This window comes from Tamandua tetradactyla, chromosome 20 (genome assembly GCF_023851605.1).
Source record: "Tamandua tetradactyla isolate mTamTet1 chromosome 20, mTamTet1.pri, whole genome shotgun sequence".
Classification (NCBI taxonomy): Eukaryota; Metazoa; Chordata; class Mammalia; order Pilosa; family Myrmecophagidae; genus Tamandua; species Tamandua tetradactyla.
In genome coordinates this window covers 4,913,682-4,985,770 of record NC_135346.1, presented here as the reverse complement: position 1 = coordinate 4,985,770, position 72,089 = coordinate 4,913,682, and the positions used below count along the sequence as shown (strand labels likewise).

The 72,089-nt window shown below is 38.2% G+C and overlaps 2 protein-coding genes and 1 pseudogene across 2 annotated transcripts; all 3 read right to left on the bottom strand.

The window, feature by feature from the left end:
* Positions 1 to 16,301: 16,301 nt before the first annotated feature.
* Positions 16,302 to 17,264, bottom strand: LOC143664413 (olfactory receptor 2T29-like). Its single transcript, XM_077138023.1, has one exon. The coding sequence runs from the start codon at positions 17,262 to 17,264 to the stop codon at positions 16,302 to 16,304; it is 963 nt and encodes a 320-aa protein (XP_076994138.1).
* A 36,376-nt stretch (positions 17,265 to 53,640) lies between these two features.
* LOC143664412 (olfactory receptor 2T29-like) lies at positions 53,641 to 54,602 on the bottom strand (annotated as a pseudogene).
* A 6,105-nt stretch (positions 54,603 to 60,707) lies between these two features.
* Positions 60,708 to 61,664, bottom strand: LOC143664795 (olfactory receptor 2T29-like). The gene has a single exon (XM_077138173.1). It carries the CDS (start codon positions 61,662 to 61,664, stop codon positions 60,708 to 60,710), a length of 957 nt encoding a protein of 318 aa, XP_076994288.1.
* Between the last annotated feature and the right edge of the window lie 10,425 nt (positions 61,665 to 72,089).

Here is a 72,089-nt window from a genome sequence, read left to right as displayed (position 1 = left end):
ATTTTTGTTGTTGTTGCTCACATTTTTGGTGAGATCTAGGAAACCACATCACAAGATCTATAAAACATTTCTCTATATTGTCTTCTAAAAAGTTTATGGTCATACCTATAATGCTTAAGTCTTTGATCTCTTTTGAGTTAATTTTTGTATAAGGTGTGAGACAGAGTCATATTTCATTCTTCTGCATATGGACTCCCAGTTCTTCATTTATTGAATAGGCTGCTCTGTTCCAGTTAAGTTAGCTTGACTACTTTATCAAAGATAAATGGTTTGTGTATAAGAGGGTCTGCTTGTATATATGGTAACAGAATTAAATATTTTAAAAATCCATGTAACTAATCTACATAAACACTGAACTCTACATTAAATCATAGTTTAATAGTTAAGTTTTAACAATATGGTATCATCAATTATAATAAACATTCTGCACCAATGCAAGGTGTTAATAATAGGATTGTATAAAGGAATTCTATATTTTATGCATGACTATTCTGTAAACTCTCAATGTCTCTAACAGAAAAAATTCTTCTTAAAAAAAGACATGAACAGATATTTTTCAGAAAAGAAAATAAAAATGGCTCAAAAACATATGAAAAGATGCTCAACTTCACTGGCTACTAGGGAAATGCAAATCAAAACCTCAATGAGATATAATTGCATACCATAATCAAAAAACAGAAAACTAAAAGGGCCGGAGAGGATGTGGATAAAGAGACACACTTCTTGACTGTTGGTGAGAATGTAGAATGGTGCAACCACTCTGGTAGGCAATTCAGTAGATCCTTGGGAAGCCAAATATACAATTTCCATGTGATCCAACAATCCCATTACTAAGTGTATATTTGAAGGAACTGAAGGCAAAGAGATGAACAGTTGTTTGCACACCAATGCTTATAGCAGCATTATTCATGATTGCCAAGAGATGGAAACAAATGCCCATCAACACACTATTGGTTTAGCAAACTACAAAAGATGGGTTATCATCCAGCTGTATACAGAACAAAGTCCAGAAGCATGTAACAACATGGATAAACCTTGAGGATACTATACTGAGTAAAATCAGTCAGAAAAAAAAAGCAAGGAAAAATACTTTATGGTCTCATTTATATGAACTAACATTAATGAGTGGACTTTGAGAGTTAAATTAAGAACACAGGTTTTCAGAACACAGAAAGAGGATAGAGATTAGGCATTTGATGCTGAAGAAGTACAGAATCGTTCTAGTTTGCTAGCTGCTGGAATGCAATATACCAGAAACAGAATGGCTTTTAAAAGGGAAATTTAGTAAGTTGCTAGTTTATAGTTCTAAGGCTGAGAAAATGTCCCAGTTAAAGCAAGTCTATAGAAATGTCCAATAAAAGGTGTCCAGGGAAAGATACCTTGGTTCAAGAAGGCCGATGAAGTTCTGGGTTTCTCTCTCAAGTGGAAAGGCACATGGTGAACATGGTCAGGGTTCCTCTCTCATCTGGAAAGGCACACGGTGCACATGGCATCATCTGCTAGCTTCTTCTCCTGGCATCCTGTTTCATGAAGCTCCCCATGAGGCATTTTCCTTCTTCATCTCCAAAGGTTGATGGCTAGTGGGCTCTCTGCTTCTCATGGCTATGTCATTCTTCTCTGGTTCTCTCTGAATCTCCTTCATTCTCCAAAATGTTTCCTCTTTTATAGGACTCCAGAAACTTATCAAGACCCACCCAAATGGGTGGAGTAATTTCGTCACCTAATCCAGCTTAACAACCACTCTTGATTAAATCACATCTCCAGGGAGATTATCTGATTACAGTTTCAAACATACAGTATTGAATAGGAATTATTCTGCCATTATGAAATGGGATTTTGATTAAAACACGGCTTTTCTAGGGTCCATACATCCTTTCAAATCAGCACAATAATGTTCAACAAGACTGATTGTAAAGAGCCAGAAATGGATAGAGCAATACTATCTAATGGTAGAACAATATTGTGAGCAAACAATGCAGCTGAGTGTACCTGTGATTGAAGGGAGGATGCCTGGGGTCACGTATGACACCAGATGGAAAGATAGAGGATCAAGAATGGGAGTGTATAACTTAGTAATGCCTAAAGTGGACAACGATTAAATTAAAATATATAAGAATTGTTTTGCATGAGGTAAGACCAATGAGACATTGCAAGGTGTTGAAAATGGGATGGTATATGGACAAAATACAATGTAAACTAGAGTGTACAGTTACACTAACTTTGTAATGTGGTTCTTATAACTGTGACAAAGGCAATATACTAAAGCTAAATGTCATTAAAAGGAGGAGCTAAAGGAGGGATATAGGATTTGCTGTGTTGCTGTTGTTTATCCTTTTCATTTTATTTATTAAATATTATCTTCTTTATTTGTTTCTCCTGTTTCTTTGCACAAGAGATGGAAATGTCCTCAGATAGATTGTGGTGGTGAAAGCACAACTATGTGATTATACTGGGAACCGCTGATTGCTTGCTTAGGATGGATTGCATGGTGTACGATTAAAATTGTCTAAAAAGTAAGCAGAAAGATACAAGCGCTGGAGAACATATGGAGTAAGAGATGTACCTATTCACTGTTGACCAGGATGGATAATGGTAGAGTCCATCTGGAGGGCAGTGTGGTGCTTCCACAGGAGGCTTGGTAGAGCATATCCATATGATCAAGCAACCCCATTATTAGGTTTATACTTGGAAGAATTGAAAACTGGGAAATGAATGGATATTTGCACACTGATGGCTGTAATTCAATTTGATAATGCAGACTGTAATTCAATTCACAATGGATGGCAGTGGCCTATGGGTACATTGACTGATGAATGGATGGTGAACTATAGTGTATACATATAATGGAATACGTGAGCAACAGCAAGAAGAAAAGTAGTTGTGTAACATGAAACTAGGTAAATGGACCTTGAGGATGGTATATTCAGTGAAATATCAAAAATGTAAAGACAAAGAACATAATGCTTTAGTAGTGTGGACTAATAATGTGCAAACTCTGAAAATTGAATTTGAGAGAATAGGTTATCAGGGGATGACTTTTCTTATATAGGCTCCTATATTGTAAGTGCCTATAGCAGTCACATTTTTTCTAGGCTTGTAATTGTTATTTCTTAATTCTGAGATGGTGAACTTGTGTGTAGAACTAGGTCATTCTATAGAATTTTGGGTATCCGTGTGAAATGTGAGACTCAGATCTACAGTCCTGTAGCTACAAAAGTCAGCATTCTTCCACACAGCAATTGATATAAAAGAAAGCAGGTGAAAAAGGAATCAGACTTCAATTAGATATATGAATGAAGCAGATCTATTTAAGACTAAGGTAAATCAGAATGAAGGGTAAAGGATGACATTGATTGTGTTTTAAAACTTCAACTTCTGTGTGAGACCAAGTGAAAAGATGTTTATTTGGTGAAAACATTATATTTTCTGTAGAACACTATCTAATTTCACTTGTATGGTCAGTTTATTTGAATGACATGGTGTCCTGGAATCTTTAGTATGGAGTTAGATTTTGTGGGTTCATACAGGATAGTGTGAAACCCTTATACATGCCAGAGGAATTTGTGCAGGCAATAAAAAACTATTTGCAAAGCTCATTTGAAGAACTGGGGAAAAAATGTGGAAGTTCCTGGATATTCTTGAAGGCATTTGGGACTACCAATTTAAAAGGCTGAGCCCTTGATCTTGGAAATTCACTTATAAATCTTATTCTTCAAATGGAGAAGCTAAGCCCACCTGGAAATAAGACAAAGAATCACCCCAAGAGAACCTCATTTGTTGTTCAACTGTAGCCTCTCTCTCTAAGCCAATTCTGCAGGTAAACTCACTGGCCTCCCCCTTATATGGGACACAACTCTCAAGGATGTAAATCTTCCTGGAAACATGGGGCATGACTGCCAGGGATGAGCCTGGACCCAGCATCATGGGATCGAGAGTCTTTTTTACCAGAAGGGGGAAGAAAAATGAGACAAAATAAAGTCTCAGTTGTTTAGGATTTTCAAATAGTTGAGAGGTCATTGTGGAAGTTATTCTTATACATTATATAGATAAACCTTTTCAGTTTAGTGTATTAAAATAACTACAGGGAAATATCTGAAACTGTTGAACTATAATCCAGTAACTTTTAGGCTTAAAGAAGATTGTATGCCTATATAGCTTTTACAGTGTGATCATGTGATTGTAAAAACCTTGTGGTTGACACTCGTTTTATCCTTTGTATGAATAGATGAGTAAAAATAGGGACAAAAATGATAAGGTGGCATAAGGGATATGGAATGTATTGGGTGATCTTTTGTATTTTTAGATTTTATTCTTATTTTTAGTTTCTGGAGCAATGAAAATGTTCAAAAATTGACTGGGGTGATGAATGTACAATTATTTGGTGATACTGTGAACCAGTGATTGTACACTTTGGATGATTATATAATATGTAAATATATCTCAATAAAATTGCATTTAAAAACACTCATTCCCACGGAAGGGTTGTTCACGGCTCTGTGGCTTCCCCACCCACATCCACGCAGGAAAAAGGGCATGAATTAAAAGAAATGATATCCATGCAAAAGGGCTTCAAGAAGGACACATCCACCGTCATGTCAATGCTTTGATAACCTAGCACTTATCTGGTTGTGAGTGAAAACCCAGAGTAAGACAGTTGTCAGTTAAGCTATTGACAATGCAGCCACTGGAGTCAATAACTTTGAAAGATGTAGCTATAGGCCTCACCCGGGAAGAATAGGCCCTGCTAGACACATCTGAGAAAAAGCTGTTCAGAGATGTGATGCTACAGAATATCAGTCATTTAGTCTCAGTACAAATCAGATGTACATTTTTAGTTGGAGCAAGATGTACTGTGGAGAGAAGGAAATGGATCTTTCTAAATCCAGGTTTCAGGCAGAGAAAATGGCCCTATAAAAGAAGAAATACTATCTATGCAATATATCTATAGGAAAGATGCATCTACCCTCATGCATTAAAATCTCATACTCAAATGGGTGCCATTAAATATGATGAACTGCTAGAAGATTTTACTCACAGATCCAGAGTGAATCAACATGTTTTTGGTAACATGGGAGGAAAACCCTACTTCAGAAATCTATTTGAAAGAGCCCTCAGTGACCAGTCATCTTTTAATCAACAAAAGCAAACTTGCATTAGAAATAAATCATATGAATGTCATCTATTTGGTATTCCTTTAGTCAGAGGATTTGGTAATCAGAGATTACCAAAAAGCCAGGTGATCTCTGGCCCTGAGCATTGCAATATAACTAACACCAGAAAAAAATCATGAATACCACCTATATGAAAAAACCTTCAATAAAATTTCTAATTTAAACAGCATTAGAAATTCACCTTCAAGAGAAACCTTACGAATGCCATCTATGTGGGAAAATCTTCACTTAATGTTCTTCCCTGAGACAACATGAGAGAACTCACACTAGAGAAAAACAATATGGATGCCATCCCTGTAGGAAAGCCTTCAACAGAATTGCTAACCTTAGTCTACATGAGAGAATTCTCAGTGGAGAGAAACCCTGTAAGTGTCACCTATGTAGGGAAGCCTTCACTCAGTGTTCTATCCTGAAACATGAGACAATTCACACTAGAGAGAAACCTTATGACTACGATCTTTGTGGAAAAGTTTTCACTCAATATTTTGCCCTTAGATGACATAAGAAAACTCACACAGGAGAGAAACCCTATGAATGCCATCTATGTGGGAAAGCGTTCACTCAATGTTCTGGCCTGAGACAACTCACGCAGGGGAGAAATCCTATGAATGTCATCTATGTGGGAAAGCCTTCAATTGTTATTTTGTTCTTTGAGTTCATAAGCGAATTCACACTGGAGGAAAAAACATATAAATGCCATTTGTGTGGGAAAGTTTCACTCTTCATTCTTCCCTTACACAGCATGACAGAATGCACACCAGTGAGAAATCCTATGAATGTCATCATTGTGCATAATCCTTCATTCATTATTCTGACCTTAGACAACATGAGAGTTTGCAGAATGGAAAAAAAACCATGAATGTCACCTATGTGAGAAATCCTTCACACATTGTTCTTTCCTTAGAGAACATGAAAGAATTCATAATGGAGAGAAGACATATGAATATCATGTATGAGGGAAAGTCTTCATTCATCATTCTACCTTCATTTATTATTCTGGCCTTAGTCAACATGAGAGATTGCACAATGGAGAGAAACCTTATGAATGTTATCTTTGTGGGAAAGCTTTCACTCATTGTACTTCCCTTAGAGAACATGAGTGACTTCATGATGGAGAAAAAACATATGGATGTCATTTATGTTGGAAAACTTCACTCATCAATCTACTTTTACACAATATGAGAGAATTCACACTGCAGAGAAACTGTACAGATGCCATATATGTGGGAAAGCTTTCACTTATTGCTCGGGCTTGAGACAACATGAGAAAATTCACATGGACAAATACCACAAAAGCATGATTTATCTGTAGAAGTCTTAGTTTTATTTTTGTAAACTTAGACAACATGAGAGGACTCAAACTGGAGAGAAAACTTCCTGTGAATGCCATGACCATGAAAGGTTCAATGTTTCAACTTCCAATGACATGAGAGAACTCATATCTTGAGTGTTTTGAATATGGAAGACACTTCAGCCCTTAAGTTAACCTTTAAACATACTAGAGAAGTTACACACTGAATAAGCACTAATCAATTTAGTAGAGTCTTTAATCACACTGACTACATCAATCTAAGCCAATTCATATTGGATATAAATGGCACCTACATAGCAATGTCTTTAGCAGATGCTTGATGCTATACACATGAGAACTCATAAATATAATTGACGTGGAAGTACCTTCATCCATTAATCCAACTATAGAAATCACTTGTGAGATAAATGCTCTGTCTTTATCAAATTTGTTAATGCCTTATTTTAACATTTTTCCTTTTAAAAATGAGTGAATTCAACAGGAAAGAATGTTAGACATATATTCACTGTACACTATCATTCAGCCAAGTACCAGCCTTCATATGCAATGGAAATCTGTGTTGAAATGACCATTAAAGTAAGAGAGAAAAGCCTTTACCAGAGAATGAATCCCATTGAGGTAGTGCCAGATAAATCATTCAGGTGATGTTATTTCATGAATATGAATGGAAAACCATTTATTCATAGAGCAACACTTGTATGTAAGTAAGAATGTACACTGTATAAAACTATTGGTGTTATGAAACAAGGTATGTCTTCAGTGGTCACCTATTCTTTGGCATTAATGTTTTTATGCTGAGGAAACAATTTTAAAGTCAATATAGTAAAATCTTCAGCTGGATTCTTCAGCACATCAGAAAATTCATAGTAGCAAATAAAATACTTCATATGAACCCTTTAATACACAATTAGGCAAAGAATCAAGAGCTCTGAATGACACTTACTATTACAATTATGTGGTATAACAGCATAGGATTGTGAAGTGTCCTGGCTATATTGAATGATGAAAAATGGAAGAAATAACATAAAATGAGCTTAACTCAATTGATCAATACATATATATATATATATATATATATATATATATATATATATATATGTAAACAACAAATATTGCAGCTGAAAATCTAAAAAAATTACATTTGAAAAGAAACTCTTCAAATCTATGAACTACTTTACTCTGAGAACAAAATTAATGTGAATTTAAACTGAACAACATTCCCATAGCAGAGAAAGAGCATGTTTTATATGAGAAGTTTGTGCTGGGAAGAGAAGTTCCTTCTTTCCTTCAAAGAATATTGAAGTTAAGAAGTGTACAACATTCTGAGGAGAAGGTGGGAAAAAATAAAGCAATTTCTATCATTTATCTTGAGGTTGTAAGTGAAAGAAGCAAGGGACTAGGACAAAATAAAGAAAATAGAGAATACTCTAAGATGGGGCTGTTGAGACCTCTCTGAGGTGGTGACATGAAGCTGAGCACTGAAGTTTGCATAGCAGCCAGCAGTGACAAGTGTGTGTACAAGTGTGGAGGGAAGAGGGTAGGTGGGCTGAAGAGGAGGTCCAGACACAAATAGCATACCCAGGTCCAGTGAGAGAAAGATCTAGTTTCTTTCCATTCCAGAAACTGGAAGGAGACTGAGATATTGGACTTGAGTTAGGGTGGGAGCTAGGGACAATGTGACTTTGAAGAGGTGAACAGGGCAGGAAGCCCTAAGAGAATTCAGATTTTGTTCCAAATGAAATTGAAAATGTTCTTTCATGTCACCTAAACATAATTACAACAGCATGAATGTGTGATAACATATCATAGAAAAAATTGGAACTGTCCCCACCTGTGGAGGAATCTGATGTTAAACAAAGAGGTGCTCTTCTGCAGTAGGGACAGAGCAAAGGGCCCTGCAATTGCCCCAGTCCCTCAAATATACTCACTCTGTGGCCAGGGGCTGAGGTGGGGAGGAAGACCTAGGAGGGGGTGAGAATTACACAAATGTAGAAGCCCCTGCCCCTTAAATATCTGTGTCCCATGAGGAATGTTTCAAGAAGAATGGGAGCTCACAGAATGGTGGACCTCTTGGAGACACAGGAGAAAATTCACAGTATCAAGAGTTTGAATTAATTTAACTATAGGTTCCCTGTAGAAGGTACAGAGATGTCTGCATATCAGTACCATAGTTCATGATTAATTGGGCAGGCATGGGTTTATACATGGCCACATTGGTCATAAGCACAATCTCTAAGCATGGTTTGGCACAAATGTCACAGTTTTACCCATTGTCATTGTCTCTTATCAGAGGACCACTTCTTTTCACTCTCAAATCTATCCCAGCCTGGGCAATATGTTATATGGTCAATAGTCTTTGGATGTGAAAGCCCAAAAGATAAGTTTAAAACTCTCTATTTAAAAACAAGAATGAATGTATTTCACTCTAGAAACCTACAAAGAAGTCCTTCTTATAGGCACTGGCTGAAAAAATATATCCTTCGGAAAATTAGCTGAACAAAGATATTAGCTAGCTGTGCTGGTAATAATAATTGACTGAAAATATTTAATCCAAATACAGAAAATGTACATATTAGGGAACAGTTCCAGGAGAATAAAATTGATAGTTCATGGTACATTATCTGATTCCGTATTTGGGTCTTCTCGAGTGGTTTGGAAGGAAATGGAGGAAAGTTTACCCTGTAGTTGAAGAGTAAAAATGCTATGGTCACACAATTACATCTTCACTATGCCCAAAATAAGTTGTATTTAACCAAAAATTCTACCTTTTATTTAACATCTGTAGGTAACAAAGGTAAATGCTGAGAAGGGCTGTGAATTTAATACAGAATTAAACTGATTGGCTCAATATGGTCAAACTTCTTGCTATTCAACATGAAGAAGAAGAGAACTGTTATATACTTTGTCAAAAGCACATATGGTCATTGCCCATTGTCAAACAACCCCTAAGCCTTTCTGTAACTTTGATGCTGAGTCTTTTCTTCTACTAAAAATAAGATACTTCAATCCTCTTCTATGATGCATACTGCTACCAGTCCCTCTATTTTTTATCTTGCTTTGTAGAAAGCTTAAGTATCCTGAATGCATGGCTAGAAGAAAATAAATGCGATAATATGCTTGGTGAATAGTTAGGAAACTGCATCAGATTTTGAATCATATGGTACTTTTAAAATCCAGGGGAATTCTACAAAGGGTGAACTACAAAGACCTCATTTTCAGACCACAGCAATTGAACCAAAAAATAATAATAAAAACTGAAAACATATACAAACTCCAGTAAATTTTTAAACAAGTTTGAAACTTATGTTTATAAAGAAAGGAAAAGTCAGATCTGGAAATAGGGAAGAATTGAAGATTAATAAAATAAAGACTGTCACAGACTTACCTCTATGAAGAGAACTCAAATTTATACTCAGGAGAGCGCCAATATTCTTCAGTGCCTCCACTGATGCACAAGAATCACTGAACATAAGTGGAAACACAGTCAACTAAAAAGATGAAACAAAAATCAAATAAAGACCACCTGACCGTCCAGCCAAGTATAGAGTTTTAGTTAGTACACACTCAAGTCACAACTTCCTGTATTAAATAATATAATTAATGTTACCTCTGTAACAAACAGCTTTGCACTTTTGGTGGCTTTAAATAATTTATTTGACATTAGGAAAGATTACGAACGCTCCAAGTTGCATGGTTCTTCTCACAGGCTATCCTCCAAGACAAAGAATTGTGGCCACAGGTTCTTCTGATGGGAGTTTGCTAGTGGACCCTCAACATTTATTCAAGAGACAAAATATTAGAGAAAGAGTAAAGTATAGCAAAACCCCTTCTAAACCACTTCAACACATAAAATGGCATGCATCTCACATTCCTCTGATGAAGACTAATAACATTTCATACTGACATGGGGGTATTAGTGAATAGTCACTAATGGGGCTACTTTGTCCCAGGCATAATCCTGCATGATAGATACATATGACTTATTCATTCTTGCAAATACCTCTGTCTAAATGGCCTTTAAATAGTTGATGTTCCCTGACCATTTAATATGTAACATAGCAAACACAGTCACTGTCTACCATATACTGCTCAGTTATTCCTTTAACCTATCACTACTTGCTATATTATGTTTTGTTCTTTCTCTATTGTATCTACCTCCATCGTAAAGCAGGGACTTTGATTTGCTCACCATTTTATTCTAAAATCTAAAACAGTACCTCTCAGTTGTAATGCTTTATAAACTCTATCATTAAACAAGAGAAAAATAGAAATATTAAATAACTTTTCAGAAACTAGTAAAATTGAAGCAATACATAACCTAAACCAACAACATAATTCCACATATAAAAATATATCAAGAGAAATTTTACTCAATGTATTAATTTATATTCAGAGATTAAAGTGATATATATTTTACAATATTTTGTAATACAAAAGTATGAGGAACCTATCATCATTTTAATACAGAAATTAATAAATGGATTATGCATTTTTGGGGGGAGGTGCATGGTCCGGGAATCAAACCCGGGTCTCCCGCATGGAAGGTGAGCGTTCTACCACTTAACCAACCATGCACCTTGAATATGAATTTTTATAAAAATATATTCTCTAAATAACGGAGTTGAGAAATATTTATATGATGCAGTACGTTGTTCTACATACATTGAACTACATTTAAATTGAAAAGAGAGAAATATATGAAAACAGCAATGTTAACTGACAGAATAGATTCAGAATTATCTGGGCAGAATAATGACGAGGAGGTAAATTTAAAGAAGGTAGCAAAAACTGACTTTCTGACCACTGACCTTCTCCTCTACATCCAGTCATTCAGTTCAAATGCCCCTTTATGTTTAAATGTTTCCATGTGACTTAATTATCACCAATAGAATATCAATGGATTGATTTGTACCAACTCCAGAAATGACTCATAAGAATCTTCTAAAAGCACTCTTCCATGCTTATTTCTTTCTGTTATTTTGAGGTAGAGATGTCCAGCAAAACTGGAAGCCACAGAGTAAAGATACATGTTTTAGTTTATTAATGCTGCCAGAAATGCAATATATCAGAAATGGATTGGCTTTTATAAAGGAAATTTATTGTTACAGTTTCACAATTCTAAGGCCATAAGAATGTCCAAATTAGGGCATCCAAAGAAAGATACCTTGACTCAAGAAAGCTCAATGGCGTGTTCAAACACCTCTGTCACCTGGGAAGACACAATGCTGGTATCTGCTTGTCTTTTGGCTTCTGGTTTCAAACAGCTTCCCCAAGACTGTTTTCTTTCTGCATCTCAAAGTGTTTCTGACTGTATCAGTTCTAAAGTTTTTTTCCAAAATGGTTTCCTCTTCAAGGACTCCATTAAGCAACACACCTTAAATGATGGAGACACATCTCTATGGAAACCACTTAATCAAAAGTCCCACCCAATAGTCACATCTCCATTGAAAAAACTTAATTAAAAAGATCCCACCCAACAATATTTAATCAGAATTAAAAGGCATGACTTTTCTTGGGTGCACAACAAGTTTCAAACCAGCACAATACCCAACCTTCAATATGAAAGAAGATTGAGTATCTGCATTGCCCTGTTGAAGAAAGCTCCATGCCAGAAACAATCACCTTTTTAGGACTTTATGTGTGTTAAAATGACTTTCTGCTGTGTTTGTGTGTTGCATATTTTGGCATGTGTTGCATCAGCCTGAATTCCTTTACCTAAAGTATATAAAGTATATATATAAAGCAAACAGATTATGTTTTTCTACATGTATGTAAGAAAACTGGCTTGGAGGGATATGCATTACTCAAAATAAACGTTCCTTCCAGGAGACACAGAATAATATTTTCTTTAATGAATCAATTTACACACTCAAATGCTTTTACTCTGCTGATTACAATAGAGATGGAATGTGGGAAAATTAAACTTAAATTTACTAAATAATAGTGTCCTAGAGTCTGCAGATATTATTAGTTTCTTTCTGACAGTTCAGACATTTTCTTGGAGATATTAAGCTTATCAGAAACCTGGGTCTATGTACATTCACAGAATTTTATACACTCTACAATACAGGAGTAGATGGTAGGCTAAGATAATCTAGTGTCTACTAAGTTCTCACTGGGTCTCTGGCAGCAATGTTGGTCTGAGCTGGACCCTGACTTAGTTTCAACTGAGGAATGGTATTTGCTGTTTGGTCTTGTGGAAATCATGCTAACATTGCCAGTCTTCACAATATATCTCTGACTCTGAAATCCCTTAACCAGAAGTCACTTATTTCTACACTTATACCTCTCTAGATACACAGGTATGTCTGAATGTCACCACTGGGTATCTCAGGAAACTCTGGATTATGCATATACCATATCAGCTTGTGAGGAAACTTATATATGTGTGTGCCTATGTTTGTTTTATATGAAAAGTCATTGAGTCACTGCACATTATGCATTAGTGCTAGTAAAACTGGCTTTACAAGATAAAATTAGGATTGATGCCAGTATAGCTATTGTAGGGAATTCTGAAAACCTATCACTCCATAAGAGTAATAAATAAATAGGCAAGGACTATTAGAATCAACTTTAACAGGACACTGGAAACCAATAAAGGGTTTGCAATAATCAGTCAAAAGCTTAATCAAGAAAAAAAAAAGAAAAAGAAAAACTTACTCCTAATAGGAGAACTTTGGGTTATTTTAACTTGACCTAGTCTAATTCTTCACTCTTCAGCTTGGTGAAGAGTGAAAACAACCCACATCCCATGTGCTAGTTTGAAAGGATTTATATACCCTAGAAAGACCATCATATCCATCCCATAGAATATGATTCAGTCCTCATGTTCTGAACTGGTAAAACATTCAAACTAGATAACAAAGAGAAAAAAAAAGCATGTTACAGGTAAATACTTGATTTTCTCATAAAAAAGACAATTTCACTGTCTTCCTAGCCATGTAATTAGAGGCTTACCTCTTCTGAACCATGTCATACAAAAACAGTAGCATTTTTTACAAAATAATAACTTAAGAGGGAGAAAGTGCAATCAGAACTCTATTAAAGGTAAATTTCAATGCAACTAATTTTATTATGCTTCTTTTCCTAAGTCACTCCTAGATAAATGATTTTGTTCATTTTTTATTTCAAAATTTTGAACACACTTAAGAAAGCAGATAATATGTTTAAAAATGCGAACTTCTTTGACCAGTGTTACATTAATCCTAAAAGTGCGAATAAGGAATTCCAATCACAGATCTAAATGTGCTTTGGAGGATGTAAGAATACTTAGACTTGTTATTATGAGGCAAGAGGTATTCATTTGGTCTAATGATGGTGGCGTAACAAAATCTCATACACCATAATGAATTCCTAAGTTCGAAAATTTTAAAATATTTCAGTGTACTGCACAGTTTCTTATCTAACACTTAGGAAAATGTAGTTGCCACAATCTGTTTCAGTTCTGATTTGAACATTTACCCAAGAAAGTTGGAGCAGCAATTTTTGCCCCATGTCTAGGAATTCAAAGTATTAACAATATTGGTAATTTTACAAAGCATTTTAACAAGTGCACAGTTCTTGCAAATTATTTTTACTAACAAATATTGAAAATTATATTTTGTAAAAATAAGTTGTTCTAAAAATATTATCCACATAATTTTATTTGGTAGAGTAAAAAAAAAACATTTTTGAAAGAATATGATCCACTCACTCAATATATGTATTTTGGCATGGGCAGTCTCCAGGAATCGAACCCCAATTTGCAGCATGGCAGGCGAGAATTCTGCCACTGAACCACCATTGTACCACCCTCAATGGTTTCTTTTGATCCCTATATCTAGGATATTTCAAATGTAATCATTAAATGTGTTTATCATTATTATCCAACAAATAAAGGGTCAATGCATACACTTCTCAATTCGTTCAGAAGCTAAAGAATGTGCATATTTTATTCAGTTAGACAGACTGCAGCAAAAATATTAGAAACAGTTTTCCTAACATCTTTTCCTAAGATACTGAAAATCTGAATTTTAAAATCAAGTAGTAATTGAGAGGCTCAAGAGGAAAAGTTATTCTCTATTTTTGAAGCTGTCCGATTTGTCACAAGTTGGTTTCAGCCAACTGGAAAATGGTAGACCTACAACCATATCTGTGGTGGTTTTATTTATCAGATTCCATAAATCTCCACTCACACTAGATTCATCCTTGCTCTGTCTCTCGTGGTATTAAGACGTATCCCACCATTTCATTCCACTTACACCAAGATCATTTGCTCACCATTGTCACTTACGTTATTGCCTTCAGTCTTTCAAACTTCTAATTCATTACCAGTAAAATAATATTTCTAAAATGCAAATCTCATTATTTCAGTACTGACAGTAAAAGCTTAGGTCACAGAAAGACAAGAATCGAGGCAATAATGTGAAGCAGGAAAGGAGAAAATTCACCACACCTGGTTGGCCAACTCCTCCAACCCCCAACTCCTTGCTTCTGCTGAATCTTATTTTGGTGTCATATTGCTGAGCATTTTTCCCCATCACCATCACCCATACTATTCTAAAGGTAAACATCAAGTCAAAATTCAACACTGAGATCTAGGTCTTTTCTCAATCACTATTGTTACAAGCAAACTTACAAATCACAAGTTTGTCTTACATCTCCTTATGAACTGTTTCCTTTGCATATGGTAGCAAAGCAATTTATGTTCCTTATTGCACCTATTTGCATATACAGTTACATCATGTGTTCAAATTTATGGGGGAAATTAGCCACATATTATTCAGATTTAAATTGTATTTACCTACGATCTTGCATTGTAATATACAGCATAAAGAAAGTTTGTGAACACGTGAAGACTGTTAGATAACTTGCTTCTCCTTCTTTGTGTAATTAACTGCATACTTTAAAACTCAGCTGCAATGTCATCTCATGCAGGGGACTTTCCCTCAATCTTCTTTTCATTGTGGTTAATATATTTTTCTCAGTCCCTGATGTAGTCCTGGATCCTAAATCTTCCACATGGTACAAATAATTGCAGCGTAGTGATCACCTCTAGGTGCCTTCAGGGTTGGGGCACATTGAACAGCCTCATCCACAATGAAGATGTGTGCATGACTGAACTGTCTCAGTAACAAGTAGTCATGTTTAACTGAGCATGTCTTCTAAGATACTATGTAATTGGCGGGCCATGGTGGATCAGCAGTCAAGAATGCTCACCTGCCATGCCAGAGGACCCGGGTTCGATTCCTGGTGCCTGCCCATGTGGAAAAAAAAAAGATACTGTGCAACTTATGCTGCCACCAAACACAGGTAGGGATGCAAATAAAGAGGTAAAGACTGATTTTTTACTCATTATTTGGATATAATTTCAAGTTATCAGTAAACTAACATGGATAAGATTAGGAAGAACAGCACACGTAAGCCTTTAAAAACGGTTTATTTTTTGTTCTCATATATTTAAGTAGATATATACAAGTCAAAATTTCCTATTTTAAGCACTTTTAACCAATCTCTCTTTCTCCACCACCCATATTCTGTCTCTGTTATTTGAGAATCAGCTGTACACTTCATACTTCCATTATGTATTTCCTATGGAATCACCATTCAATTATCAGCTTCACTAAATGTAACATAGATTCAATATGTTTGTCTAATATATTTTAAAGGAAATGCACTATAAAAATGAACACATCACTAAATCAGGAAAACAGCTCCTTAGAAAAAGGGGTGGACATAAAGTGGGGTTCCATGATATCAGTATCTGAGTAACAACATTGGCATCAGATTTAAGATTCTGATGGGTAAAGAAAAGGAAAAGAATTTGTTACCTAAATTTCCTACTTTACTGTTTCTTGAGACACAGCTCCCACATTCAGCATTTTCTTCAGAGCCCCTGTGACATCCTTATTCCTGAGACTGTAGACTAAAGGGTTCAGCACAGGAGTGAGTATGGTGTAGAAAAAGGACACCACCATGTCCTTCTCTGGGGTGTGGAAGGAGCTGGGCAGCATGTAGGTGTAGATGCCGGCCCCATAGAACAGGGTGACCACAGTCATGTGGGAGGAGCAGGTGGCAAACGCTTTCTTGCGACCCTCTGCTGAGTTCATCCTGTGGATGGTGAGGATGATGAAGGTGTAGGAGCTTGAAATGACTACCACAGGGATGAGGAGCATGAGGACACAGCACAGGTACATGAGAGACTCAATGAGTGAAGTGTCAGAGCAGGAGAGCTTCGTTACAGCAGGGACCTCGCAGAAGAAGTGACGGATCTCCTGGGATCTGCAGAAGGGGAAGGTCATGGTGATGGGCGTGAGCATGAAGCCGTCCACTGAGCCCAAGAACCAGCAGCCAGATCCTAAGAGGACACAGACCCTATGGCTCATGAGGATAGGGTAGCGGAGAGGATGGCAGATGGCCACATACCGGTCATAGGCCATGGCAGCTAGAAGGAAAAATTCTGAGCCTACTAGGGTCAAGTAGAGGAACATCTGTATCCCACACTCTGGGACTGAGATTTTACTGACACCCATGACCTGGTCCATGAGCATCTTGGGCACAGTGACAGAAATGTACATCACATCCATGAGAGACAACTGGCTGATGAAAAAGTACATAGGTGTGTGGAGGTGGGCATGCGAGTGTATCAGAAGGATGAGGATGGCATTTCCAGACAAGGCCATCAGGAAAATCACAAAAATGAACACACAAAGGAGATTTGGGTGTTTGGATTGACTGAAGAGTCCCATCAGGATAAAAGCAAAACTTCCAGTGTGGTTGGACAGCCATGTTGTATTGTCCATGAGCGTTCACCTAAAAGCACCAAGAGAACATTGGGGTTAAAGGGATCACTTCTGGGGACTCAACTTCCTGATAGGTATGTTCAGGAAGAGTATTCTTCACCACATAGGTAGGTCAAGCTTTGTTCTTGTGTCCTTTTCATGTAGAGAGCACAGAGGAATGGAGGGTTTAGAAACCCGACGTGGGAGCAGTGCAGAGGAGCAGTGTGAGTCCTTGTGTGTGTGTGTGTGTGCCAACCCGGTTGTGCTCAGCAAGTGAAGTTCATTTGGGAACTATAAATTACCTGTAATTCCCACTTTACTTGAAAAATGAGTGGGTTCACAAATTTGGGTTCGTTGAAGGGATTGTTAACTTCTCCTGAGGTTGCTCAGTTCTGGGAGATGAATTTTCGGCAATAGTGTTATTAATCAACATGTACTGGAAATGTGAGCAATTGCCCTATGCAAACACAAGAATGAATCATTTTTAAAAAAGAAAAAAATTGTATTTCTAGAGTCATGTTTATAGAAGTCTATATTGAATTAACATCTCTGGCTTAAGGATCCACCCATTGTCTTAAAACCTATTGAAGGTGTACCTCATGTAACAAGCATTCAGAAAAATGACTGAAACTTTATTTGTGGTCAACCCATACAAAGTATTTTATTCTCTTTGCTGAAATGATTGCTTTGCCCTGTGGTTGCATGGAGGTGTGCAGCCTGAACCGAAGATGTCGTCTTCATGGCTGAACTGACCCTCAAAGAACTCAAGGGGTAGATGATGAGCAACCCAGTCCTTGCAGCTAGACTGCAGCCATGCATGCAGCTTCCCTCCACCTGCACTGCTCCCACGTCAGGTTTCTAAACCCTCCATTCCTCTGTGTTCTCTACATGAAAAGGATACAAGAACAAAGCTTGACCTTCCTATGTGGTGAGGAATAAATGAGTTAACACAATGAAAATACTCAGAACACCCATCAGAGATGGATTTACACTTATACTTAGTATCTGAGCATAATACTGGGCGTAAAATAAGTAAGAGTTAGGTCATTACTGCCTTATGATATGAGATCCATTATTTCAGTTCTCCATTGTCAGTAGTCTATTCATAGACTTAAAATTTAGGTTTCATAATTTCTTTTTTTTCCCAATTGTTATCTGGTACACTTTCTCATGCCTTCTAATCATATGAATAATCAAAATTTATAGAAGAACTGGCTCTCGCTATTATGACTTATTATGTGAGATATATTACTTCAAGTCTCTGGTTTCAGGATCCTCTTCATAGACTTAAGAATCTGGATTTTATATTTTCTCCAGTTCTAAATATCTTGTTCTTGTTTTTTGGCCCAACATTAAATGGAGCTTTATAGAGAATGGCATTTCTGTCTACTTCAAGGCGTGATTTTTCCTACCACTTTCTGTAAATCTTATGTCAGTGGAAGAACTAGCAGTAATGGCACTGCCATTGACAGGGGAGCCTTTTAATTTTTTTGAAGAACATCATTTGCCTTACTACTTGCCACACTGATTTTTCAGGAATGGCCACTGAGATGCAGAGGGAAATTGAACAACACTCAGATGTTTCTGACTCCAAATCTCGGATTCCCTCCCGTGTATTGCTGCACACAACTCTCCAGGTGTTAGACCTTGAAGATGAATCAAAGTTTACTTGAGTTTATTGCATTTAAGGAGATCAAAATCTTCCCCTTCAGAAAAAATAATCGTTATTTAAATATACTTTAAAATAGAACTGAGAATGGCTACAAAATACATAAAGAAATAGAGGCAAAAAAATAATACATGGGCCTTCCAGAGAGTATCATTAATAATTTATTCCACAGCTTCTGTTAAGGAATGAAATATCCTCTTTCTAGGAAGCATATAAATGGTTGTGAGCACAGATACTTCAGGAAAACTTTAGAACAGTTTAACATTTATTTTACATTTATATTCTTGCAACAATTCTAAAGATTACTGTTACCGTTCAATTTATTAACAGTCCAAGTCCTAGGGTGTTGATGTACTAAGCAACAAAGCATATGCTTTGATACCATGATAAGCATTTTTCCCAAATCTATGACCCTTTGCGTATACAATGTATAAACTTTCTATCAAATCCTACCCTCAATGGCAGGTGAAGCTGAGCTCTATGCAAAATTGAAAAACAGTCTGATAAATGGCAAAACATACCTGCTGGTCAACCTATATATGCAGATGAAATGAAGCAAGAACTGGTATGTATGAAGAACTCCAAGCTGTCTGCTGATGAATGAATTGTGAGTAGAAGAAAGAGTAGGAAGGCAGGTGGATGGTTACTGGAAAAATCTCTGAAGCAGATTGTAAATGAGGCATATTTCCTCATTGACTGGTCCACCAAGACAGCAGACAGGGGAGAGGACGCTGTCCTAAACTAGGGAGGGCAACTGGCCTTGCTGATCACTCTTACTCTTCTTAATCCAATGGCTAGAGTTTAGTGCCAACAGCTTGGTGCATGTTTAACATACGGGACTCTCAGTTGTGGTAGTTGAGTAATGTTGAGGCTTTGTTTGAGTTTCCTGCATCTCAGGAATTGTTTTAGATTTTATCACGCTTAACTTTCCCCAAGAGCCTGCCAGGAACTTACTTTTACTTTATCTTCTCCTTTTGCCAATTAGAAAAACCAGGTTCTCAGGTAACCACCTGAAATCACACACCTGCTGACGGAGGACTGAGTTTCAGCTCAGGTGCGGGGCCCTAGCCAGTAACTCTGCCTCGGCTGTCTCAGAGACACAGTGCTACCTTTTCAACTTGGCCTCTATGCCTCCCACAGTCAGTTCCATCAGAGAAGCATAAATATGATCCAGACATTTATTTCTGAAGTTTACTGTAAAAATACTCCACATTCAAAGAAAAACCTGGAAAACCTCAGTAAAATTTTAGTCTTAGGAGAACAAACACATTGTGCAAAAATATCAGAGGAATATATACCTTTTAATCAATAAATGATTGGTAATCAAAAACCCATTTCATAATGTGCGAAAGTAAATGTGTGTTTTGTAAAGAGATTTAAAAGAAACACACAGTTATTTTTCCCCATAAAAATAGATAGTGGGGGGAAGTTGTGGAAATGTCAAAACCCACAGGCTGTCTCAGAGCAGAATGTACTGAGGACATCAGTTACCCTTTTCTGCCTGCAGGTCTCTCTGGTGTCTGGTGAAAGCAGGACACATGCAGAGGGAAAGCGGAGTGTGTCTGTGGTTAAATGTACAGGAGAAGAGAGAAGTGACATCATCTCAAACTGCACTCTGCCCGCTAGGGGAGTGCGTGAAATATTTCTGTTGATGAATCCCTTTTGGGGTTTGAAGAGAATACAAATGAAGGCTAAGAAATTAACAGATATCTTCATCTTACTTTCTCTTGTTTTCTGTCTCATCTGTTTTTTTATTTTTTTCACTCCCATTATGTTGTTAACCTCAATTTGTTTTTTGTTTTTTTAAATTTTTTTATTAATTAAAAAAAATTACAAGCAGCACAAACATTCCCAACACATACACTCAGCGATGCACAATATCATCACATAGTTGCATATTCATCATCATGATCATTTCCCACACATTTGCATCAATTCAGAAAAAGACATAAAAAGACAACAGAAAAATAAAAAGACAACAGAAAAATAAAAAAACAGAAAAAAAATTTTACATACCATACCCCTTACCCTTCGCTTTCATTGATTGCTAGCATTTCAAACTAAATTTATTTTAACATTTGTTCCCCCTATTAATTTTTATTCCATATATTCTACTCAGCTGTTGACAAGGTAGATAAAAGGAGCATCAGACACAAGGTTTTCACAATCACACAGTCACATCGTGGAAGCTGTATCATTATATAATCATCATCAAGAAACATGGCTACTGGAACACGGCTCTGCATTTTCAGGCAGTTCCCTCCAGCCTCTCCATTACATCTTTTTTTTTTATTAATGAAAAAAAATTAACTAACAAAACATTTAGAAATCATTCCATTCTACATATACAATCAGTAATTCTTAATATCATCACATAGTTGCATATTCATCATTTCTTAGTATATTTGCATCGATTTAGAAAAGGAAATAAAAAGACAACAGAAAAAGGAATAAAATGATAATAGAGAGAAAAAAAAACAAAAAACTATACATACCATACCCCTTACCCCTCGCCTTCACCTACCACTATTTCAAACTGAATTTATTTTAACATCTGTTCCCCCTGTTATTTATTTTTATTCCATATGTTCTACTCTTTTGTTGATATAGTAGCTAAAAGGAGCATCAGACATAAGGTTTTCACATTCATAGAGTCTCATTGTGAAAGCTATATCATTGTTCAATCATCATCAGGAAACATGGCTACTGGAACACAGCACTACATTTTCAGGCAATTCCCTCCAGCCTCTCCACTACATCTTGAAAAACAAGGTGATATCTACTTAATGCGTCAGAATAACCTTCAGGATAACCTCTCGACTCTGTTTGGAATCTCTCAGCCATTGACACTTTGCCTCATTTTACTCTTCCCCCTTTTGGTCGAGAAGGTTCTCTCAGTCTCTTGATGTTAATTCTCAGCTCATTCTAGGGTTTTTCTCTGTCCTTTGATGCTGAGTCTCAGCTCATTCCAGGATCTTTGTCCCACGTTGCCAGGAAGGTCCACACCCCTGGGAGTCATGTCCCATGCAGAGAGGGTGAGGGTGGTGAGAATGCTCATCATATTGGCTGGAGAAAGAGGCCACATCTGAGCAACAAAAGAGGCTCTCTTGGGGGTGACTCTTAGGCCTAAATTTTAAGTAGGCTTGACCTATCTTCTGTGGGTTTAAGTTTCATGTGAACAACTTAAACCCACAGAAGACTCTTCTCTTGGGAGACTGGGGGCTCAGCCTATAGCTTTGGTTGTCCACACTGCTTGTGAGAATATCAAGAATTCAACTTGGGGAGGTTGAATTTCTCCCCACTCTCACTGTTCCCAGAAGGGACTTGCAAATGCTTTTCCAGTCACTGATCAAATCATTCTGGGATTCATCAGGGCATCACTCTGGACAAACCAACAAAATCTCATGTGCTACCTGAGATCCCAAGTACTTATGACATTCAATCGAACTATCTACATTAGTTATATTAGGAAATGCTCTAGTCAAAATCTAAATTTTGTAACAAATAAACATTTTTTGCTTTAGTCTCACATAATATGACATTTTAAAGTATCAGATATCATCTATTTTCAGCACCCTACAATAATGACAATCCTTTGTTCTTCCTCATGCAAAAACATTTTTAAAATTTGTACTTGTACATTTCACTATTATTATACACTCTAGGCATTCGTAGTTCATACCATCTCGATCTTTAACATCTATCTTTCTTTCTGATTTCATTTATGTCCCCAGCCCTCCTCCCTCTATCATTCTCACATGCAGCTTCATTCAGTGTTTTAACGTAATTACATTGCAGTTAGGTAGTATTGTGCTGTCCATTTCTGAGTTTTTGTATCCAGTTTTGTTGCACAGTCTGTATCCCTTCAGCCCCAATTACCCACTATCTTACCCTATTTCTATCTCCTGATGGCCTCTGTTACCAATGACATATTCCAAGTTTATTCACTAATGTCGGTTCATATCAGTGAGACCATACAGTGTTTGTCCTTTAGTTTTTGGCTAGTCTCACTCAGCATAACGTTCTCTAGGTCCATTCATGTTATTACATACTTCATAAGTTTATTCTGTCTTAGAGCTGCATAATATTCCATCGTATGTATATACCACAGTTTGTTTAGCCACTCGTCTGTTGATGGGCATTTTGGCTGTTTCCATCTCTTTGCAATTGTAAATAATGCTGCTATAAACATTAGTGTGCAAATGTCCATTTGTGTCTTTGCCCTTAAGTCCTCTGAGTAGATACCTAGCAATGGTATTGCTGGGTCATATGGAAATTCTATATTCAGCTATTTGAACCTCAATTTGTTTTGAAATCTTAACACATATTAATAATTTTCTCAAATCCCATCATCATCAATAAATCTTACCTAGGAAAACTATGAACTAGTTTATATGGCATCTTTCATTTTACAAAATACCTTCAATATAATATCATTTGCTGGGGGTGGAGAACAGCACTGGCATTGAGGGAGTACTAGAGGGTGAGAAGGAGAAACAAATTTCTGCTTCTTTTCCTGCCCTGGCAACTGTAGAAGTGGTTGTGGACAATGGGGACCATGCAGGTGCTGTGGATCCCGGCACCCCAAAGGCAGTCTCAGCTTCCTTGGTACGCATGCCTGTGCCGACGACTGTGGGTCAGCAGGAGTGGGTCGACCAGCAGCCCCGGGACACGGCATCTCCATAAGCTCAGCAGTTGACAGGCTTGAGGGGATCCTGCCTTGAGGACTTCCTGCTCCTTAGGTAACAGCACTGCCCTCTCCTGTTTACCCAGACATCCACCTGCATAGAAGTAACCCCTACATCACACTAACCTCCATGAAACAGCATGAGTTCTAAAACCATTCGAAATGTCTAAACTGCTTTAATATAAATGGACCCTGACCAAAGAGTTTAATATTCTATCAAATTAATTATACTGTAATTAAAATTGCCCAATATTGAATAATTAATTATCTTGTGTTCAGACTCCTAAATTATAAATTAATTTAATATTTGTAATAAGATGAAAATTTAGGTGGTGCAATATTGGCTCAGAGGCAAAAGTCTTGCCCGCCATGCTGGAAACTCTGGTTCAAGTCCCAGAGCCTGCCCATGCCAAAAATATATACATATATATGCGTGTGTGTGTGTGTGTGTGTGTATAAGCTAAAATTTTATATAATCTGAAACAAAATGCTTACATAGAAATTATTCTGTGAAAGTAATTTTTCCCAAGATAATTTAACAGCTGTTAAACAAAATCTTTCATTTGACCACTTATTTATTCAACCACTCATATGTGTACACACATATACTGTGAAGTATATTTATTCACTTTACACATTGCTCCTTTCCTTACAGATCTAAAAGTGCTCATATGCTAAGAATGACAACTTTATGAGTATGATGGACTCACACTCCACTCAGCCACTGCTAGCACTAAAAGAGAACATGGAGAGTGAGGTGCCTATCGTCTTCAGGGGTCCTAGTCTCAGTCAATCCCACTCTGAGATGCCCTGGAAGGACTGGGAGACAGGAAAGGCATGATATGGCCAAGGTCGTGAAAACACCAGCTGGGAAGCTTTATGGAGAATACCTTAGGGATCAACAATTCCGGCAGAGATTTGATGTTGTGGTGACTGCATGAGGGTAATGGCAATGGAGGGGTTGGCGTTGGTAGAGCTATTCATGCACTGAGGAGTAAGAGGGCTGGGTGGGTCAGAGAGGAAAATTACAACTTTCATTTGAGACTCATCTGCATGGAGGTGATGCAGGGCCACTAGATTCATAAGTCAGAACTTGAAGGAGGTGAAATACCTGAAGAGAAATAGTTTGAGAACCACTCTGGGTCAGAGGCATAAAACAATGGGTTGATCTTAATTCCTTTACACATATCTTCATTTATTGATTGTTGCTTCATGATAATTTCTACCATGTAGTGGAACAATTCTCCTTTTCATTGGTGTATTTACATTAAAAATATTTATACTTCTATCTGTTTCAACTTTAAGTTCATCTTTTATAACATTTTGTCAGATTCAGAACATCTAATTAGAATTTATATTAAAATATAATTTTAAATATTTGGGGTAAGAATTGATGAGGTTAAAATGTGGAGGATTTTCATTCAGTAACATTATCAAACTCACAAGTTATCTGGAAACAAAGCCTGCCTTTTCACTTTTTATTATTTTTCCATAGTCATTCTTGATATTTTCCCAGATATTTTTAGCATTATTTGAAAAGGTTATTTCCCGTTCAATCTTACTAATTATTGGCAGTAACAAGAAAGTTTTTCATCCTTATGTAACTATTTCGTGTCTGTCCACATTCGTGAATTCTGCTGTTAATTTCAGTGCTGTTGATGAATCTCTCACATGTGGATATTTTTGTTACATATTTGAGTTCGGTTTCATATATTAATACAATGCACTGTCTTCTACACACTGTATCATTTTATTTTGAAAATAAGGAATATCCCTCTTTTTTATAAGTTTTCATTTTTTATCAAGAGTAGTTGCAAGATTACATAACAATCATACACAAAATACAGGATTCTTATCATCACCCCACCACCAACACTTTGCACTGGTGTAGGACATTTGTTACGATTGATGAGAATACATTCTATAATTGTACTATTAATTATAGTGCATAATTTAACTTAAAGTACGTAGTTTGTGTGGTATAGTTCCATGATATATATTTTTTTAATTATTATGTTATGAAACACACAGATGTGCTAGTTTGAAGCTATGTACCCCAGCGAAGCCGTGCCCTTTTTCCTGATCCAATCTTGTGGGTGCAGCATGATAATTTAATCCTGATTCAATATTGTGGGGTGGAAACTTTAACTGGTTTGTTTCCATTGATATATGACAAACCCAATTACGGTTGTGACCTTTCAATGAGGGGAAGACGGGACTCCGCCCATTCCAGGTGGGCCGTGATTAGTTTACTGGAGTTCTTTAAAAGGAAACAATGCTTGAGAAACCTCATTTGCAGATGCTTGGAGAACAGAAGCGACAAAGCCAACAGGAGACCCAGAAGTTCGGCGACGCAGACGAAAACAACCCAGGGAAGCTGTTTGAAACGAGAAGTCAAAGAACCAACAGATGCCAGCCACTGCCTTCCCAGCTGACAGAGGTGTTCTGGAATCATCAGCCTTTTTGAGTCAAGGTACTTTCCCTGGGTGCCTGTTTGGATATTTTCATGGTCTTAGAACTACAAACTTGTAACTTAATAAATTCCCTTTTCAAAAGCCATTCCATTTCTGGTATTTTGTGTTCCAGCAGCTTTAATAAAGCAAAACAACTGTATGCTATTTTCCCTTTGGAACCCTGTGCATTTTAAAGTGAATTTCCCCATTCCCTTTTCCACCCCATCCCATGGTAACCTGTATCCTAGATGTTAATTCTATGCGTTTGCTTATTCTGATTGTTTCTAATCAGAGTTCACACAGTATTTGCCTTTTTTTCTGTCTGTCTTATTTCACTCAACATGATGTCTCCAAGGCCCACTCATGTTGTCACATATATCAGTACTTCATTCATTTTTATGGCTGAATAACATTCTATTATATGTGAATACTGCATGCTGTTTATCCATAATTGGTTGATGGACACTTGGGTAGCTTCCATCTTTTAACAACTATGAATAATGTCCCTGTGAACAGTGGTGAGAAAATACCTGTTTTAGTCTTTACTTTTGATTCTTTGGGGTATACCTAAGCGTGGGATTCATGGGTCATGCAGTAGTTCTGTATTTGGCTGTCTGAGAACTGTGAAACTTTCTTCCCCAGTGGCTGCACCAGGTTACATTTGCCACAAGCAATGAATATGTTTTTAATGAGAGTTCCCTTTAGTATTATACTTTCAAGATTGATGCCGAGTATTTCTATTATGTGCTTCCTTTTAAAATAATTAAGTACAAAATAATAAAATAAAGTTCAGGAAATAAAATCAAGGCACTAAAATCAGTATCTTCACATATGCAAAAATAACTAATTAGAATATGTAAAAGAGACTACCTCATTGTATCCAGTTCAACAAAAATGAAAGTGCAAATTTAGGAATTAAACTTAACAGATGTATACAGAACTTTTATGACGAACATTTGTAAATAACAGTGAAGGATTCAAGCATAGACTTGAAAGCATGGAAAGATGTCTTTTGTTCCTGGGAAGGAAAATTCAAAAACCAAACTGAAGTCATTTCTCTCTAATTTAATACATAGATTGAATGAAAATCCAACAAAAATACCAACAGCCTTTTCTGTCCTTCATGAAGAAGTAATTGGATCTCATATTCCTTTGGGAAGTAACATCTGAGAATACCCACGCTAAAAAAAAAAAAAAAACCCTTGAAAACCAAGAGCAATGTTGGGCAACAAACCTTCTAGAGATTTAAATATGCCATGAAGTCTCTTTAATGAATGAATATACAGAATAGAAAGTCCAGAAATGAACACAATTACAATTAGTATCAGATAACGGTGATATCTTAAGACACTGCAGGAGAAGTGGATTTCTTTTTCTTTTTTAGATTTTACACTTTGCTTAATAATTACAAAGCATAAGATGCTGGAGAGCTGTTCCAAATAAAAAGGGACTAACGTAACAGTAAATAAAAGCATAACTTATCCTTAATTGAGCCCTGCATCAAAGTAAAAACAACTATAAATATCTTCTGACCGAAAATTCTTATGCAGTGAAATATATTTCAATAATAAAGAATACAATCAAATAATGGGATGAAGAACTCAGTAATAAATGTGTGGGAAATGGTAAAACAATACTTATTGTAAAAGTTGCAATACTTACATCTTATTAAGTTTTTATCTAAAAGAGTGATATATAAAGTAGCTGACAGGGATCAGATATAAGTTCAGAGGAGAACGATTGAGTTAAAGTATGTTTAAGTCCTCACATTATCTGGGAACAGCGTAGAGATCTTATTTACTTTACACATTGATAAGTTATATGTAAATACTTCTTTTATAGATGAATAAATCAATGATTAGAAAAAGAGTATATAGACACTAAACACACAAAAAAGAATGTTTTGGTAACCATAAATTCTCAGCAATATATAGAACAAAAAAAGAGAAAATGAAGAATATAAAAAAGATAAAGAAGAGGTAGATATTATAGCATATATCAATATTAGGGTGACTGAAATGTACTGAATTCTCCACTTCAATATCAGCATTTCTAATTGAGAAACAAAGCCAAACCCAATTATAAGCTGTTTCCAAGAGACACATAAAACATCAGGTAGAGGAATTTAAAGTAAAGATATATATATAAACATATTCCACACAAGACCTAACCCAAAGAAAGCTGGTTCACCAGATAAAATAGGCATTAAGGCAAAAAGCATGTTTAACAAGAAGTCATTTCAAGATAATAAATTGTACAATATACAATAAAATGTACAGTATATTTTAAATGTTATGCACTTATGAAGTTGCACTCAAATTATATCAAATAAGAAAACAAAGAACTAAATGAAAAGTAAGTGCAAGATTATATCACATTCCCTTTGCTATAACTGATAGAACAAATGATGAAAATTAACAAGATTTGAACAGCACAATTTCTAATACATGAAAAACATGACCCCCAGTATGAATGAATGTTATAAAATTCATTTAAGATATATGCACAAATGCCTCTATTGTAGATTAGATTATTATATTAAATAACATATGTCAAGATAAAAATTCCACATATCAAAATTTGTAGGATACTATTTGACATTACATAAAGTGAAACTTATGATACGTAGACACATATAATAGAATATAAAAACAGGCAAAATCAGTCAATGAGCATTCCTTTAAAATTATAAAGAGCAGCAAAAGAGAGCAAAACAATTAGTAAAATCAATATGTGCAATAAGGACAATCAACAAAACCAGCTGACAGTTCTTTGAAAATATTAATAATATTGGTATGCCTCTGTTGAAATTGGCCAAGAGATAAGAAGTAAAGCACAAAAACCATTATCAGCAATGAAAAACAGAGATCTAACTAGAGATATTTGAAAATTAAATGGATAATAATAGATAAGGGTGATCTGAGATATGTTTACTCATTTTAGAGTAGGTACAAATTCATACCATCAGAGCACAGGTACAAAATGTGCAAGGCAAAATACGTATTAAACAACATTAAAATGAATACATAAATTATGGTATAGGCAGTAAATGAAATGTTACACACAGAAGAAAATAAATAAACCCAAGACACTTTTAACATGTGTGAATTGTATAAAAGTTATAATGAAAATAATAAAACCAACTCCTAAAAAACATACACAATGTGTCCATTCATATATAAAGAAAATCAGTTGGTGTTGTTGTGTATACGTAAGCAGGTAGTAAATCCATAACAGCACCTAGACAAGGATTTCTGTAAAATCCAGGATTGCCGTTACCTCCGGAGGAGGGAGAAGACAGAAGCTGGTGGTGGAGAAATTACAGGCACTCGAGCCCCAGCGAGGCACTTGTTCTGGGTCAGGAGATGGGCACTGGTGGCTTCTTTATACACATTCCATAAACTGCCTCCTCAAAGCCTGTGTATCCTTACTGGAGTTAATTTTCAATACAGTGTTATTTTGGAATATATACACTGAATTGGAAGAAAATAGAATACTGCTGACTAGTAAGGATATTTTACTCTAATTCTGGATGGAAACATTATATTTTAATTAAGATTGCAACTGGAAAAGTTGGAAGGGAAGAGACAATTTCGTGTATTTCTTTCAGAAGCCTTTCAAATAATTTTAAAATCAATATTTATCGAATGTAATGTATCACTGGAATACACTCCCCTTGGAAATGTAAAATAACCTTCTTTTAAGTATGTTTGCCTCCATTCTTGCCTCTTCTAGTTACACCAAATTTAGAATAAACATTATAAAATATATGAAACATTTTGGTTGATAAAGATATTTCAATGGCTCCCTGTTTCCTATAGGAAAAGGGCAAGCATATTAGCATAGCATACTATGTCCTCACTGGTCTGCCCCGTGCTAGCAACTCCCCCATTCTTTTATCTGACCCGCTTACATAACATCTTCTGTTCTTCAAGGCTCTAGCCATACTAAGTTGGTATTTTAAATTTCCTGAAATTTCTTCTCCCTCTATTTTTAAATTTGTATCTGTCCAAGTGCTTGACTTCTCTTTGAAACACTCTTTTGTCTCTTTATATGGCAAATCAATCTTCCTATAGGACTCCTTCAGGATTGTTGAGAGAGTTGAGAATCCCTTCCACATGTTCCATGGCTCTCTGGGTGCCGCCATCTCATAGCTTTCGTGAACTGGGGTCTCCTGCATGCACAAGTGTATCATACACTGTCCAATACTCCCCTTGATGTAAGGGTGAGTATTCTCTTCACTGCACTACTCCTCATGAACCACACGGTATCTGGACACAGGCATAGGCAAAATAGGCTGAATAATAAATTGAATGTTCCAAGAGTCATGGATAATTTGCATTTCAAAACAGTTAGATTGTGTGAATAGCATTTATATTAAATCAAAGAATACTGGACAGCCAATAGGTGAGTACAGATGAAAAAAGATTTTTACGTATGGTTATGCAGTCTAATGAAATAGAGGTAGAGCTGTTTAACTGGAAGATGGAATAAGTCCAGAAATTCTGTTCATTCATTCAACAGGCACCTCGTGAGCCCTCCCCAGTGACAGCTTCTATGCTAGTTCCCGGTGCCCCGCAAATGACCCATCTGGAAGGGAGATGTGGAGTCACAGGGAAGACCCATCACACCTGGGAGAAAGTGAGAGGATTAAACTATATCTAGACATTTCAAGGGGCAAGGCCTGGGATGAGCATCTCATATATATTAACACATAATATTCAAGTCCCTGGGTGACATTTATTTTGCTAGATCTATTTTAATGATAGAGAAACCAAGGCCACTGTGTAATGGGCTAATTTGGTCATGGGACCTGCAAGTAGCAGATCTAGGATCCAGTCAATAATCTCTCTACTCTGTGCAATCACCCCACACTTCCATGCCGTCAAGGCTCACATCTTAGGAGGAAATATCAGAAGTGTAGAATATGTGAAGGAGGGAAGGGGAACTCTCAGATTGGAGCAGGTACTAAGGGCTGTCCCTATATATTACCTGCTCAATCCTCAGACTTACTTTCCCCATCTTAAAGGTGATGTGCGTGAAAACTGTCTCCTTAGGCAAACTCACAACTGTTACACAGCTCTTCAGATTTATGTGACAGATCAGTGACTGAAACCCATAACTGACTGACTTTAAATCCATTTCCCTTTCACTAATTCCACCTTATTAAAACAGTCCCTTAATGTACTGGCAATTGCAAAAACAAAATTTAACTTTCATTTTGCAGTGTCCTTCACAGTGACAAACACATAAGAAAAACAGTCATTTCTGAAAAAAATCATAAAATGTATGCAACATGATACATGGCCTAGCTAATCACATCAATAATCTAACGATGAGGACAAATGACATTGCTTAATTAGCCGTGTATTTATACTGTTCATTTAGGTGGTTTCACTGCTGCTATTTCTTTTCTTTAATCAGTCTTATTTCTAAAATTAGACAAGCTCCTCTTATTTTTCAGATGTTACACTTTTGTCTGGTTGGGTAATATTACCTCAAATTAAGATGAATTCATTTCATGAAATGCAAGAATAATCATAAATTTGAGAAGTAAGAAGTTCAGCTCATGTGACACGTAAAGAGTCTCCTTATTTTAAAATGTGGTAGGCTAAAAAAAAATGGTAGGCTGGGAAGCCCCTGAGTTCCATGACCAAATTATAAATAGGTTAATGTAGTAACTTTAACAACTTGGGAACACACATCACCTTATTGCATATTTATCAGAGCAAATGTCTTTCTTTCCTAATTTCTTACATCCCAGTACCACTAGACACATGGCTTATTTTTCTCATAAAAATTATAATAACTTAATGCATCTAAGAGATGTACAGTAATTCTTTTTGCAGCATGATATGTATTTGGGGGATAAAGGTTGATAAAAAATCTAAAACCATCTTACTGGTTTTACCAGTTTCAGAAGGAAAACATTGAAGAGATTAAGATTTCCTAAATTTTCACTTCCTTGAACATATTTATATTTTAGTTAAAACTTAAAGAATATAAATATCAACCATTTATAATTAGCAATCTTATGACATGGAAATAGATACATCTATTAATTCTCTTAAAACTAAATGTGAATTTATATTTGGTTCAAGTGTTTATGATGGCCAGACAATATTGAAAACATAGGTATTTACTCTTTGATTCTTAATCTCCACATTTTGAAATAAATATGTTCATGTGCATTTACTGAAGATATAGCAGCAGACTTTGGAATGCTATGATGACCACATATGAATTATGTGTAAGTGATATTGAAAAGTGAAGGAACAGCTAATTTCCCCTCCAATATTCTGCGAGAATCTAGGTTTCATTTAGGGTCAAAAGTTGAATCCCTAAGACTCATACCTAAATGATCGATGGACTTGGTATGGAAGATAAAATCTGTTTTTCCTGATGTCACCTATTGTATCAAAGATAAAAGGACTCCAACAAACTTAAATATAAAGAGACAAATTTTAATGAACAATCTGTTTGGAGGATAAGTACCACTGGCATGACAAAGCAGACATGTAAGGGAAGATTTTGTGTTTGGGACCTTAAAACCAAAGGACAGAATAAGAGTAGAGATAGGGAGGGAAGGAGATGGTCATTGTCGGGCTCATCCCTGATCACATCTTACTCCTCAGACCCCATATGACATCTTTGTTCCTGGGCATATGAATGAGGGAGTCCAGCCCGTGGGGTGATGCTGTTGTTAAAGGCAGACCCCATCATGGACTGTTCTGCTGTGTGAGAAGAATGAGGAACATGTAGGTGTAGATTGTGGCTGGAAGATGTGCAGGACCACAATAGTGTGGGAGGAGCAGGTGCAAAAGGTCTCTTCCTGAAGCACTCCACTGAAGTCCTCCTGTGAACAGGGTGCAGGATGAGGGCGTACAAGCCGGGGATGACAGTGATGGGATAAGGAGCATGAAGACATAGCACAGGTACACAAGCCTCTTATAGAAAGTGGTATCAGAGGAAGATTGCTTAAAAGAGCAGGGGCCTTAAAGAAGAAATTACGGATTTTCCTGGACTGACAAGAAGGGAAGCTCATGCTAATAGGGAAAGCACAACATTGCTAAAAATTCCCAGAAATGAGCATCCAAACTTGAGGAGAGTGAAGACCCTCTAATTCATGAGCATTTGGTAAGAAGAAGCCTTCAAGTGGCAGATACAGGTCACAGGCCATGGCAGTTATGAGGAAACTAACCAGCTTTGTCCAGGGTCAGGTGGAAGAACACATGGATCCCACAGCCTGAAGGGGAAATTATTTTATCTCCTGTGACCTGGCCAATGAACATATGCACGAGTTCCGTGTGGGAGAGCTAGCTGATGAAAAAGTGCACGGGGGTGTACCTTTGGGGCCCCATATGGATCATGAGTATGAGAAGGGAATTCCCAGTCAGGACCATCAACATAAAGATTAGCCTCACAGAATACCGAAGATTTGCGAGCTTGATCCGGATCAGAGTTCCACCAGGATCAAATTAGGACTTAACATTTGATACTCTGATGATTGCTTCACTGAATACTTAAAATCTTTAAGTCCTATTTATTTCACCTGAAATTAATAATACAAAAGTATTTGCATCTGTGCTGGTTTGAAAATGTTATGTACCCAAGTAAAGTCTTTTTCCAGAGTCAATCTTCTGAGGGCAGCCATGTTTCTTTTAATCCTGATTCAATATTATAGGGTGGAATACCTTTTGATTGGACTACCCAGTTGTGGGTGTGGCCTTTTGATTAAAGGGAGATGTGACACTGCCCATTCAAAGTGGGTCTTGATTAATTTACTGGAGTCCTTTAAAAGAGGACACTTTGGAGAAATCTCAGATGCAGACACTTGGAGAAAAGTTGCTTCAGAGCTGAAATAGATGCCTAGACATGGAAGTCTGGCGATACAGAGCCCAGCACATGTCTCCCTGTGCCGTTCCATGAGATGCTAGGCAAGCCAGAACTCAAGTGTTCTCTGTTCCAGAGGAGCTAAGTGAAGGCCCACAGGTGCTTAGAGAGCAAGCCACTGGGATCAGAAGCTGGAAACAAAAGAACCTGAACAACAACCAGCAGACACCAGCCATGTGCCTTACCATGTGACAGACATCAACCTTTCTTGAGTCAAGGTATCTTTCTTTGGATGCCTTAGTTTGGACATTTCTATGGACTTAGAACTGTAAACTTGTAATTTAATGAGTTCCCTTTTTAAAAGCTATTCCATTTCTGGTATTTTGCATTATGGCTGCATTAGCAAACCAAAACAGCAACTTTGGATCTTTGGACTGAATGAAGAAATGAACAGAGCCCTTAACACAATATGAGTTTTAAATCCAGGAATTTGTTAACATTCCCACTTCAGTTTGGACACAGTAGCCAATCCCCATCACTCAATAATGGAAGTAGTAACTGATGTTAATATAATAATAATATTGTTAACAGACTAGTGATTATAGGACTAATGCTATAAATAAGTCCTCTGGGATCTTGAAACCGAGTGAAATCTCCCCAAATATCTTTTATCCAACATATCTCTCCCTTAGCTCCCTTCCCATCAATAAAACATTTGTTCAATACACATGGCTATCAGGATGTCAGGAGCTGAAGGACACTGGCCTGCCAGGGAGAGCAACTCTGGGCTGTAGAGCTAATAATGGCTCATAGAGTGAAGTCCACTGGCAAGGCTACTTTATATTCCCACGGCAAGATGTGAAGCACTTAATTTTTATTCACAGTCGTGTGGAGAAATGAGTTTTTCAAGAAATGAAGATTAATTTAATTTTGTAAAAATATAGCCTCCTTTGTAACCTTTGTACTTTGTTTAAATAAAAGCTTCAGAGGCTCTAAATAGAAAATATTTAGTTGAAAAAATTAATGGCATTTATACTCCAAAAAGATGTCTAATATGTAAGATATTCCATGTGTGCAGTCTGACTGAATGAACACATGTAGGGAGGCTGGATGGAGCAGCTGGGTTATAGGCACAGAAAACTGAGGAATCCCTCCATGTGACAATCTCAATGTATTTAGAAAACTATTAAAATATCGTGCTCAATAAATCTACAACTTAGCTCAGTGATGGCTTTATCTGAGTATTTCCATTTAAAATTTTCCAATCAAATTGCTAGACTCAAATCTGACTCATATATCCTAAAACCGTGCATGTTAAGGAGTCAATTAACTTCTAGGCTATAAAAATGTTGGATGCGCCACAACCAAGGTATAATCAATCTCACTGTTGCCAGAGCCACAGGTAGAGAAACGTACAGTTCCTCTCACCTGGCCCCTAGCATGAGCCCCATGCCTGACTCATGGTGTTAACTAATTAGTATTTCTTGAACAATAAATCGCAGAGGGAAAATGAGGAAGTATACTGAAACAATGTTTTCACACACATCTGTTTTCTTTTTACCATAATTAGCTGTGGTAGCCCGGAGCTGTTATGTACTTCAGAAAATGACATCCTTTTTGATCCATTCTTGTGGGTGCAAACCTATTATGGGTGGGACCTATAGGTTAGCTTATTTCAATTGAGATGCAAGTTACCCCTTTCAAGATGGGTCTTAATACTTTTACTGGTGTCCTTTATGGGAGGATAAACCTCTGAGGGTATTATGGTATTATTTCCCCAACTAAACAAAACTCTCTATTTCATGCCTGTCTTTCTTCCTTGAGCTTTCTTTCATTATTGAAAGAGAAATATATAAGGGAGAAAAGTCAAGAGTCACTAAAAACACAGTGTTACACTTTAATTTTGATTTCCATCATCATTTCAAATACTTTCTCATGCTATGAAAAAAAAACTCATTTAACACACCTTTAGAGAGATGTTTTCACTAATGGAGGGAGAGAGGTGGGATTAATTTATGCAATACTACTTCTGAAGAGAAAGGTCAATGGTAATGAAAAAGTATATAAAATAGAATATCATGGCACATCTTATCAAAAAAATCTTTATCCACAGTGCATTCAGAAATGAAATGGAAACTAAAAGCAAATTTCACAAAATTACATGGTACAATGTAGGCAACACATCAAGAATGATACTTTCCTGGTTTTCCATAGTTCAATCTAGGATTATTTTCCTTTTTACTTTTAGTACACATCTACTAATGATAGAGTCTCTCATTTTTATCTCAAAATGTTTTACTTCATAATCTTATTCAATAGTATTTGAGTGCTTGTAAAATTATGGGTGGGCAGTCTTTATCAGCACTTTGAAGATGGCTTCTAATTACATTTTTGTAGAAAATTCAAGTGTAAGTCTTCCGTTGTTCTTTAGATGTAATATGTCATGTTTCTCTGACACCTTCAAAGAACTTTTCCTATGTCTTCTTTCTTCAGAACGTTGAATATTATGAGCTTAATGATGATTTTCTTTATTCATATCTATTTGAATTTCACATGGTTTCTTGCATCTACAGCTTGCTGCCTTTTGTCAAGTTTGGTAAAGATTTGGAGAATATGACTTAGTCAAAAGTTTTTTTTTGTCTAAAGCATTCTCTTTCTCTTTCCTCAGGGACTGAAATTCACTTATTTTTATTTTTACTTCTTCATCATTCCACCTATATATCTTCTGCTCTTTGTGTATTTTCCATAGTATTTTCTATTGATACAATCTGAATATTTTCTACTAATCTATATTCTAATTTAATAATCTATCTATTGCCATTAAACCTGTCCTTTGAATTCTTGATTTCAATTAGATTTATTTTCAGATCCAGAGTGTTTTTTATTTTTTAATTAGAAATTTTTTTCATATAATTTTCTTTTTGTTTTTTTTCCTTCCTCTGATACCTTTATTTTTAATTCCATTTTGGTAAAACATAAAATTTTTGGCTCCCGGAGTCACGACAGAGACCAAAAAGACAGCATACCCCATTCTGGAACAGCTGAACGGGCAGGGAGAATCTGCTGTGGTGAGATACCCGAGGGGCGTGTGTTTTCCCAGCCGGGGCGGCTGGCGACTGGGGTCCCCTCCACGGACGTGGCTCCCGGGTCTGACTGGGAACGTTGAATAGCGGGGCCCTCCTGTCACGCTTGGCGTTTCGGGCCAGCTGGGCAATTAGGACCGGCACTCTCCCAAGTCTCGGCGGCCAACGACCCCCCCCTCCACGCGCGGTTTCCTGGGCCGACTGCCGTGCAGACAGACGAGCGCCACGAGCGCCACCTACTGGGCAGGAAAAGAAAAACAGAGCCCAGAGATTTCACAGAAAAAGCTTTCAACCAGCCAGGTCCCACACCCAGGGAAATCTGATCAAATGCCCAGACACGAGCAGAAAATAATGGATGACGCTCGGAAAATTGAAGATATGGCCCAGTCAAAGGAACAAACCAATAGTTCAAATGAGATACAGGAGCTGAGACAACTAATGCTGAATATACGAACAGAAATGGAAAAACTCTTCGAAAACCAAATCAATAAATTGAGGGAGGACATGAAGAAGACATGGGCTGAACAAAATGAAGAAATAGAAAATCTGAAAAAACAAATCACAGAACTTATGGGAGTGAAGGACAAAGAAGAAAAAATGGAAAAAACAATGGATACCTACAATGGTAGATCTAAAGAGACAGAAGCTACAATTAGTGTACTGGAGGATGGAACATCTGAATTCCAAAAAGAAACAGAAACTATAGGGAAAAGAATGGAAAAACTTGAGCAGGGGATCAGGGAACTGAATGACAATATGAAGCGCACAAATATACGTGTTGTGGGTGTCCCAGAAGGAGAAGAGAAGGGAAAAGGAGGAGAAAAACTAATGGAAGAAATTATCACTGAAAATTTCCCAACTCTTATGAAAGACCTAAATTTGCAGATCCAAGAAGTGCAGCGCACCCCAAAGAGAATAGACCCAAATAGGCGTTCTCCAAGACACTTACTAGTTAGAATGTCAGAGGTCAAAGAGAAAGAGAGGATCTTGAAAGCAGCAAGAGAAAAACAATCTGTCACATACAAGGGAAACCCAATAAGACTATGTGTAGATTTCTCAGCAGAAACCATGGAAGCTAGAAGACAGTGGGATGATATATTTAAATTACTAAAAGAGAAAAACTGCCAACCAAGACTCCTATATCCAGCAAAATTGTCCTTCAAAAATGAAGGAGAAATTAAAACATTTATAGACAAAAAGTCACTGAGAGAATTTGTGACCAAGAGACCAGCTCTGCAAGAAATACTAAAGGGAGCACTAGAGTCAGATACGAAAAGACAGAAGAGAGAGGTATGGAGTAAAGTGTAGAAAGAAGGAAAATCAGATATGATATATATAATACAAAAGCCAAAATGGTAGAGGAAAATATTATCCAAACAGTAATAGCACTAAAAGTTAATGGACTGAATTTCCCAATCAAAAGACATAGAATGGCAGAGTGGATTACGACCCAGCAATACCACTGCTAGGTATCTACTCAAAGGACTTAAGGGCAAAGACAAAAGGGCAAAAACACACCAGTGTTTATAGCAGCATTATCTACAATTGCAAAGAGATGGAAACAGCCAAAATGTTCATCAACAGACGAGTGGCTAAACAAACTGTGGCATATACCTACGATGGAATATTATGCAGCTTTAAGACAGACTAAACTTATGAAGCATGTAATAACATGGATGGACCTAGAGAACATTATGCTGAGTGAGTCTAGCCCAAAACTAAAGGACAAATACTGTAAGGTCCCACTGATGTGAACCGACATTCGAGAATCAGCTTGGAATATATCATTGGTAACAGAGACCAGCAGGAGTTAGAAACAGGGTAAGATAATGGGTAATTGGAGCTGAAGGGATACAGACTGTGCAACAGGACTAGATACAAAAACTCAAAAATGGACAGCACAATAATACCTAAGTGTAATGTAACTAGGTTGGAACACTGAATGAAGCTGCACCTGAAATATGTTTTTTTGTTTGTTTGTTTGTGTGTTTGTATCTTTTGTTTTTGTTTTTTTCTATTTCCTTTATATATATATATATATATATATATATTATTAGTATTATTATTTTAATTCTCTTCTCTATATTAACATTCTATATCTTTTTCTGCTGTTTTGCTAGTTCTTTTCCTAAATCGATGCAAATATACTAAGAAATGATGATCATACATCTATGTGATGATACTAAGAATTACTGAGTGCATTTGTAGAATGGAATGATTTCTAAATGTTGTGTTAATTTCTTTTCTTTTTTTTGATTAATAAAAAAAATTTAAAAAAAGGATAGGAAAGAGAATAATTTATGGTATAAATCTTTAGCATTAGTCTTAATTTTTCTTTATCTAGTTAACTTCATGAGGAAATCAACTTTTTGCCCCCATTTGAACCACGTTGTCTCTGAAAATTTAATTATATCAAGAAAGGACAATGTATGCTGTCTCATCTCATTATGCTCACTTTGACAATATGTATGCTTTATATGCACATGTAACCCAAATGTTGAACATTATATATTGGTTTATATGGGAAGAATAGTTTGAAGATCTGGAAAAAGAATTCTATCATGTTGAAGTCCTTAAATATATGTCATGTTCTTTAAAAAAATAAATAAATAAATAAAAATAAAATTTTTCATTGTAATCATTTTAAAACTGTATAACTCAATGGCATTTAGTACATCACAGTTTTGTCCAACCATCACCAATAACCTATACTAAAATTTATCTCGAGTCATTAATCAGACAGTTTCCATTCCATCATAAAAACCCAACCCCTGGCAGTCACTAATCTTTTGATCAATATTGTTTTGCCTATTTTAGATATTTCATATAAATGGAATCTTGCAATGTGTGACATTTGGGGTCTTTCTTCTTTTACTTAGCATATTTTTATTAATCCACATTGTAATATATATCAATAACTCATAATTTGTACTGAGGAATAATATCCATACACATAATCACAACACACACACACACACACACACACACACACACACTATTCTTATCCAGTGTATCCCTTGGGAGATATTTGAGTTGATTGCAACTTTTGGCTATTGTGAAAAATGCATGTTATGAAATTTGTATGCAGGTTTTTGTTAGAGTGTGCATTTTCAGTTCTTTTTGGGTATATATCTAGAAACAGAATTGCGGGTTACATAGAAATTCTACATCTAATTTATTGAGGAATTGGAAAAATGTTTTCCACAGGGGCTGTGCCATTTTCCATTCCTGCAAGCATTGTATGAATCCTCCTATTTCTCCACAGCCTCCATTGCTTGGATACACCATGATTATTTATACATTCATGAATTGATGGACAGTTGTGTTGTCACAACTTTTGGCTATTACAAATTATGCTGCTATAGCTATTCATGTAAACGTTTTGACTTGAACTTGAATATATTGCCATGAGTGGAATTGCTAAGTCTTATGGTAATTACATGTTACATTTCTTAAAGAATCTCCAAAATATCTTCCATGTTTAATTACACACAGTAGTATACAAGGGATCCAGTCTCTCCACATTCTCCCCAGAATTTGTTATTTCCTGTTTTTTTAAAGGCATCCTAGTGGGTGTAAAGCATAATCACATTGTGTGTGTGTGTGTGTTTTTAATAGTTGTGTGTTTACAGAAAATCATGTATAAAATACAAGATTTTCAAATACCCCCTATATTATTCCGAGTTCTCACAGAAACAGCAAGAGATATCTGTACATATTATGAGATTTTTATAAGAATTGTCTCATGCAACTGTGTGAGTACACAAGTCCAAATTCCACAGGGAAGGCTGCAAGCCAGGAACTTTGAATTTCCATGGACAAGCTGCCTGGCTGAAGTAGAGTAGAATTTTCTCTTCTGACTGCTGAAATCATCACTTCTCATCTTAAAGCTTTCAACTGATTGGATGAGACTTCTTTCATTGTTAAAGGGAGTTCCCTCAGTTGATTATAGATTTAATCAGCAATAGATACAATCAATTTACAGATGATTTAAATCCACAAAATGTCCTCACAGTAATAAAGATAATGTTTGTTTGATCAAACAGCTGGACACCAAAACCTGGCCAAGTTGAAACATGAGCTTAATCACCGTCATACCCTAGGTTCATTGACAGTTTGCATTTGTGTGGAACATTTGCTACAATTGATGAAAGCATATTAATATTCATACTACTAACTGTAGAGGATCATTTAACACATTTTCCCTGTTTTGGCAATGCAGTTTCATGGAATTTTAAAGATATTTCTTCTATTACAATGTATATAACGTAAGATTTCCCCTTTTTATCCATGTTCATATGTACATTTCGATGATGTTAGTTACAGTCACAATTATGTGTTACCATCACTACCATTCATCAACAAAATATTTCCATCATTCTAAATAGGAACTCTGTACATTTTGATTTTAAGCCTTAACTGCCAATTTTCTATCACTATCAAGTCCCTTGGTCAAGATTATGACTTTATGAATTTGCTTATCTTTATTATTATTATTATTATAAACATAATTATTTCATATTTGTTCTAGTTTGCTAGTTGCCAGAATGCAACATACCAAAAATGGAATGGCCTTTTAAAAGGCAAATTTAATAAGTTGCAAGTTTACAGCTTTAAGGCCGTGAAAATGTCCCAATTAAAGCAAGTTTATTGAAATGTCCAATCCACGGCATCCAGAGAAAGATATCTTGATTTAAGAAGGTCAATGAAGATCAGGATTTCTCTCTCAACTGGGAAGGCACATGGCAGACATGGTCAGGGTTTTTCTCATCTGGAAAGGCACATGGTGAACGTGGCATCATCTACTAGCTTCCTTTCCAGGGTTCCTGCTTCATGCAGCTCCCCAGGAGGTGCTTTTCTTATTCATCTCTAAAAGTCTCTGGCTGGTGAACTCTCTGTTTTGTGGTTCTGTGGCATTATGAAGCTTTCTCCAAAATACTTCTCTTATGAAATTCAAGTAAACTAATCAAGACTCACATAGAATGGGTGGAGACATGTCTCCATATAATCAAGCTTAATACCCACAATTTATTGAGCCAGATCTCCTTGGAGATAATGTAATCATGTTTTCAACCTATAGTACTGAATAGGGACTAGAAGAAACCATTGCTCCCAGAAGATTGATTAGGATTAAAACAAGACTTTTCTAGGGTTCATAAACCTTTACAAACTGGCATATTTAGATGATATAATGTTGTTCTTTTTTGTCTGGCATATTTCACTCAACTTCAAAGGCCCATCTGTATTGATGCATGTATTGGTACTTCATTCTTTTCACAGCTGAATAATATTCCCCTGTATGTATGTCCAACATTTTCGTTTATCCATTCATTGGTTGATGGACACTTGAGTTGCTTACATCTTTTGGCAATTGTGAATAATCCATTATGACACTGGTGTGTGATTTCATTTGCTAACGCTTCCAGAATGCAATAATTCAAGAATGGAATGGCTTTGATAAAGGGAATTTATCAAGTTACAAGTTTACTGTTCTAAGGCCATAGAAATATCCAAACGAAGGTATCCAGAGAAAGATACCTTGCCTCTGAAGAAAGGCCATTGTCTGTCACCTGGGAATGCATGTGACTTCTGTCTGGTGCTCCTTGTTCTTGGTTCTGTTGTTTGTATTTCTGATTCCAGTGTCTTCCTTTCTACATATCTGTGGGCCATCACTTAGCTTCTCTTGGGCAAAACTCTGGGGTTTGGCTTGCTTAGTATCTCATGGGAAGGCATATGGCAATATCTGCCAGGCTCTGCATCTCCAAACATCCATGTCTAGGTGTCTGCTCTCTCTGTCAGCATTCTAAGCATCTGCAAATATCTAGGTCTATGTTGGCTCTGAAGCAACTGTGCTTTTCCAAAATGTCTCCCTTTTTCAAGGACTTTGGTAAGATAATCAAGACCCACCTTGGATGGGCAAAGTCACATCCCATCTAATCCAAAGGCCACACCACAATTGGGTATGTCACATCTCCATGGAAACATTCTAATTAGTGTGTCCACCCTTAACGATAGCTCTACTCCCACAAGATTGGATTAGGAAATAACACATGGCTTTTCTGGGATACATAAGAGTTTCAAACCAGTACAGTGTGCAAAAAAAGGACAGCAAAAACTTTTCTTATGTCTCTCTAAAGCTGAGTTTTTTTGGCCTTCCCACCAAATGCAGCTCTTCCAGCTAACTTTCCCACACTGCCCTGAGGAAGCTTTGTGTCTTTAAATCTCCACTACCTCCACCTCTGTCTAGAGATGTTGGAAACTACAGCAGCTATGTGTTTTTTCTGGAGCATGATTGAAACAAGGCTGCTACCACTTTTGTTGGGGAGTGTGTGTGTGTGTGTGTGTGTGTGTGTGTGTGTGTGTGGAAACAATAACTGCCATTAGAGTCAGGTGCCAGCAGTGTGAATTCACTAACAAGAAGCCATGACCAGTGATTGACTGTGAACACCCCTGTTCTTGAGGAAGTGGATGTTTATGTCCCTTTCCTTATGCAACTGGCATATATAAAGAAATCCTGTAAATCAACAATAAAAAGACAAACGATCCAATTTAAAAATGGGCAAAAGACTTGAATAGATATGTCTTCAAAGGTAATGGCTAAAATGCATGTAAAATTTGCTCATGATCTTTAGCTATTAGGGAAATGCAAATCAAAACCACAATATGACAGCACTCACACCCACTAAAAAGGCTACTATTAAACGAAAGCAGAAAATCATAAGTATTAGTGAATATGTGGGAAAAACGAATGCACATTCATTGTGGTGGTACTGCAAAATTGTACAACTGCTATGGAATATAATTTTGTACTTCCTAAGAAAGCTGAAAATAGGAAAATATGAACTTGGAGAGCGAGGGTGGGATAGTGAGGTAATGAGATTCTGAAGAGGTGGGCTGGACAGGAGACCTCAGGAAAGAGAATTCAAATTTTGTTCCAAGTGAAATTCAGAGCGAATTTTTCATGTCACCTAAACATATTCTACAACAGTATACATTTTCAGTAGCTTATCATGAAAATATTATTGGATATGTTCCCATCGCTGGAGGAAATCTGATGCCAAATAGAGAGAGCATTTGGTGCCTTTTTGCAGTATGGCCAGAGAAGAGGGCCCTTTTCCTCTAAAATACACACATAGAACAGTCAGGTGGGAGAAAATGGGGAGAATCTTGTGAGAGGGTGAGAAGGATACAGATGCAAAAGCTATCCTCACTTTAAACATTTGGGTCCTTTCAAGGAGTGTTGGAAATGATTGGGACCTCACAGACTGGTGCTCACCTAGAACCACAGAGATGGAGCACCTAGACACACTGTATCAAGATAACTATAGGATCTGCACAGAAGCTACATGCATGCAAATGCCATGGTGATGATGAAAGGGTCATGCATGAGTGTATACATGGCCACATACTGGTCATATAGCAGGTGGCTATATATTATGGTCTTATACAACTGCCCCAGTTTCACTTGTTGTCATGGTCTCTCCTTTGATTATCACTACCTTTAATTCTCAAAAAGAAAGAAGTTTATCTTAGGGACATTGGTGAATTTAAGGTATGTCCATGAATAAATTGACTAATGCCAACTGTGCTGATGATGATTGAAGTATTAAAATGTTGAATCCAAGTAAGTGAAAATGGCACAACTCAGGAAGCAGCCTCAGGAGAAGGAAATTGATAGTCTATGTTGCATCTATTGATTCCATAATTTGGACGTGTCAAGTACCCTGGAATGCAATGGAGGAAAGCCTAAATATCATATTTTGCCCTATGGTTGAACCATGCAATGTTGTGGTCACATAATTATATCTTCACTATGCTTTGAAGAAGTTGTATTTAAACAACAGGCTCTCTTTTATTTAATTTCTCTTAGAAAACAAAGGTAAATTTTGAGAGGGTCCATGCATATGCAATTGAATCAAACTTATTGGCATAGTATGGTCAACCTTTTTGCTGTTCAATCTGAAAAAAAAGATTAGACTTTTACACACTCTGTGAAAATTACACAGTGATAGCTGTCGATAGTGCTGGACTCTCTAAGCCTCTCGGTAACAATGATGTCTGAGTCCTTCCTCCTAAAAGTAAAAGATACTTCCATCCAACTCTATGCTATTTTGACACTGTTGTGCATCGCCAGAAAAGCCATGTTCCTTCATCCTCATTCAGTATTGCTGGGTGGGATCTTTTTTATTAAGTTGTTTCCATAGAGATGTGGTGGGCCCCAGCCTTAACTGGCCTGGAGTTCTGGTTCTTGATTCTCTGAGACAAAGAATTGAATCTCTAATTGAAGTTGGGAGAGCAAGGTTATTTACTAAAAGCAGCAAGTAAAGAGTAGAAGAAATACATCCTAGAGAAGGACAGTCTTTGCTGCTGAAGAATCAAGCTGGTGCCAGTTACAGTTTAAGGTTAGAGTTTTATGGGGCCAGCTGATGGTAGTATTGCACACACATTGCCGGGGACTTTTTTAAGTTTTCTTCCCTTGAGGTTTTGTTTCTTGCTTTAGCAGGGTATTCTGACTGCACTTTGCTCAATTTAACCATTTAACCATCTGTTAAAGGTGGTATGTTTTGACTGCAGTTTGCTCCACTTAATCGTCTGTTAAAGGTGGCTATAGCCTCCGGGTTGTGGCTTTGGGGTGGCTCCCTGTTTCCCATGAGGCAGGCTCATGACTACTTAACCACCTAACATTCCCCTCTGAATTCTTTGGGAGGTAGGATGATGATCATCCTAATTACTTCCTGCTGATGAGGGGCACTGAGTGTTTTGGAAGAAGTGTATCACTCCTGTCTGTTTCTCTTCACAGATTGTGACGGTGGGAATGTGGGGTAGCCACATCAGAGGCACATTCTTGGGAAGAATGCATGCAGCTGGTCAGTTATGAATTTTCTTATTAGTCCTACGAGGAGAGAAGTAAGTAGCAGTATTGGAATAAAGGTTATTAGAGGGGTGACAATTCGGGTGAGCCAAGACAACCAGTGAGGGTTCCATGATCTAATTGCCTTTACCTGAGATCCTGAGGCTGTCAGTTTGTTAGCCTTCTTCTGTAGCGTTCTAAAGAATTTTGAACTATCCCAGATTCATTTACATAGTAACAGCATTCTTCTTTTAAAATATGCAAGTTCCTCCCTGAATGGTAGTTAAAAGATCAAGGCTGACCAGTTTTGTAGGACAACCCTGACTAATGAGTCAAGCTATCATTGAACCCTTACCACCTGCTTAGTTAACTGATATAAATGTTGTCCAGACATTATGGACAGTTTAGCTGATAGGAGCAAGGACCTTACAGAAAGGCCTGTACTTGTAGATATATCCAGGAAAGCAAGCAGGGGAAGCAAAGGAACAACTCACTTGTGTTGATGCGAGAGTTGATAGTTAATTTGGACTGGAAAAGGGAAGGTAATACTATGAGGGCTGGCAGTTTTCATTTTCTCCTGTGAGGGCTTCATAAAGAGGTTTTGTATGAAGCTATAATTGGAAATCTAAATTCTGCAGTAGCCAGCTAGCACCAGAAAGGTGCTGAGCTGTTTTTCGGCTTTGGGAACCCTGATGGCTGTGATGGTCTGCATATGTTCAGCCAATAGTGCCCTTTCCCTGGGGGTTACAATTACCCCCAATTAAGACACTTCCTGCTGCTTGATGTGCTTTCATTTGAGAGAACTTATAGCCCCTTTTGGCTATGAAATTAAGAACCTGACAGTATAGTTTATGGCTTGTTCTTTGATGAGGGAGCAGATTAATAAATCATCTACATATTGCAACAGAATTCCCTGTTCTACAGACAATTCCTGTAAATCTTGTGGTAGAGCCTGTCCAAATAAGTCAAGGTTATCCCTGAATCCTTGGGGAAGAACTGTATCTAAGAATAGTATCTAAGTGTATACCATTCAGTAGTAGATGGAATTTGTCTTAACAAAGCATAGGGATTTGTTGTCACTGGTTGAAGGGGGACTATAGCCCTATTAATAATTTGCAGGTCTTGACCAAGTGATAGCTGCCATCTTTTATCTTTATAGCAATGATGGGGGTATGCATGGAGAGCTCTTTGGAACCAACAGCCCATGTTGAAGGAACTTGTGAATTATAAGCTATAGCTCTTGTTTGGCCTCCAGGGATAGCAGTATTGTCCTGTCCATGGAAATTTGGTGGTACTTTGAGCTTTATCTTGACTGAAGTTGCCCTGGTAGCCCTGCCTGGAGTTCCTGTATCCCATACTTTTGGATAAACTTGTGTTGTCAATAGACCTTTATTGTCAGACTGACCTGTAAGTGAGAATAATACCCCTATTGTGGCCCACAGAAGATGTCCCAGCTGGTTCAGAAAGATTTCTTCAAAGAGTAATGTCGTTTTCCATTTTTGTAAAATATCTCGCCATTGGAGAGGGGTTGGGCAGCTGGGCTTGTGGAGAAATTGATGAGTAAAGCCCACCCTGCCTTATACACAGTTTAGGGGCACAGTAAAAGGTTGTTTGGAGCTGCTACCTGAGAATATGGTGATGAACCTAATGTTCCTGGATAATTGTCCCCTGCAATTTGTTAGCACAGAATAAATGCCTCCATGTCTAGGAGAAAGTCAACTGTCTTACCTGCTATTTGTATTTGCACCGTAGGCTCTGGCCCAGTTATTGGATGTCAATGGGGGCTGACAAGAGTGGGTGCCCTCAGTCTTGCAGATCTTGCATTATGATCTAGGACTCAAGGACCTCTGACCCCCTCACCCTGGTGAGTGAGGGGGAAAGAGCCATCCAATGGTCCACTTGTTTACAGTGCCAGCAAACACCCTTAAGTGGTTTGTCCCAATTGAGACAACAGGCTGCACAATGTCTGGGCTTATGGCTATTGAGACATTTGTCACTGGATCCCTTCTGGCCTTTGAAGCCTAACATCATTGCCAGCATCTGGCAGTGTCTAATTTCCTTTTTTTTTTCTTTTTTTCCTGAGCTGTCTATTCATGCACCAGCTCGCAATCATAAAAGACCATGGTTGTGTGGTGTACCATCTCATCTCAGGTGACATCTGGTCTTTGCATTAATCTCTGTAACTTTCTCCTGATATCTAGGGATGATTTGGTAAGAGTTTACCTTTTCAAATAGTCTTGTCTTCCTAGGATCTGGATCTATATAGAGTATGTTTTTTTAAGCCTCATTTAGCTGGTGTAGGAACTGAGTGGTTGTCTCTTTGGGACCCTGAGATATGTTGACAATTACTGAAAAATTAACAGCCTTAAGTGAGGTTGCCTTAAGCCCTGCCTTGAGACAATTCACTAACTGTTTTCCAGAGTTCCTGTTCTCCTCGTCATCACAATCCCACTCTGGATCTGCAGTTGGGACTACCACATCTCCCGAGGGAGATTTGATTTCATCAGTCATATGACCTTTGTCTGCCCGTTTCTTTGCTTTCCTTATTACTCTCTTTTGATCTTCACCAGTCAAAGTCTGCCTGAAAATTCCATAGTATCCTTCCAGTGAGATCAAAGATTATTTGATCTGGTAAGATCATTAAATTCCTCTGTGTACTTAGTTGGGTTGTCTGAGAAAACTCCGAATTTCTACTTTAATTTGTTTAGGTTTTGCTAAGGTAAAGACCCAGTGCACCACTACTGTCTTTGGTGCCGTATTTCCTTATTTGGGACCTCCATCAGTGGCATCTGGTGAGAGGACTGTGGATATACTGGGGGTGTATCATCAAGCACCCAGGGAGAAGGGGAAGGAGCAGGATGAATGGGAGTTGTTGGTTCTAATAGTTTAGATTCAGGCACCGCTAGTGTATATTTGGTGCATGGCTCCTTGGATTTCCTTACAGCAAAGAAAAGCTGTATATAGGAGATTTCTGACCACTTGCCCTCCTGCTTACAATATAGATCTAATTATAAAATGGTGTTAAAATTTAGGGTCCAATGCTTCAGCCAATTTTCTTGTTCCCCTAGAGGGTGCAGGGGCCAGGCCATATTACAAATGAATATTAGCCTACTCTTCCAAGGTTGTTTGGGTTGAAACTATTCCAGTTTCTAAGGAGATAAGCAAGGGGGCTGTTGAAGCTAAGGACTCCTGATGGCACATTACCCATATGGAAACAAAAGGAAAGGCATTACCTGGTGCACCTCAGATATGCCTGATAGAGCCTCACAGAAGGTGCACCTCTGAGGGCATGATGATCCTGGTAGTGGGGCCAAGGGCCAGCTAGGGTTCTCCAGAGAGCCTCTATGTCCCATTGGGCCTCTCTGCTCCAAGGAAGATGTCTTATACACAACAAATAGAACGTTTGGGAATCTTACCCCAAGAAGCCTTTACCTGTGATGGTGAGCTGGTAGATGGGGTGAAGCCAGGAGGGAAGATGCAGGAGTGTAAGATTCTACTGCCATAGAACCAGAAGGAGCAGAGGGCAGATGAACAGACATTTAGTGCCAAAGTTTGTGTCCCACAACCAGCTTCCCCTCAGTGCCCAGGTGTATGCCTCTACCCTGGCATCAATGGATGCCTGGCACCTAAGTTACAGAAAACCAGGGACTTCACCAATATTTGGAATAATTTCTGAGAAGACCCACAGACCAAGGTGGGTAAAGCCCTCCAGATATCCCTCTCCTCAGTTTCAGATGGGAAAGGATGACTGCAAAAAGAGATATGAAAGAGAACCACCAGGAAGATGTTCCAGGGAAAATTCTGAGTTCAGAACATAGGAAAACAGATTGGACAAGGTGAGAGGGGAGGAGAGTAAGGGAACAAAGGCCCAAAAAGTTGTTGGAGGTAGCTTCCTGGGTGGGGGACTCTATATTTAGAGTGGAGACCCTCAAGAAAGGATTGAATAGTAAAATTTTCAGCCATGTTGAGAAATGAGGATCAAGATTAGTTTACAGAAGAAACTGAGGTCCCAACAGTTTAAGACAGAGAATGCTACCAGATAAAAGAGAATTTTCAAGCAGGGCAGAGAACAAGGCAAATCAGTTCAAGGACAGAGAGACTGAACAGATGGAGAAGGAAAAGAAATACCAAAAGAAAAAAAAAAAACCTGCACAGGCCAAGACATGGTGAATGACAGGGAGAACCATAGATTTGAGACTAGATCCCAAGTTTTGGCACCAGAATTAAATTGGCTGACCTTACCTTGCTGGAAGTCATGGTCCTTGACTCACCAAGACAAAGAATTGAAACTTGAGTAGAAGTCGGAAGAGCAAGGTGATTTACTAAAAGCAGCAAGTAAAAAGTGGAAGAAATACATCCTAGAGAAGACAGATTCAAATGCTGAAGAACCAGGCTGCTGCCAATTACAGTTTTAGTTTAGAGTTTTCTGGGATCAGCTGATGGTAGTATTGCACACTCGTTACTGGGGATTTTTTTAGTTTTTCTCCCTTGAGACTTTTTTCCTGCTCTAACAGAATGTTCTGACTGCACTTTGCTCAATTTAACCTTCTGTTAAAGGTGGTTTTACACTTCTGGGGGAGGCTTTTATGTGGTTCCTTTTTCCCATGAGGTGGGTTCATGACTTCCTAACTACCTAACAATGTGACCTACTGAGTTATGGGTGGGACCTGTGAATTAGTTGGCTTCCAGGGAGATGTGTCTCCACCCATTGAAGGTGGGGTTTCTTACTGGATATGTTCAAGAGGGAACTGCTTTGGAAAAACCAGCAGAGCTGCCGGAGCCAACATGAGACCAAGATGTTAAGAGATGCTGAAAGTAAATGCTCCTGGGGAAACTGTTAGAAACCAGAAACCAAAGACCCCAGCAGACACAGTCATGTGTATTCACAGCTGAAAGAGTTATTCTGGATCCTTCAGCCTTTCTTGAATCAGGTATCTCACTGGATATCCTAGTTGAAGCTATTTATGGCCTTAGAACTGTAAACATGAAACTTAATAAATTCTCTTTCTAAAAGCCATTCCATTTCTGTTATATTGCATTCGGGTGTCTTTATCAAACGAAAACATCCTCTAATAAGCACACTGAGAACAATCCTTCTACTTCCTGTCTTGTCATGCAGAAAGCTGGATCTCTTGGAAGCAGACATGGTTAAAGAATTTTAGTACATGTAGTAATAAATAAGAAAAGTTACGTATTTCCCACAAACTTTAATACCTCAGCTATGTTAAAAGTCTCAGATAAATCCACAGAGTATAAAATATAAAGAACACATTCTCAGACCACAGGAATTAAAAGAAGAAATTTACTCATTCAAACATATTTACAGATTTAAGGAAAGATTTTAAGCACATTTGAATTATCTTTGTTTATAAAAAGTGGAAGTCAAATCTTGAAACAGGAAAGACTTAGAATTAGTTAAATAAAGAATTGGGATCTGTGCACCCTGCTTGATTATCAAAATAAACAAGAGAAAAGGTGAGTTAGGAGGTGGCCTGAGATGATCTAGTGTCCACTGGCTCTCACTGACTTCCTGGAAGCATTGGTCTGAACTGGCCTTTGAGTGATTTCAGCAAAAGCATGAAATTTGCCATTTCGTAATTTGAAATTTAATGCTAGCATTTTTATGATGTTACAGTTTGTATCTAGATGAGAAATTTCTTAATCAGAAGCCATTTATTTCTAAACTTCTCTGATATAGTTACCGCTGGATGTCTCAGAAACCTGGATTCCTTGCATGCCATGACAGCTTGTGAGGCACCTGAACATGTGTGTGTTGTGTGTGTATGTGTGTGTGTGCATGTGCATGCAGGCATGCACTTTATGAAAAATCATCCTTTGAATCACAGGACATTAAATAATACTTAAAATAAAACTGACTCTAAAAACTGAAATTAAGGTTCAATAAAAATGACAGAATAGGAAACTCCAAAAGCCTGCCCTTTAACAAAATCAGTGAATACACAGACAAGGAATGTTAAAATCAACTGTATCAGAACACTGGGCACTAATAAAGGGTTTGCAAAATCAGGCAAATGCTTATTTAAAAAATCTCAGTCTTGATAAGAGAGCTTTGGGGCATTCTAACTTGACCTGACCCCATCCTCTGCTCCCAGCTAACCAGATGCCTTATAGAAACCCTTACTTCCAATGGGACCTTAAAATGGAGGAACCAGCACAGAGCAGAATCTCAAAGAATTGTGGTGTTTAATGTTCTATGTGGTAGCTCCAGGAAAAACCTTCTCAAAGTCTGGACTTTATGTTACCTACTACAGAACACACCTAAGGCATAGGTAGCTATTGAGAGAACATTTCTTGAAAGCATTTAAAGGCAAATGCTTTAGCCACTATCTCTAGAGAAATGAATAACTATTGGAGGAAGAAATAGACAAATCTAAAATTTTCAGAGGAAACGACAGGAAATGGGATGTTTTGAGTAGTACAGATTTTGTAAAGTTGCCACATAATACTGGAAATTTGGAAAATATCACATATTTCTATGGCTGGGTACATGATTACAAAGGACCTGAGAGGGCCATAAATTCTCACCTCTGGCTGACTTTCAGTCTCTGCTCAAGGGAGACATGAGGGCTGGGGCTGAGTTTGAAACTTCCTGGCTAGCAAACATGGCACACTTAAATATATATATGGGGCTGCTTTGCAAAGGCTTGGACATTTTTCTTTTTCTCCAGGTGCTTAAGGATATGTTCCAAATCATAGCTGACCACTGTTAGAACAAAGACTTTAGTGGGCATGCATAATGAAGAATACAGACTAAAATATCAATGAATTAAAGACACCAAGTAAACAGACATCTAGACCAGCAGCAATGAAAAAAGCATGGGGAAGAAAAAAATGACAAATTATAATATTCAAAATGTCCAGTTTTAAGTAAAACCAAAAACCTGTGAGGCATGCAAAGAAACAAGTATGTTCAATACTCATGAAAGACAGAAATGCATAAAACTGTCCCCAAGGAAGACCAGACATTGGACTTAATAGACAAAAACTGTAAATCAACTATTTTATTTGGACTAACAGATCAGAAGCTATGTGCAAAGAATAAAAGGAAACCACTAGAACGATGTCTCACCAAATATAAAATGCTGATAAAGAGATAAAAAGTAATGAAACAAATGGAAATAATGGCATTAAAGAGAAAAGGAGTTGAAAGGAAAACTTTACAAGACAGTTTCAGCAGTAGATTTCTTGCTTACACTGCCAACAAACGGGGGATAGGAACTCAAGTAAAGGAGAGAAAGACTGATATTTTAACTTTTTACTTGAAAAGTACTTCAACATTTCACAAAAGCAGCATAAAGAAGAATAGCACAAAGACCACACATATAACTTCATTAGTTTTAAAACATTCTGTTGTGTTAACATATATACACCTCTTGCTTTCTCTCTCTCTCTCCCTCTCTCTCTATTTCTCTCCCTCCATTATTTGAGAATTAGTTTCATAGCTGATGAAGTTTTACCTCTAAATGTTTTCATTTTTCTTTCTTAAAAAAGATAGGAAATACACATAGAGTATATTTACAGTGCATTTATCAACATTTATACAATATGATTGTCTAATAAGTTTTGAAAGGAAAAGCAGTAAAAAAGTGAAAAGCTATCTATTACAATAAAAAAGCTCCTTAAAAAGGGGGTGGGGGAGAGGGTGGTGCACCACTGGGTCAGTGGCAGAATTCTCACCTGCTGTGTCAGAGACCCGGGTTCGACACCCAGAGCTTGCCTATTACAAAAAAAAAAAAAAAATAGCATTGGTATAAAATTTAAAATTCTATTGTGTAAAGAATATGTAATTACACAAATTTCCTATTTTACTGTTTCCTGAGAGACAGGTCATACATTCAACCTTTTCTTCAGAGCTCCCATAACATCCTTATTCCTGAGACTGTAGACTGAAGACTTTAGCACAGGAGTGAGTATGGTGTAGAAGAAGGACACCACCATGTCCTTCTCAGGAGTGTGGAAGGAGCTGGGGAGTATGTTGGTGTAGATGGCGGCCCCATAGAACAGGGTGATAACAGTCATGTGGGAGGAACAGGTGGCAAACACCTTCTTCCGACCGTTCACTGAGTTCACCCTGTGGATGGTGAAGATGATGAAGGTGTAGGAGCTTGAAATGACTACCACAGGGATGAGGAGCATGAAGACACAGCACAGGTACAAGAGTGTGTCCACAAGAGAGGTGTCAGAGCAGGAGAGCTTCAACATCGCAGGGACCTCGCAGAAGAAGTGACGAATCTCTCGGGATCTACAGAAGGGGAAGGACATGGTGGTGGGAGTGAGCATGAAGCCGTCCACTGAGCCCAAGAACCAGCAGCCAGATGCCAAGAGGAGACAGACCCTGTGGTTCATGAGGACAGTGTAGTGCAGCAGATGGCAGATGGCCATGTACCGATCATAGGCCATGGCAGCTAGAAGGAAACATTCTGAACCTACTAGAGTCAAGTAGAGGAAAATCTGTATCCCACACTCTGGGACTGCGATATTATTGACACCCATGACTTGGTCCATGACCATCTTGGGCACAGTGACAGAAATGGACATCACATCCATGAGAGACAACTGGATGATGAAAAAGTACAGGGTGTGTAGAGGTGGGCATCACAATATATCAGAAGGATCAGGGTGGCATTTCCAGACAAGGCCATCAAGAAAATCACAGTAATGATTGCACAAAGGAGAGCTGGGTGTTTGGATTGACTGAAGAGTCCCATCAGGATGAAAGCAGAACTTCCAGTGTGGTTGGACAGCTACGTGGTATGGTCCATGAGCATTCACCTAAGAGTACCAAGGAGAACATTGGGGTTTCATGGATCACCTATGGGAGTGCAACATTTTGACAGGTATGTTCAGAAAGAATGTACGTGTGTATGCCGATCCAATTATGCTTAACAAGGGAAAGTTCCACGGGCCTGCTGGTTTGGGGATTATAATTGCCTATAATTCTTAATTTACTTTTAAAATGAATAGATTCACAAATGTGGGTTTTAAGGAGTTGTTACTTCTATTGAAATTGCCTCAGCTCAGGGTGATGAGATTTGCTGCTAATAGTGTAATATGTCAACACGTACTGAAAATTTGAATGATCCTTGTCCTATGCAATCACAAAGAATGAACCATTGAAAACTTGATAAAATAAAACTCCTCATCCTAGAGGTTTTGGTATGGAGATCTGAATTGAATTAACATATCTGGTTTGAGGATTCACCTGTGATCTTAAAACATCTTGGAGCTTTATCCTATAAAAAGGCCTTCAGAAAATAACTGAAACTTTATTTGGGGAAAACATATACTAAATGTTTGACTGCCCTTTGTCCCTATGATCTGCCTGCCAAGTGAGGCAATGTGATGTTTTGGGTCAAGGCATGCAGCCTCACACACATGGTAGAGTCCTTATGATTCAACAGACCCTCAGAGAACCCAAGAATAGAGCCAGACTCTGCAGCCAGGTTGCAGCTGTGACCCACGTTCCCCTTGACCTAAACTGCACTCTGCAAGTTACTAAAGCCTGAATTCCTCAGGCTACTCTACATGACAATGGGATAAGAAGAAAGGTTGGCATTTATATATGGTGAGGATTAAATGTAGTAAAAACGAAAATACTCAGAACATTGCCAATCACAGTTGGATATGCACATACAAAATTAGTAATAGAATTAATATCTAAGCATATTACTTTGTAGACAACAATCAAGACTTGGCTCCATTATGGCTTTATGATATGAGATCCATTATTTCAGGTCTCCAGTTTTAGTATCCTATTCATAGATTCAAGAGTTTGGATTTGATTATTTTTGCAGTCCCAGACAATTTTTTTTGACACTTGTTTAAACAGAGATTTATGGAGAAGTCCATCTCCATCTAGTTTCTTTCTAACACAGACTTCTCCAAGGTGCAATTCATGTCCTTAAAGTTCCTACAGTTTTCTCTAAATTTAGTAGAGGACTGGAAGAATTAGCATTAGAGGGTCACTGCCATTTACAGATGTGGCACTAGTTGTATTTGTGAACATGATGTGGAACACCAATTTTTCAGGAATGAAGTCTGAGATGCACAGAAGGAAGGTGAACAATGCTGAGATAGCTCTGACTCTGATTCACTCCTCCCTTCCCTATGTTGCTGCTTACAGCTCTCCAGGCATTAGACCCTGAAGACCAAATCAAATTAAATATAGCTTCCATACATTCAAGTTGGATACAGTCTGCCTTCCAGAAAAATAAAGTTATATATATGTGATTTAAAGTAGAATTAGTTATAACTATAAACTAAATAAACGCAATAGATGCAAAATACACCTGGTCATTATAAGAAGAATAATTAATCAAGTCTTCTATGTTCTCTGTTAAGGAGATTAAACTTGTGCATCTTTTCAATTTCTGGAAGATCAAATGTTAAACTTTGAAAATCTTACCAACAGGAATGAAATATCAACTGCTCCATCTGGATAGAATTTAGAAAGCATTACGAGGCAGTGATATTTCTTGGAAAAAAATTATAGCAGTTTCTTGTATATTTTATACTCTTGTAAAAATTCCAAATACTACTGATAATATTTAAATTTATGAAGGATTCCAACTTCTATTATGCTAATACAGTAGGTAACAATGCAAATGCATTTGATTCCTTGATACATGTATCTACAAAATCTAGGATCCTTTGCATAAACAAATATAACTTTGTACCAAATCCCACCCCCACTGGCTGATGGGAGCTGAGCATTACGCAAAATTTAAAAACAGGCTGATCAATGGCAACACACACCTGCTTATTTTGTCTGTGTGCATAGACGAAATGAAGCAAGGACAAGCACAGTGATTAGCACATATGAAGAACTCCAAGCTATCTGCCCTATAAATCGACTGTGGGGAGGAAGGGGAGAAAGAGAGTAGAGGCAGGGCACCATGAAAATCTCTTCAGCAGTTTGATAAATAGAATCACTCCCATCAAGCCACATTTACTGCTCCATCTGGACACCAAACAAAAGAGGCTATGCTATGCACCACACAAGACAAATGTGTTTAATATCAACAGATTAATGCATGTCTAACATAGGGATCATCAGGAGTGACAGCAAAATAACTTCAAGGCTTTATTTGGAGCTTGCTGCACCCCAGGAATTGTTCTAGGGTTTTATCACATTTAATCTACCCCAAGAATGAAAGAGGAACTTACTTTTACCTTATCTTCTTTTTTATATTAGAAAGTTTGGGTTCCTAGGGTTTAGCCTGAAGCCGTACAACTAGCTGGGGGAGAACTTGCCTTTTGCTCAGAGGTGGGGCCCAGGACCTCTAACTCTAGGCTCTATCAGGTACCCAGTCCAACCTCTGCCATCCTTCAATGTGGACTTTAAGGCTCTCTCCCGTGCTTATTCCCATTAGGGAAACATAATGATGGTACAGGCTTTTTTTTTGATGGGCAGGCACCAGAAATTGAACCCGGGTCTCCAGCATGGCAGCTGACAATTCTGCCACCTAACCTCTGTTGTACCACCCCAGACTTTTGAAATAGTGTTTACTACAAAAAATCTCCCCTATTCAAAACAGGACCAGAAACACCTATGTGAAGTTTTAGTCTCAGGAAGGAAATAAATCACATATAATATATTGGAGGAAAATGTACACTTTTGTCCAAAATTAATTGGAAATCAAAACCCTTTTCATAATATGCAGCTGCAAATGAAATTATGTAAATTGATTCAAAGTAGAAGACATGGTTTTTCTCCATTAAAATAGATAACGGGGGGAAATTGAGAGGATATTGTCAAGAATGCAGAGGCTGTGTAGCACAGAGAGGGGAGGACACGGGTTACCCTTTTGCTCCTGCAGGCCTATCTGAGTCTGGCTGAAGGCACCATCCGATGCTGCTGCAGAACTCATGTAGGTGAACAGTTGAGAGTGGCTGCAGCTAAATGTACAAGAAGTAGGGAAGTTACATCACCCAAACTTCTCTCTGCCTATCAGCGCAGTAGACTCAAGTTTTCTGTTGATAACCCCCTCTGGGCCTTTGAAGCAGAATTCAATTAAGAGGGCTAAAAAGTTCATAGATACCTTCATTGCACGTCTTCTTTTTTCAACTCATCTTTTTTTCCAACCCTCCTTTATTGTTAAACCCAATGTGCATCGATATCTGAACCAATATTAGTAAAGATATCAAACCTCACCATCAATAAGAATTTTATCTATGAAAAATGAGTTACTTTATATATAGCACTTCTCACTTTCAAAGCCACAGAATCTAAAACTCAGAGTTCGACTACATCATCAAATCCAACACCACCCATCAGTACTGTGGACACGCTAGGACTGAGTTCACCTCCGTAACATCTTTATACCTTCACTCCCCATTAGGTTCCTTATTGTTCTTTTCCTCCTCCTACTGCTCACTTTAATCTATGTTGCCTTGTTTATACATCGAAGTTTTTAAATTTATTTATGAAACATAAACACATACAAACACAAACATTCTTACCATATGATCATTCCATTCTTGTCATGTAATCAATAACTCACAATATCATCACATAGCTGTGTATTCATCATCGTGATCATTTCTGAGAACATATGCATCTCAGTTTAAAGTGTTTGTTGTTATGTTAAATGTTAAGCTGATTACAAACAAAATCTAAAAATTCAAACATGTACACAAAAATTTTTAAAAACATCCATTATGTATTCACTTAGACAAAACCACACTTTAAAAATCATAACCTGCCCCAAAACTGCAAAAATTCATTGAATGCATACCAAGTTCCAGATTGTTCGGATAAAAGATGGAACAGGATAGAAGCAAGACCCACCCTTTTGGAAGTTGCAGCCAAATATTTATGAATTTTTTTTCTATATGAGTGTTTGTAATGATTTCCATCACTTTCACCCTATGTCAAAGAGTTTCTGGAAACATGCCCTTTTCTTTAGTGGGTCCACACTTGCCTGTCTTATCCTCCTCAGAACCACCGGCATACTCACAATTCTGGTTTCCTATAAGCCTCTTCATGCGGAGGCAGAGGGAAGAGCAGGGTAGGGACCACAGGAGTAGGTACCCGTGGTGGGTGGGGGAAAAACAAATCACTTCTGACAACTGCAGTAACAGTTGTGGGCAACATGGACCAACTTCACTGACGGGCACGTGGGTCTGGGGGACTCACGTTAGTGGGCTGGATTCCACCCGCGACCCTGGGGCATGGCATCTCCATAAGCCTAGAAGTGAGAGGCATGGAGATTCGGGTTTGATGACTTCCTGGGACTTGAGGAACAGCACTCCTCTCACTGGCTTCCAGTGTTGTTGTCCAGCGGTAGAAACAGCCTCCTGCTTTAAATTCCTTTTGAAAATGGCTAAAGTGCTTTAATATGATCATACACTAACCAATTTGCTTAATATTCCATCAAATGAATTATACCACACTTATAATCACCTTTAATATTTCAGACATTCCATGTGTCAAATACCTAAATTACCCAGTGTGGTGAGATAAAATGTGTACATGGAAATTGTTCTCTGGATTTTAGTTTTCTTAAGATAAATTACCAGACTGTTAAAAAAAAAATCCTTCAGGTCCCTTAGCACAAAGCTTTGACTTGCTTATCCACAAGCTTGTATACATTGTGCTACAACATCAAACTTCACATGCGTGAGCTCTACTACTATAGTGACACTGGTGGTATCATATGCTGAGTGTGTTTTTCCATCACCATCACCCATACTATTCTAAAGGTAAGCACCAAGTCAAATTCAACACTGAGATCTAGGTCTTTTCTCAGCCACTTTTGTTACAACCATGGTCACAAATCACAAGTTTGACTTACATCTCCTTATGAACTGTTTCCTTTGCATGTGGTTAGCAAAGCAATTTATGTCCCTTTTTGCACTATATGCATAGACAAATACACCCATGTTCAAATTTCTTGGAGAAAGTAGCCATGTATTATTCATATTTAAATCGTATTTACCTATGATTTTGCATTGTGCTCTACAGCATAAAGAATGTTTGTGAACACATGGAGACTGTTAGATAACTTGCTTCTCTTTCTCTGGGTAATTAACCACATGCTTCAAAACTCGGCTGCAATGTCATCTCATGCAGGGTACGTTCCCTCAATCTTCCTTTCACTGTGGTTAATATATTTTTCTCAGTCCGTGATGTAGTCCTGGATCCTAAATCTTCCACATGGTACAAACAATTGCAGCGTAGTGATCACCTCTAGGTGCCTTCAGGGTTGGGGCACATTGAACAGTCTCATCCACAATGAAGGTGTGTGCATGAGTGAACTCTCTCAGTAACAAGTAGTCATGTTGAACTGAACATATCTGCTAAGATACTATGTAACTTACGCTGTCACCAAACACAGAGTAGGAATGCAAAAAAAGGGGTAAACACTCATATTTTACTATTTGGAAATAATTTCAAATTATCATAAAACTTGCATGAATAAGAATAGTAAAAATACACCCATAAACCTTTAGCACAATTGTAAATTGTTTTGTTTTGATAATATATATGCAATTCAAAATTTCCCATTTTAATCACTTTTAATGAATTTCATCCTTTCCACCACCCACCTTCACTCTTTGGTATTTGAGAATCAGCGGTACACTTCATGATACTTCCATTATGTATTTCCTATGGAATCACCATTCAATTATCAGCTTCACTAAATGTAACATAGATTCAATATGTTTGTCTAATATATTTTAAAGGAAATGCACTATAAAAATGAACATATCTCTAAATCAGAGAAATAGCTCCTTAGAAAAATGGGTGGAGATAAAGTGGGGTTCCATGATATCAGTATCTGAGAACCAACATTGGCATAAGATTTAAGATTCTTATGGATAAAGAAAAGGAAAAGAATTTATTGTTACCTAGATTTCCTAGTTTACTGTTTCTTGACAACAAGTCTGACATTCAGCGTTTTCTTCAGAGCCCCCATAACATCTTTATTCCTGAGACTGTAGACTAAAGGGTTCAGCACATGAGTGAGTATGGTGTAGAAGAAGGACACCACCATGTCCTTCTCTGGGGTGTGGAAGGAGCTGGGCAGCATGTAGGTGTAGATGCCGGCCCCATAGAACAGGGTGACCACAGTCATGTGGGAGGAGCAGGTGGCAAACGCTTTCTTGCGACCCTCTGCTGAGTTCATCCTGTGGATGGTGAGGATGATGAAGGTGTAGGAGCTTGAAATGACTGTCACAGGGATGAGGAGCATGAGGACACAGCACAGGTACATAAGAGACTCAATGAATGAGGTGTCAGAGCAGGAGAGCTTTGTTATGGCAGGGACCTCACAGAAGAAGTGACGGATCTCTCGGGATCTACAGAAGGGGAAGGACATGGTCATAGGAGTGAGCATGAAGCCGTCTACTGAGCCCAAGAACCAGCAGCCAGATGCCAAGAGGGCATAGACCTTGTGGTTCATGAGGATAGGGTAGCGGAGAGGATGGCAGATGGCCACATACCGGTCATAGGCCATGGCAGCTAGAAGGAAAAATTCTGAGCCTACTAGGGTCAAGCAGAGGAACATCTGTATCCCACACTCTGGAACTGAGATCTTACTGACACCCATGACCTGGTCCATGAGCATCTTGGGCACAGTGACAGAAATGGACATAATATCCATGAGAGACAACTGGCTGATGAAAAAGTACATAGGTGTGTGGAGGTGGGCCTCCGAGTGTATCAGAAGAATCAGGATGGCATTTCCAGACAGGGCCGTCAGGAAAATCGCAAAAATGACCACACAAAGGAGAGCGGGGTGTTTGGATTGGCTGAAGAGTCCCATCAGGATGAAAGCAAAACTTCCAGTGTGGTTGGAAAGCCATGTTGTATTGTCCATTAGCATTCACCTAAGAGCACCAAGAGAACATCGGGGTTATAGGGATCACTTCTGGGGGCTCAACCCCCTGATAGGTATGTTCAGGTAGAGTGTGAGTGTGTGTGCATGTGTGCATGTGTGTGTGTGCAAATGCGATTGTGCTCAGCAAGTGAAGTCCCATGGGCCTATTGATTTGGGGACTATAAATTACCTGTGATTCCCACTTTACTTGAAAAATGAATGGATTCACAAACGTGGGTTGGTTGACAGTATTGTTAAATTCTACCGCGGATGCCCAGTTATGGGAGATGAGTTTTTGTCAATAGTGTGATTAATCAACGTGTACTGAAAATGTGAGCAATCACCCTATGCAAACACAAGAATTAATCATTTTTAAAAAAGAGTCTCCTATGTCTAGAGTTTTGTTATGGGGGTCTGTATTGAATTAACATCTCTGGCCTAAGGACTGATCTGTGATCTTAAAACCTATTGAGGGTGTATCTCATATAACAAGCATTAGAAAAGTGACTGAAACCATATTTGTGGTCAAGCCATACAAAATATTTGATTCTCTTTGCTGAAATGATTGCCTTGCCCTGTGGTTGCATGGAGGTGTGCAGCCTGAACCGAAGATGTCATCTTCATGGCTGAACTGACCCTCAAAAAACTCAAGGGGTAGAGGATGAGCGGCCCAGTTCTTGCAGCTAGACTGCAGCCATGCCTCCAGTTTCCCTCCACCTGCACTGCTCCCGCGTCAGGTTTCTAAACGCTCCATTCCTCTGTGTTTCTCTACATGCAAAGGAGATAAGAACAAAGCTTGACCTTCCTATATGGTGAGGGATAAATGAGTTAACATAATGAAAATGTTCAGAATATCACCCATCAGAGACGGATTTACACATACACTTAGTATCTAAGCATAGTACTGGGCAAAAATAAGAGTTGGCTCATTATTGCCTTATGATGTGAGATCCATTCTTTCAGTTCTCCAGTTTCAGTATTCTATTTATGGACTTAAAATTTAAGTTTGATAATTTCTTCTTTTTTTCTAACTGGTATCTGGTGCACTTTCTCGTGCCTTCTACATATGAATAAAAAGAATTATGTAAGAATTGGCTCTCACTTACTGACTCACTATGTACAATAAACTACTTCTTGTCTCTGGTTTCAGGATCTTCTTCATAGGCTAACGAATTTGGATTTTATAATTTCTACACTTTCAAAGATCTTATTCACTTTTTTAGCCCCTGATTAAATGGAGCTTTATAGAGAATACAGTTTCTACCTTGTTTCTGTATACCACATGCTTTTACAAGGCACAATTTATCCTACAATTTCCTGTAAATCTTATGGCAGTGGAAAAAACAGCAGTAATGATACTACCATTTACAGGGAAGGCTTTAGTGCCTTTGAAGAACATCATCTGCCTTAGTACTCACCACACCGATTTGTCAGGAATGGACGCTGTGATGCAGAGGGAAACGGAACAACACTTAGAAGTCTCTGACTCCAAATCTCTGATTCCCTCCCATGTATTACTGCACAAGCTCTCTAGGTGTTAGACCTTGAAGATGAATCAAAGATTAATTTAGCTTCATTGCATTTAAGGAGAACAAAATCTGCCTCTTCAGGAATCAAATCTTTATTTAAATATACTTTAAAATAGAACTAAGAATGGTGACAAAATGCTTAAAGAAATAGATGCAAAAAATACCTGGTCTTTCCAGAGAGTATCATTAATAATTTCTTCCACAGTTTCTGTTAAGGAATGAAATATTCTCTTTCTGTAGCATACAAATAGTTGTGAGGCCATAATATTTCAGGAAAACTTTAGAACAGTTTAACATTTATTTTACATTTATATTCTTGAAGCAATTCAAAAGATTACTGTTAGCTTTCAATTTATTAACAAAGTCCTAGGGTGTCAATGTACTAAGCAACAAAGCAAATTTTTTCCCAATCTGTGACCCTTTGCATATACAATATATAAACTTTCTATCAGTCCTACCCTCAATGGCAAGTGGAAGCTGAGCTCTATGCAAAATTGAAAAACAGTCTGAGAAATGGCAAAACATACCTGCTGGTCAAGCTATATATGTAGATGAAGTGAAGCAAGAACTGGATTGTATGAAAAATTCCAAGCTGTCTGCTGATGAATCAATTGTGAGTAGGAGAAAGAGTAGGAAGGCAGGTGGATGGGTGCTGGAAAAATCTATGAAGCAGTTTGTATATGGGGCATCTGTCCTCAAGCCACATTGACTGGTCCACCAAGACAGCAGACAGGGGAGAGGACGCTGTCCTAAACTAGGCAGGGCAACGGGCCTCACTGACCACTCTTATTCTTCTCAATCCAATGGCTAGAGTTTAGTGCCAACAGCTCGGTGCATGTTTAACTATGGGGTTCTCAGTTGTGGTAATTGAGTAATGTTGAGGCTTTGTTTGGAGTTTACTGCTCCTCAGGAATTGTTTTAGATTTTAATCATGCTTAACCTTCCCCAAGAGCCTGCCAGGAACTTACTTTTACTTTCTCTTCTCCTTTGCCAGTTAGAAAATCCAGGTTCTAAGGTAACTGCCTGAAGTCACACTCCTGCAGACGGAGGGCTGAGTTTCAGCTCAGGTGCGGGGCCCTAGCCAGTAACTCTGCCTCGGCTCTCTCAGAGACACAGTGCTACCTCTTCAACTTGGCCTCTATCCCTCCCACAGTCAGTTCCATCAGAGAAGCATAAATATGATCCAGACATTTGTTTCTGAGGTTTACTGTAAAAATGCTCCACATTCAAAAAAAAATCAGAAAAACCTCAGTAAAATTTTAGTCTTAGGAGAACAAACACATCATCCAAAAATATTAGATAAAGGAAACTATATACCCTTTTATCAATAAACAATTGGAAATCAAAAACCCATTTCATAATGTGTGGAAGTAAATGTGTGTTATATAAAAAGATTTAAAGGAAAACACACATCATTTATTTTTCTCCATAAAAATAGAAAAAGGGAAATTGTGGAAATGTAAAAAAACCCACAAGTGGTCTCAAAACAGAATGAAGACATCGGTTACCCTTTTCCTCCTCCAGGTCTCTCTGGTGTCTGGTGAAAGCAGGACACATGCAGAGGGAAAGCAGAGTGTGGCTGTGGTTAAATGTACAGGAGAAGAGAGAAGTGACATCATCCCAAACTGCACTCTGCCCGCTAGGGGAGTGCGTGAAGTTTTTCTGTTGATGAATCCCCTCTGGGACTTTGAAAACAATACAAAAACAAGGGTAGAAAAGTTAGCTCTTACTTTCTCTGGTTTTCGTCTCATCTTTTTTTTCTTACTCCCATTATATTGTTAACCTCAATATGTTTTGAAATCTTAATGAATATTAATCATTTTCTCAAATCTTACCTAGGAAAAATATGAATTAGTTTATATGACATCTTTCATTTTACAAAATATCTTTAGTATAATATATTATTTAATTTTCAAGAAAAGTTTCTGAGATATTGTTATTATTCTAGTCATCACAGTTACAGAATCTGAAACTCAGAGTTCAGTTAACTCATCAAAGGCAACTGTACACAACTGCGCTATGTACACATTAGGATTAAGGCATCTCCTTCACATCGGTCTCTATCGTTCTTCTTTACATTACGTGTTCTGTTACTCCTGTTGTTCATTTAAATCTGTGTTACCTTGTTTTACATTTAATGTTAAAGTATTTGTTTTTATTTTAATTGTTAGCATGTTAATTGTATAAAAATCCAAACACACAAAGTTATATAGAGAAAATATTAAAATCCACCATAATGTAATCTCAAGACAAACACACCCTTCCAAAGTCTTATTTTGTCTTCAAGCTACTGTATTTACTGAGTGTAAACCATGTCCCAAGCTTTTGGGATTAAAGAGGGAATAGGATAGAAGTAAACACTCACTTTCTTTGAATGTACATCTGTCATGGTCAGGTTCATGTGTTAACTTGGCCAGGTGGTGGTACAGAGTTGTCTGGTCTGGCAAGTACTGACTTGTCTGTTACTATGAGGACATTTCATGGACTTAAATCATGATTATGTCAGCTGTATCCACAGCTCAGCTAAGGCGAGTGTCTCCTGCAATGAGTGACACTTAATCTAATCAGCAGGAGGCTTTTAAGGTGGATTCAAAAGAGACAGTTACCCTTCCTGCTTTAGCTGGTGAACCTCTCCTACGGAGTTTATCCAGACCCTTCATTGGAGTCGCCAACTTCACAGCCTGCCCTATGGATTTGGATACATGCATCCCCATGGTTGTCCAGCCAGCCTCTCCTGAAAGTTCTTTGAGGACTTCAACAGAGTTACCTGCTTCTGGCCTAACCTACAGACCTTGGATTCTATGTACCTATGGTTACATGAGACACTTAAATTTTACAACTACGGATAGCTCTGATGATTTTGTTTCTCTACAGAACCCTAGCTAATACAGCTTGGTGCCAAGAGTGGTTATTAAGAAACAGAATCTAAAAAATGCATTTTTATGATTGGTTTTCTACTCTGACTGGACTCAAAGACACTAAGGACTCTGTTTCCGATAATCAGAATGACACTGCCAATACATGGGATGAGTTGGCAAAGAGATAGTCAAAATATCACCATTGGATTCTTCTAATGCTTCACTTCTATGAAGCCAGGCTCTGGAGGATAATGTTTTTGACACCTTTACGAAGTTTTGTGGAAATAGAAAGTATAGAGATGTGGCTTGTTGTTGTTAGACATGCTATATACAATAATGAGGGAAAGAGTTGGGCTGAAGGCTTCAAATGAGAAGCTTATGTACCAAATGACAGATGTAAATGTTTCTATGAGTTCCCTGAAAGAAAACCTTAATTCCTGTAGATGCAGATTTGAGATCTCTGAAAACCAGACTCAAGATCTCCTTGTTAGAGTAGCGACTTTACAATGTAAACTTAAACCTCCATCTTGCATGGTGTCTGACATTAAAGTTAGGCACCGATTGGAAAGGAGTTGGACCCTGAAAAGTGGAATGGTGACATATGGATTGATGATGTCAGTAGAGAGGTTGAAACCCTAGGTCATGTTGAATCTCTTATAGATAACCCTGTAATAATCTGTACTGAAGACATAGCCACCCCACCTCCAACCTTCCCTGAGGAGTTGGCCACCCTGCTTCCACCTGAAGAGATTACCCCTAGAGTGATTAATCATGTTTCACCAGATAAAACTGCAAATGAATGCCCTGAAACAAATGGCTTGGAAGATACTTTTAATTCTTTTCATGACCCACCCCAACCACCCTTCATTTTATTGAGACCTATAACTAGACTAGAGTCACAAGAGGGCCCCAAAAGTGAGGTACAAAGTGTTATCCATGAGGAGATATGTTCTGCTGTAAAAGAACCATGCGTTTTCCAATTATTAAAAACAGAAATCAGGAATGTGTGCAGCAATGGATTTTAAGGACGTGGGATAATGGTGGGAGGAATATAAAGCTGGATCAGGCTGAATTTATTGATATAGACATACAAAGCAAAAATTCTGCATTCAATGTTATAGCTCAAGGAGTTAGAAAAGGCCTTAAAAGTTTGTTTTGATGGTTGGCTGAAACATGGATCAAAAGGTAGCTGACATTACCTTAGGTTGAAATGCCAGAACTGCCCTAGTATAATGTAGATGGGGAATCCAACGGCTAAGAAAGAATGGAGTGTTAGAGAGGATTTATTATGGAAAGCCTGCTTCTATACCCCAGGAATGTCCAGAGGGTGTACCTTTTCAAGAACTGTGAGAAACAAATTTCTGAGACCAGTGCCATCATCCCTGAAGAGCTCTGCAATTGCCCTTATCTGTACATCAGATATTACTGCAGAAACTGCTGTCACTGAGCTGGAATCCTTAAACACAATGGGGATGATCAGATCCCAAGTTGGCAGAAGCCAGGAGGCAGCACTTAATCACCAAAGACAAGGTGGACATGAATATCATAATGGACAGCAGACTCATAGCATATTTCAAAATAATCTGACTTGCAGACTCTTGTGGTGCGGGCTGGTAGATCATGAGGTACCTAGAAGTACAATAGATGGGCAGACTACCAAATTATTGTTTGAGCTGTATAAGCGAAAAAATTCTAGGTCAAGTGAACGGAAATCTAACTTGAATTACAAAAACAGAGAGTCACAGCCCTTTCATCAATTTCCAGACTTGAGACAGTTTAGAGGCCCAGAGTCCCTTGAATGAGGGGGAGGCCAGATCCCTTTGAGAGAGGATCCTGTAACATAGCCACAAATTTATGCTGTTAATGTTCCTCCAAGTCTTCCCCAAGGAGACCACAGGCCTTTTACCAGAGTGACAATGCACGGGGGAAAAGAAAATGATCAGACACTGGTTCAGAAGAGACATTAATTCCAGGGGACCCAAAACATCACTCTGGTCTACCAGTCAGAGTGGCGACTTATGGAGGTCAGGTGATCAAGGGAGTTTTAGCTCAGGTCCATCTCACAGTGGGTCCAGTGGTCCCTGGACATTCTATAGTTATTTCCCCAGTTCTAGAATGGATAATTGTAATAGATATACTGATCAACTGGTAGAATGCCCACATTGGCTCTCTAACTCATAGAGTGAGGGCTATTATGGTAGGAAAGGCCAAGTGGAAGCCACTAGAACTGCCCCTCCCTAGAAAAATAGTAAATCAGAAGCAATATCAGATTCATGGAGGGATTGCAGAGATTAATGCCACTCTTAAGAACTTGAAGAAGGCAGGGGTGGTGATTCCCACCACATCCCCGTTCAACTCTCCTATTTGACCTGTGCAGAAAACAAACGGGTTTTGGAGGAATACAATGGATTATCATAAGCTCAACCAATGGTAACTCCAACAGCAGCTGCTGTTCCAGATGTGGTACCATTGACTGAGGAAATCAATACATCCCCTGGTACCTGGTATGTAGCTATTGATCTGGCAAATGCTTTTTTCTCAATAGCTGTTAGTAAGAGCCACCAGAAACAGTTTGCTTTCAGCTGGCAAGGCCAGCAATATACTTTCACTGTCCTACCTCAGGAGTATATTAACTCTCCAGCCCAATGTTATATTCTTGCATACAGGGACGTTGATGATTCCTCCCTCCCACAAGATATCTCAGTGCTCCAGTATGTTGATGATATCATGTTGAATAGACCTAGGGAGCAAGAAGTAGCAACTACTCTAGACTCATTGGTAAGACATTTACATATCATAGGTTGGGAGATAAATAGAAACAAATACAAGGGACCTTCTACCTCAGTGAAATTTCTAGGCGTCCACTGGTGTGAGGTATGTTGCGCTATCCCTTCTAAGGTGAAGGGTAAGTTGCTGCATCTGGCCCCACCTATGACCAAAAAGAGGCACAATATCTCATTGGTCTCTTCGGATTTTGGCAACAACATATTCCTCATTTGGGGGTGATAATCTGGCCCATTTATCGAATGACCAGAAAAACAGATAATTTTGAGTGGAGACCTGAACAAGGAGGCTGTGTGACAGATCCAAGTTGCTGTACAAGCTGCTCTACCACTTGGACCATATGATCCAGCAGATCCAATGGTGCTGGAAATGTCAGTGGCAAGCAAAGATACTGTCTGGAGCCTCTGGCAGGCCCCTATAGGAAAATTACAAAGCAGACCCTTAGGAATTTGGAGCAAAGCCTTACCGTCTGCTGAGGATAACTACTCCCCTTTTGAGTAATAGCTTTTGGCCTGCTACTGGGGCTTAGTAGAGACTGAACACTTAACTCTGGGCCATCAAGTTACCATGAGATCTGAGTTGCCTACCATTAACTGGTTGTTGTCTGACCCACCAAACCATGAAGTTGGGCATGCACAACAGCACTTCGTCATAACATGGAAACATACAAGAGAGGGCCAGAGCTGGTCCTAAAGGCACAAGTAAGTTACATAAGGAAGTGGCATAAATGTCCATGGTCTGAACTCCTGCCACATTACCTTCTCTCTCCCAGACCAGAGCTATGGCCTCTTGGGGAGTGAATTGATTTAGGAAGAGAAAACTCAGTCCTGGTCTACAGATGGTTCTGCGCAATATGCAGATATCAGCCCTACAACCCCTTTCCAGGATGTCCCTGAAGGACAGTGGTGAGAGGAAATCGTCCCAGTGAGCAGAACTTCGAGCAGTACACGTGGTTATTCATTTTGCTTAGAAGGAGAACTGACCAGAAGTGCATTTGTATACTGACTCATAAGCTGTTGCTAATGGTTTGGCTGTACTGTCAGGGACATGGAAAGAGCATGATTGGAAGATTGGTGACAAAGAAGTCTGGGGAGATTTATGTGGATAGACATTTCTGAGTGGGCTAAAAACATGAAAATATTTGTGTTCCATGTGAAGGCATACTAGAGGGTGAGTTCAGCAGAGGAAGGTTTTAATGATCAAGTGGATAATATGACTCGTTCTGTAGATACCAGTCAGCCTCTTTTCCCAGAAACTCCTGTCATTGCCCAATGGGCTCATGAACAAAGTGGTCATGGCGGTAGGGGTGGAGGTTATGCATGGGCTCAGCAACATGGACTTCCCCTCACCAAGGCTGACCTGGCTACAGCCACTGCCGAGTGCCGAATCTGCCAGCAGCAGAGTTCCACACTCAACCCCTTGATATGGCACCATTCCTTGAGGTGACCAGCCAGCTACATGGTGGCAGATTGATTACATTGGACCACTCCCATCATGGAAGGGACAATGATATATTCTAACTGGAATAGATGTGTACTCTGTATATGGGCTTACTTTCCTTGCACACAATGCTTCTGCCAAAACTACCATCCATGTACTTGTAGTATGCCTTATCTGTCAGCATGGTATTCCACACAACATTGCTTCTGATCAAGGAACATGCTTCACAACAAACGAAGTGTGGAAATGGGCACATGATCATGGAATTCTCTGGTCTTACCGGGTTCCTCATCATCTGGAACCTGCTGGATTGATAGAACAATGGAATCGCCTTTTGAAAACTCAATTATGGTGTCAAGTAAGTGGCAATACCTTGTAGGGCTGGGGTGATGTTCTCCAGGAGGCTATGTATGCTCTAAATCAGTGTCCCCTGTATGGTGCTGTTTCTCCCATAGCCAAGATCATAGGTCCAGGAGCCAAGGGGTGGAAATGGGGGTGGTACCACTCACTATTACTCCCAGAAATCCACTAGGAAAATTTTTGCTTCCTGTCCCTGCGACCTTGAGCTCTTCTGGTCTACAGGTTTTAGTTCCAGAAGGGGGAGTGCTTTCACCAGGAGAAACTACAATGAATCCACTGAGTTGGAATCTAAGACTGCTACCTGGTCACTTTGGTCTACTCATGCCCCTGGATCAACAAGCCATGAAGGGGACTACTTTACTGGCTAGGATGAGTAACCCTGAAACTACACAATGGAGATAAAGAGAAATAGAACTGCAACTACACAATGGAGATGAAGACTTTTCCTGGAATATAGGAGATCCCCTAGAGTGAGTTTTAGTACTACCATGCCCTGTGATTTTAAAAAAAATGGAAAACTGCAACAAACACAATCCAGGCAGAACTTCCAATGGTTCTCAAGCTTCAGAAATAAAAGTCTGGGTTACCCTATGTCATGGTCAGGTTCATGTGTCAACTTGGCCAAGTGGTGGTACCTGTTTGTCTTGTTGAGCAAGTGCTGGCCTGTCTGTTGCGATGAGCACATTTCATAGAATTAAATCATGATCATGTCACCTGCATCCACAGCTGATTCCATTTGTAATCAGCTAAAGGGGAGTGTCTTCTGCAATGAGTGATGCTTAATCTAATCACTGGAAGCCTTTTAAGGAGGGTTCAGAAGAGACAGGCCTTCTTCCTGCTTCGGCTGGTGAGCCTCTCTGGTGAAGTTCATCCACACCCTCCATCAGAATCGTCGGCTTCACAGCCTGCCCTTTTGGGTTTTGGACTCTTCGTTCACACAGTCACGTGAGACAATTTTATAAGTTTTATATTTGTGAGTGTTCCCTGTTGATTCTACTCTCTAGAGAACCCTAACTAATACACCCTATCAGGCAAAGAACCATGGTCTGCTGAAGGACTTACTGAGGGTATAGGGAACATGTAATGAGTAGTGGAAGAAGGTAGTGATAAATATGAACTACAACCACATGATCAGTTACAGAAGCAAAGACTGTAGTGTTGTGTTATGTATGTAATAATATTTAAGTTGTAGGATATCAAGTTTAAGAATGAATGTTATCCAAGGACTTACACTATATTCTGGGGAGATTTAATGCATTTCTGGTTGTACGCAGGACAGTTGAGTATTGTTATACAAGGAAAAAAATATCTGCTATTGTTTTCTACTTAGAGATTAAGTATGGTTTAAAGTGATGTGTATAGCTGCCAATTTGACAAGGACTGGACTGTCATGGTCAGGTTCATGTGTCAACTTGGCCAGGTGGTGGTGCCCAGTGGTCTGTTTGGGCAAGCAC

Excerpts from the sequence above, each read along its gene's own strand:
- LOC143664413 (XM_077138023.1), bottom strand. The coding sequence starts at position 17,264 with ATGGACAATACAACATGGCTGTCCAACCACACTGGAAGTTTTGCTTTT.
- LOC143664795 (XM_077138173.1), bottom strand. The coding sequence starts at position 61,664 with ATGGACAATACAACATGGCTTTCCAACCACACTGGAAGTTTTGCTTTC.